Here is a 72,089-nt window from a genome sequence, read left to right as displayed (position 1 = left end):
ACGAACTATAAACTCCCAACCTGGTGATGCACAGGGAAGGTGTTGCATCAGTGAGCATACCTTCCTCTGAAAGCAAAGGTGAGTCTCTCGTCTTTTCATCCAGTGATTCCTCGAGGACGTTTAAGATGCCACTGCAGTCCTCAATAACAGGCCATTGTGTGCCGGTGCAGAGGTCCATCATCACAAGTAAATCATCTGATTTGGTGTAAACGAGATTAAAGAGGAATCGAAAGATGAATGAAGTCATGAGGTATATAATGATGTCATACATGTACAAGAGGGAGGGTAACATGTCATGGATGGGATTTCCATTCACCATTCAATTTCGGCTCCGCTCCAGACATCGTGACATTCACTAAATCAATGAGTTCCTGTGTTAGTACACGGCACGGATCAGTACGCGAAACACAAGTTCTCGGAACGGAGTGAACGTCACGTACCGGGTCTGGACCCCTTATCCTCGGGTGAACCGACCGTGGACCCGCGGTCTTCCGGAGAACCTCCCGGACCGACCACGTATCCTCCATCGGAGCCGCTCGTGGGTCCCAGGGTGTTCTCTCCGAGATCTCGGGTCATGGTGGACCGCACGTCGTGTCGGGTGAAGGACGGTACGCTGTGGTAACCGAGTGAAGAGCGCGAGCTGTTTGGGGAAAAAGCGAACCGCGAGATCGCGGTGTCTGATTGGTTCCCGCCACATCACGTGTCCATGATTTAAAATAAATACAAAGATTGAACGTTTCGTTTTAACGGATTGTTTGCGTTTCAGATTGTGTTGTGAAAGTGAAAAATCGAGTCCGAGTTCGTCGATGATTATTCCCTCGATACGAATCAACGTTCTTTATTTTCTGTTTTTGTATTTATCCACAATCTTCCCTCCATAACGGAGTTATATATGTGTATGTAGGTATGTGGGTATGTGGGAATGTGGGTATGTGGGTATGTAGGTATGTGGGTATGTAGGTATGTGGGAATGTAGGTATGTGGGTATGTAGGTATGTGGGAATGTAGGTATGTGGGTATGTAGGTATGTGGGAATGTAGGTATGTGGGTATGTGGGAATGTAGGTATGTGGGTATGTGGGTATTTGGGTATGTGGGAATGTATTGTTGCGGCCACGGGTACCGAGACACCATCTTGTCACTCAGGGGGGATTAATCCCCGGTTGTCCTCGGTAGAGCCGGACCTGGGGCCATCGCTCACAATTAACGTTGTGGTAGGTGGGTATGTGGGAATGTAGGTATGTGGGTATGTAGGTATGTGGGTATGTGGGAATGTGGGAATGTAGGTATGTGGGTATGTAGGTATGTGGGTATGTGGGAATGTGGGTATGTGGGTATATAGGTATGTGGGTATGTAGGTATGTGGGAATGTAGGTATGTGGGAATGTAGGTATGAGGGTATGTGGGAATGTAGGTATGTGGGTATGTAGGTATGTGGGTATTTGGGTATGTGGGAATGTATTGTTGCGGCCACGGGTACCGAGACACCATCTTGTCACTCAGGGGGGATTAATCCCCGGTTGTCCTCGGTAGAGCCGGACCTGGGGCCATCGCTCACAATTAACGTTGTGGTAGGTGGGTATGTGGGTATGTGGGTATGTGGGAATGTAGGTATGTGGGAATGTAGGTATGTGGGAATGTAGGTATGTGGGTATGTAGGTATGTGGGTATTTGGGTATGTGGGAATGTATTGTTGCGGCCACGGGTACCGAGACACCATCTTGTCACTCAGGGGGGATTAATCCCCGGTTGTCCTCGGTAGAGCCGGACCTGTGGCCATCGCTCACAATTAACGTTGTGGTAGGTGGGTATGTGGGAATGTAGGTATGTGGGTATGTGGGTATGGAGGTATGTGGGAATGTGGGTATGTGGGAATGTAGGTATGTAAGTATGTGGGTATGTAGGTATGTGGGTATGTGGGAATGTAGGTATGTGGGAATGTGGGTATGTGGGTATATAGGTATGTGGGTATGTGGGAATGTAGGTATGTGGTTATGTGGGTATGTAGGTATGTGGGTATTTGGGTATGTGGGAATGTATTGTTGCGGCCACGGGTACCGAGACACCATCTTGTCACTCAGGGGGGATTAATCCCCGGTTGTCCTCGGTAGAGCCGGACCTGGGGCCATCGCTCACAATTAACGTTGTGGTAGGTGAGTTGTTTTAAAACCACGAACTCCACCCAGTCAACCACGAGTTCCAGTGTCCGCCGTCTAATTATTCCGTTTAACTCGAGGTCACGTGGTGACCTGTGCGGGGAGCGCGCCCTCGGCAAAGCATCAATGTTATCTCTTGATAACTGACAATTCCAAACCAATGGAAGGAAACCAATGCCAAACCAAACAAGGACAGGTTGGAAATCGAAAAATGATTTATTAGTAATAAAATTAATAAATTATGAGAACTTTATATTTTCTGAGATAAATAAAGAATAAATTTCAAAGCAAAATCAATCAAAATGCCAGGAAAGAGACAAAAAGCAGATGCTTATCGGGGGGGGGGGGGGAATGAATCGTTCCAAGCCCCTTTTTCACCCACGGGGGTCCCGGGTTCCAAAACCCCTTTTTCCCCCACGGGGGTCCTGGGTTCCAAGCCCCTTTACGGGGGTCCCGGGTTCCAAGCCCCTTTTTCCCCCACGGGGGTCCCGGGTTCCAAGCCCCTTTTTCCCCCACGGGGGTCCCGGCTTCCAAAACCCTTTTCCCCCAGGCGTCTCCGGGTTTTTCTCCGGTGTGTATTCTTTGATGTCTTTGTAAGTGTGATGACTGATTAAACGCTTTGTTGCAAACAGAACACTTGTGGGGTTTATCCCCTGAATGTGTTTTTTGATGACGATATAAACTTGATGAAGAACAAAAGGCCTTCCTGCATTGTGAACACTTGCAGGGTGTCTCACCGGTGTGCAACGTTTGATGTGTCAACAGATATGAAGAAGAAGCAAATCCCTTCTGACACACAGTGGATCTGTGTGACGTCTCACCTGTGCATATTTCAACACATCTATCTATAATTCCAGCAGTGTGTGTGTGTGTGTGTGTGTGTGTGTGTGTTTGTGTGTGTTTGTGTGTGTATGTGTGTGTGTGTATGTGTGTGTGTTTGTGTGTGTGTGTACGTGTGTGTGTTTGTGTGTGTGTGTTGTTTGTGTGTGTGTGTGTGTGTGTGTGTGTGTGTGTTGTTTGTGTGTGTGTGTGTGTTTGTGTGTGTGTGTTGTTTGTGTGTGTGTGTGTGTTTGTGTGTGTATGTGTGTGTATGTGTGTGTGTTTGTGTGTGTGTGTACGTGTGTGTGTTTGTGTGTGTGTTGTTTGTGTGTGTGTGTGTGTGTCTGTGACCACTGTTTCTCGACAACCACTGGTCCGATCTAATTGAAACTTGCCAGGTATATTGCTGGGGACCTGAGTAATGTGCCTTTTCAAGGTTTGATATTAATCAGACAAGTGCTTCCCAAGTTATGGCCATTTATTTACCAATCAATGACAGGACACGTTGCTGCGTAGGTGTGGCCGTTGGGGAAGAGATCCTCAGCCGAGTTCCCCATTACGGGTTACAACGTACGGACTCCCGGATAGTGATGACTTACTGTATTCTAATAATTTCTCGATTTCTTATGCACATTTATAGATAAACACAATGCCCCAATCCAGTCGTCGTTTACGAGAGCGAAGGAACGGCCTGTGTGGTTGTTTGAAAGTTTTTTGTTTTTTTTGCACGTAGGTGGTTTTTTTTTTTCTCTCTCTTCTCTTCTCTTTGTGTTTTTCCTTGCGATGACATTGCGAAAAGGCAAAATACGTTGGTGCTAATTGAATAATTGGCCATTAAAACTAAATTGCGAATAATCGTAACTGCGATATGCAAACTTCCAGACAGTGAGGACTTAACTTCCGGACTTCCGGATAGTGACGACTTACTGTATTCTTTCTCGATTTTTTCTCGATTTATCAACTTACTGTATTCTTTCTTTCTCGATTTCTGTATTTTCTCGATTTTCTTAAACACAATGCCCCAATCCAGTCGTCGTTTACGACAGAGAAGGAACGGCCTGTGTGTTTGTTTGAAAGTTTTTTTTGTTGGTTTGCACGTATGGTCACGCACATACGGTCACGCACGTACGGCCTCGCACGTACGTGCACGCGAGAGCGAAGGAACGGCCTGTGTGGTTGTTTCTGGCAAGCAGTTTTAAAGTTTTTTTGTTGTTTTTTTTTTGCACGTAATGGCAGGCACGTACGTGCACACGTACGGGCACGTAGTAGTCCTTTTAAACACGATGAGGAGGCGGTCTTTGTTGCTAACAGCAAAATTGTTTGTCTTCTCACTTCAGCAAAATTGTCAGAAATTTAATTATCTACTCACATCTGGTCATAGATTAGATAAATGAAGTTTCAGATTTTTCAGAGAAGGATTTCAATTCAACCAATCATGGCTGGAATAAGACTTCACTGATGACGTCATCATTATCACCCTTTTTACCTTCATGGGGAGTTGATAACATATGCAAAGTTTCAATTATTTTCGTTGAGTGGTTTCAGAGAAAATGAGATGCAGATTTCCCCTTCAATTCAATATGGCTGCCATACCATGTGACATATGACGACAATGTTAATAATAAAAACATTCTCCGTCGGGAGTTCCTCCCATGTTTAAAATTTTGCATCGATCGGACAAGCGATTACAGAGAAAGCGATTTTTAAAGTGAAAATATGAAGACGTGAACACATAGACAGACAGACACAAACGCACACAGACACACTGAACACACTGGACAAATACAACAGTTAAGGAAAGGAAAGAGAAACCCAAAACTTAAAAAGAGAATTCAAAAACTAAAAGACAAACACAAAATTGGAGACAAAGACCTCGAGTGCTTGGGTGTTGAAAACAAACTCAATCTGGAAGTGATTGCAAGAAAGATAAATAAATAAACAAATAAATAAATAAATCACCACCGTATGAGGAAGCAAACAACAGGAGAAAACAAAATCACATGTTTGAGAGTAACCCGAAGAGATTCTTCCACAAATTAGGGAAACAAAAGCAGAATGTGTCAACTCCCCCAGAAAAAGAAAAGATGGGGAAACATTCTGGAAAGGAATTCTAGGAGATCGAAAGGAACATAACAAGGAAGCAGAATGGATCGTGGACTTGGAAAATAAGAAGCACCATGTCAGTCGAGGAAATGTCCCCAGTGATTATCGATGAAGAAAGAAATAATTAAAAACAACTTCAAAAAATGCAACCAAACTTTAAAATCCAGGCCCAGATGGAATTCCAAACTTCTGGTTGAAACATCTTGATGCTCTCCACAATCACGACACCACGACATTCAAACAACAATCCAAGAGGAAAAGAAAGTGCATGAGTGGTTCGTAGAACGAAACACATTTCTCATCTAAAAATCTGAAGAAACCCAACTTCCCCACAAATTGCGGGCAATAACATGTCTGCGAACAACACACAAACTTCTAACAGGAATCATGACAGAAATGATGTTCCATCACCGAAGCCAACAAGTAGGTTGAGACGTAGAAAAAAAGGGCCACCACCCACAACTGAACAACACCGTATTTGAAAATTTCAAAATGCAAAGAACCAAATTGTCCACCACCTGGATTGACTGACTACAAGGAAGCTTTTGACAGTGTTCCACATTCATGGATGATAAAATGCACGTAAATATACAAAATCAATCCCCAAGTCTGGTTGGGTCACAATAACACCAACCAAGGAATGAACTGGCCAGAGCAGATTATAAATCTTTCCCTCGCCTTTTCAATGCGGGCTGACTTTCCGACCTCTGGACCAAGGAGCCATGTGTGATCCATCCCAGCACCCAGAGGGCTGCAGTCTTGACACCATTCTGTCTCAAGGATTATCAAAACATCATTGGATGATCTCATCCCCTCTGAAAACTCCTATCAACCTTCAGTTCATAAATATTTCTTATCCCTTCAAAATTAAGCTGACCTCCAGATGGCTGCTGCAACAAAGCTGCGAGTGATTCTTCCGTGAACCCTCAACATGTCAGCTATGGCGTCAGCATGTTTGGAGGGTAAATAAACAGACTTCGTCTCACTGAAAACGACATAAGAATTCAAAGTTTATATGTACTGCGTGTATGTTGGATACAGAAATAGTGTATGTTGGACCGAAGTCCCCAAAAAACCCCTAAATTTCCCAAAAACCAATTACTTTTCCAATCATTCATTTCTATTTTTTTCCAATCAATGAGGTCATCGGGAGGTGAGTGGACAAAGGGGTGAACAAGCTGAATGCAAGCTCAAACACAGCAAAAAGGGGGAAAGGAAAACAGGAGATGGCATAAGAAAAGGATGATGAGGAATAAGGGGGGAAAGCACATTAATCTGGAAAAGAGGAGGTCGGTTTGTGGAAGGCTGTTATTTTGGAGAGGGCTTGGGGAGGTCGGAAAGGTAGGCTTGGAGAGGGGGAAAAGATCATGAGAATGGATTGGAGGGTGGGGGTGTTGGTGAATAGCCATGTTGAAGATGGAAGAGTCAGAGTGAAGTCTGAGGAAGTTGGTTCCTCAGGCTGGAGAAAGGAGTAGCAAATGAATGGAGGTGTGCAAAGAACCTGGATTTTGGGAGTTTCAACAGAAGTGGGTTTACTGGAAGACCGAGAAAGCCCTTTGGAGCAAAATTTGAGGAAGGGGGGTACAGAACAAAGCAGAGTGGCACAGGACCAGAAATGAACCCGGAGAAGACAGAGAGACCACCGGTGTGAGAGTAAGAGAACCAGAGACTCAGCTTCATTGCTGGAGATTCCAATGATTGTGACGGACTTGGTTTCAATGGCATCAAGAAGTGCAAGGTGAGGCAGGGCTGCCAAAATTTAATGAATCACTTATACTTTTCACATGATGTCATCGTTTGTATAAAATCATTTTAAAATTACACACAAAAGGTATTACAGGGAAGTACATTAGATGCGGAACATCTCATCGTGCTGGGAAAGATAATAATCGAAGACCAAACAATCAAATCAAGCTGAGAAGTACAAACACCAAAAATTGGGAATCCCATGGAAAATCCTGAACACTATAACGACGACTACTACTACATCTACCACTACTACTCGTCTGCATGCCCAGCTAAGGGGTGCAGTGATGCCCTTTTTTGGATTGATCCTTTCACATGTCGTTCTCTTGGGACAGGGGGGTCGTGAGGTTGGGGCAGACATTTTGGAATTGTTTTGCCCGAGGTGCCGAAGATTGCTCGCAAAATCTCAAAGACCCACATTATTATCATTCTCGACTTGAATGCAGTTAAATTCCCGAATTCCCACAGAAAACCTTTTCATGAAGTCAACAAGACAACAAAACATCAAATAGAAATCTCCATCTGATTTTGAATCAACAATTATGTTGTGCTGTGAGTTATAATGATTACATAATATATTATAAAATATTATAATAATGTGAGTTGTAATTTTATAATTTATGATTATAAAACATGTTATTTATAATTATGACGTCATCATGACACAGGCGATCCCTCGAGGCATTTCCTTTCGATGTTTTCTTATTTCCTTTTTCAGATTTCAATCCCGTCCAGATCCTTGTTCTGCTCTTTTCTCTTCTCATAAATTGCTTTGGATAACTGTTCTAGTTTTTATATTGTCACAGAATCACTCCTGTTGCTCCGATTATCACTGGTGCAATGTCGGCGCTCTTCAACTTCCAGGTTCCTTTTTCAGATCCTGTTATCACATTCGGTTCGTGCTTGCAAGAGATCCCTGAGACTGGGATATTGACGTTTTTGCACATGTGTCGGTGGATTGCTCTCGATACCTTATTGTACCTTTGTGTGCACAGTTGTTCTGAGGTGAGGTTTTCACAATTCGAGAGAAAGTGATGGTGTTTTCCATTTCTACCTTACAGAACCTGCACCGGTCCTGATTGACTCCATTGGGTATTTGCAGTGCCTATAGAAAGTCTACAGTCTACACCCCCTCTCAAAATATTCACCTTTTGTTGTCTTCTTGCCTGGAATTAAATTGCATTAAATCAGACTTTTTCCCCTTTATTTACCCACCGTAACCACAACTTCCAAATGAAAAACAAATTCTACAAATTCCACAAAATATATTAATAATACAAAACTAGAATATCTTGGTTGGATAAGTGTCCACCCGCCTGAGTTTATATTTGGTGGAACACCTTTGACAGCAATTACAACTGTGAGTCTGTTGGGATTGGTCTCGACCAACTTTGCACACCTTGATTGGGAAATAGTTTCCCATTCTTCTCCACAAAACTGTTCAAGCTCAGTCAAGCTGCGTGGGGAGCGTTGATGGACAGCAATCTTCAAGTCATGCCACAGATTTTCGATTGAATTGAGGTCGGGGCTCTGACTGGGCCACTCAAGGATATCTTTTTGTTCCTCAGCCACTCCAGTGTGCCTTTGGTTGTGTGCTTCGGGTCGTTATCATGCTGGAAGGTGAACTTCTGTCAAAACTTCAGTTCTCTTGCAGAGGACAGCAGGTTTTCCTCTCGGATTTTTCTGTGTTTTACTCCATCCATTTTCCGTTCTATTCTGACAACACACACCCTCAAAATGTCTCTCCGAAAGGACCGCCTGGAACCCCCCTCCACCCCCCAGCTACTTTCTCAGCATTCCTTTTTTGAAAGTCCTTTCATTCAAGCTTCTGGGTCACACTAGCTGCCTTGCTCTTTATTAGGAAAGCCTCATCTCCAAGCTGGCCTCCAAAATCAATTGCCAACCTGGCATCCTCCATTGTGCGAAGTCCTTCCTTGGCACACCTGATATTCCAACCATTTACAAAACTTTTATCCACATTCTGATGGATTACTGATCCCCCTTCTGGGGTTGTGCTAATGCATCACACCTAGCTCGACTTCACGCTGTGGAAACCAAGGCTTTTTGGATCATTGGTATTTCCCGCGATGAAGCTGAGTCTTTGGATCTCTCACTCTCTCTCACCGGAGGAAGGTTGGTGGTCTTTCTGTCTTCTACCATCTCTTCCCTGGCCTTGCCCCCCCCCTTTTTGCACTGTCTGTGATCTGTCCCCCCTATATTTCCTCAGGGTACTCAAGGTCTGCCAAAAAAACCCTTCTGGTGAAACTGCCAAAATCAAGAATCACTGCTCACCTTCACGCTTTCATTCCTCCTTTTTCCTGCCTCTGGGACAAACTCCTAAGCTCTCTTCAATCCCAGTCCTCCCTCCAGGGCTTCAAAGCAGCTGTTCACCACCATCTCATATCTTCTCACATCCAAAATCTTGATATATATATACTTCCCCCGTTGATCCACCCCAAACCCACATCCTTCAAATTCCCTGTTTTCCTTCCTGAAAGTCCCTGTCGTACCTTCTTGTTTACCTCATCCCATCCATCTCTCTTCCACAGATATCCTCTTGTCTTTCTTCTGCACTATTTTGTGCTTCCCTCTCCCTCCCTGCTTGTCTCCTGCCTTGCGATATGTTTCTGTGTATTCGCTCTTACACAAGCCTCGACTTGGTATGCAAAAAAAATAAAAAGTGCCCCAGTCCCTGATAATGAGAAACATACCCATAACATGATGTTGCCACCACCAGGCTTCACAGTAGGTATGGTGTCCTTTGGCTGATGTGCTTTGTTGGGAATGCACCAAATGTAGCGTTTTGCATTTTTCCATAAGTTCCATCACACCACAAAACTTTTTTCCACATGGCTCCAGAATCTCTCGAGCGTTTTTACGTACACGTCAAACAGGACTCAAGGTGGGCTTTTTGTGTAATGGCTTCCTTCTTGCCACCTGACCGGAGAGCCCAGACTTGTGAAGTGCTTGGGAAATTGCGGTCACCTGGACACCAGTGATCAGTCCTTGCCATGAAGGCCTGTAGCTCTTTCGAAGTTGCCATTGGCCTCTTGGTGGCCTCTGATCAGTCTCCTTGCTTGGTCATCCCGTTTGGAGGGATGGCCTGATCTCGGCAGGGTCTTGGTGGTACCATACGCATTCCATTTCTTAATAATAACTGTCTTGCTGTGCTCTAAGGGATATTCAAGGCCTTTGAAATATTTTTATGCCCATCCCCTGATCTGTGCCTTTCTACAACTTTATCCCAGAGGTCTTTTGAATTTTGAAAGGGGGGGTGTCAACTTTCTGTAGACACTGTACTCTGACTCGTTCTCCGTCCCAGTCAACATGACGTCTTCCAAGCCACTGAAAAGTGCCTTCTTTGTCTCTCCCCAACTCTTTCCAGATCTTTTTACAATCTTCCTGATCTTTTGTCGTTCTCCCAGTTGTCAGCATATATTTGTTGATGTATCTTTTTGCATTTTTCATTTCTCTTCTTTGCAATCGATGGCGCTGGATTTGCTGTTACTTCCATACCATGTGTGGCATCTTCTACTCGCACCTGTTCCTGGTAATTTTTTGCCTTGATGTATTCTTTGATGTCTCGATGCGGATGATGGATTATTGAACGCTTTGTAGCACACAGAACAATTGAAGGGTTTTTCTCTGGTGTGGATTCTTTGGTGTTTATGAAAGTTAGATAAATGATTGAACGCTTTGTAACACAGAACAATTGAAGGGTTTCTCTCCGGTGTGTATTCTTTGATGTTGATATAAGCTAGATAATTGATTGAACGCTTTGAAACACACAAAACAATTGTAAGGTTTCTCTCTGGTGTGTATTCTTTGATGTTTATGGAAGTTCGATGCTAGATTAAACGATTTATTACACACAGAACACTTGTGGGGTTTCTCCCCTGAATGTGTTTTTTGATGACGATATAAACTTGATGAAGAACAAAAGGCCTTCCTGCATTGTGAACACTTGCAGGATTTCTCACTGGGGTGAAACCTTTGATGTGTCAACAGATATGAAGAAGAAGCAAATCCCTTATGACAGACAGTGCACCTGTGTGACGTCTCACCTGTGCATATTTTTACACATCCTATTAAACACGATGAGGAAGTGAAGTCTTTGTTGGTCACAGAAAACTTGTTTGGCTTTTCTGTTGCAAGACATTGATACCCCTGTCGCAGTTGTTGTTGTTTGAAGACACACCCCGAAACTTGTCACCATCCTGACACAAAGTCTCTGCCAGGTGATGATCGAAAGAAACTTCTTTATCCAATGACGAGGAACAGTTGACACGTGAAGATGTTTCAAATTTTTTTTCCCTGCAAATTAAGAATGGAGCAAAAACATCAATAAAACACTTTTACAACTTGAACAGCACTCCAAGAGCACACCGTCTCACCTTGCACGTTCATTCTGAACAAAATTACCATTATTGACTGAAAACCCCACGATTATGGCCACTACTATCACGGCCCATATACCCATATCATCCGTGCACCCTATTGTATCACATTGTTGTTAGGAATGGGTTGTGAACGTCAAAAATGTGATTATTCACTCACGTCTGGATGACTTAAAGTTCTTCGCACCGAATGACGAAAAATTGATAGAACAGCTATGACTAGTAAAACGCTTCTCTGCGAACATTCAAATGGAATTTGGACAAGATAAGTGTGCCAGACACACATTTGTACAGGGTCATCAACAAAAAAAATTGACCTTGAAACAACAACAAAAAAACCGGAAGTTCACTGACGGAACCAGAACATATTGGCAGAATCTTCTTCATCATTCTGTTGTCTTTCCTGCATGCCACGCCTTCTCATGCTATATTTCGATATACAGCTCGGTTCTTGGAAGTATTTTGAAGGAGGTTTGTGTTTTGCAGTGTTGAAGTATATAATTAAATCTATCTATAATTCCAGCAATCTCTGTGTGTGTCATTCTCTCGGCGACCGCCGTTTCTCGACAACCACTGGTCCGATCTAATTGAAATTTGCCAGGAATATTGCCGGGGCCCCGCGGATGTGCCTTTTCAAGGTTTGATGTTAATCGGACAAGCGATTCCCAAGTTACGGCCATTTATCTGCCAACCAATGACAGGACACGGTGCTATGACGTCACGAATGACGGCACAATTTTTTTTGCACGATTGACGTTACAATTGTTCTTCTTCTTCGTTTGATATGATGTCACAATTGACGCTGGGGACCTGAATATGTGCCTTTTCAAGGGTTGATATTAATCGGACAAGTGGTTCCCAAGTTACGGCAATTTATTTGCCAACCAATTACAGGACACGGTGCTATGACATCACGAATGACGTCACAAATCCTTCTTTTTTGCACGATTGACGTCACAATTCTTTTTCTTCTTCGTTTGATATGACGTCACAATTGACACTGGGGACCTGAGTATGTGCCTTTTCAAGGTTTGATATTGTTCTTCTTCATCCGTTTCAGCTGTTTCCCAGGTGTTTCCCAAGTTATGGCCATTTATGATACGGTTGGTCCGATCTAATTGAAACAATGCCCCAATCCAGTCGTCGTTTACGAGAGCGAAGGAAAAAAGCTGCACCTACGGGCCCGCACTAGTTTTATAAACTCTTATACGAGCCTTGACATTGTGTAAACCCTAATACAAGACTTGATATTGTACAAGTCTGGAGATGGCGATGGTTCACGAGTAATGTACACGGTTCACCTTTTTTATTTTTTTACTTTCGAGGTGACGCCACGGGCAAACTGGCGGGAATTGGGAAAAACGTAAATGATGAAAGTTGTAGTAATCGAAGAGCATTACAAATCGACCACGAATTGCGAAATCCTAAACGTAGTTCGCTTTTTAAATTTTTTTATGGTTGGAATCGGGAAAAACGTAAATGATGAAAGTGGTAGTACTCGAAGAGCAATACTTGAATACCAACTTTCATTCGAAACAGTTGAAAACCCTGGGAGCTCGATGCCCAATTTATTGATTTTTTTTGACATTTTTCTAAGTTTGTGACCTTGTGACCTTGACCTTGGGATGAAAATGAAAAAAATGAACTCCGTGGGGCTATGCAGGTGCCATTGGGCTAAGCAAATACCAAAACCCCTGCCAGATTCGACAATCCCCCACGGAGAAGATGTAAATTGAAATCGGCTACCCCTTAAAAACATGTTTTTTTGGGCGTGGCTCCGCCCATAATGGGCGCAGCACGCCCATTCTCAGGAAAACACAACTAGATCATGATACAAACCTCGCACCCTAATTTTATCAGGATCGGATCAAAACCCACGGAGCTATGCTCGGGACAGACAGACAGACAGACAGACAGACAGACAGACAGACAGACACCAATAACGAATATCGTGGTCACTTACTGACTCGTGAACCAATAAACTCTTATACGAGCCTTGACATTGTATAAGCTCCAATACAAGTCTTGACATTTATTAATGATCCTGATATTATTGCCCAAAGTTAACGATACTGATGATATTCCTCGAGGTTAATGATCCTGATGTTATTGTCCAAGGTTAAAGATCCTGATGTTATTTCTTGGGATTAATAACGTGGATGTTATTGCACTGTATTATTGATATTGATGTTATTACCCGAGGTTAAAAATCCTGATGTTATTGCCCAGGTTAACGATCCTGATATTGCTTGAGGTTAATGATCCTGATGTTATTGCCCAAGGTTAATGACCCCGATGATATTGCTCGAGGTTAATGATCCTGATGTTATTACCCGAGGTTAATGATCCTGATATCATTGCCTGAGGTTAAAGATACTGATGTTATTGTTTGGGATTCATGACGTGGATGTTATTGCACTGTATTATTGATGTTAATGTTATTGCCTGAGGTTGAAGATCCTGGTGTTATTGCCTGAGGTTACAGATCCGGATGTTATTGCTTGAGATTACTGGCGTGGATGTTACTGCACTGTTTTGTTTCTGTTGGTGTTATTGCCTGAGCTTAAAGATACTGATGTTATTGCCCAAGGTTAAAGATCCTGATGTTATTGCTCAATGCTAAAAATCCTGATGTTATTTCTTGAGATTACTGACATGGATGTTATTGCACTGTGTTATTGATGTTGATATTGCCCGAGGTTAATGATCCTGATCTTGCTTGACGTTACTTATCCTGATGTTATTGATTGAGGTTACTGATGCTTCTGATCTTGCTCGACATTATTGATCCTGATGTTATTGCCTGAGGTTACTGATCCTGCTCTTGCTTGACGTCAATGATCTTGATGTTATTGCCCGAGGTTAATGATTCTGCTCTTGCTTGACATTAATGATCCTGATGTTATTGCCTGGGGTTAATGATCCTGATGTTATTGCTTGAGGTTAATGATCCTGATGCTATTGCTCAATATTGATGATGTGGATGTTATTGCTTGAAGTTAATCATTCTAATGATCTTGCTCCACATTTATGATCTTGACGAATGGCTTCTCGTTAATGATGCTGATGATCTATTTTCAGGTTATTGCAATTTTTCATACCTGTACATTAAATTCTAATGTTGATGCAAGGAGCTTATACTCAAATAACATGCAGGGCAAAAACATGACGTCATTGTATTTGTACCAGTATTACAAGAACATTGGTAGACAAAGACCAAAGAACACACTCATTGGCTTCTGATCCTGAGATATCAGTAACATGAGCTGTGTGCTCGGATGGGACATAAAGTTGCATGTGTGGCAGAAAATAAATAATTTTGTCTTCAAATATCAATAACCTCCCGATCGTTATCGAGTTGGGGAATAAAACATAACCCTGAGGATTCTGAAAAGGGGGAAGAAAAGGAAACATCGAAGCTTTGCACTTGAATTACCACCAGGAACAAATCAAGAAAGCGAAATCCATACTCGACCTTGACCTTATGGACCGTGTGAGCGTCATGTGGATCGAAGATCACCTGCGATTGAGAACCGAGTTATTTGAAATGAATGCCAAATGAGATGCAGACTTTGAAGCGTGACGTCATGCAGGTGTATTATTAAACCAATCATGAATATTTATGAATGGGAAAGGTATTTGTCATCGCATTGCACGAGTTACCGAGCGAAGGTGAGTTCATTGGCGTCCTCTCTGTTGTTCGGAACTGTCCTCAACTCTGATGGTTAGACATTACAACTTTTCGGTAAACTATTTCGGTAAACTACAGTATTCGATCTAGTAGGGTATGCAAACTCGTCTCCAAGCCGTCTCGCCTGGGTTCGAATCCCGACCCGGCTGTAAACCGTCATCCTGGTGTTTCACAGGTAGGGTGATTCATCACAGGTAGGGTCGTCCCTCAGGTGGATGTTAAACGCGGGTCCCATCCGCCAGGATTAGTTGGTGGACGTTAAAGATCCCACGGTGTCCTTCGTGAAGAGGAGGCGAGTTCTCTCCGGCACCCTGACCAAATTACAAATTCGTGCTCCAAACGCTTTGCTCCGGTATCCTGCGTCGGAGTGAACTACACCTGTCCATGAATGGGTTCTCACCTTGAAACGATTCTCGACTCATCATCGAAGGGCTCAGGAGCTTGATAGACAATATGGTTTGATTTCCATTATGACTCACTGTTCACACAGGGCCGTTTGTCTGCGACGGTTGTTATCGGAAAGTGTTTGATGTTTTATAATACGAGGTTAATGATTTCCAGGGAATCTTGCCATTCTGAGTGGGAATCTGCTGAATGATTGTTTTGCTGATTTTCTGTCAATATCTTTGCCTTTTCTTCCAGATATTCTTCATGAGATCTGATGAGAGTCTCATCAGATCTCATGAGAAGTCATCGGATGTTTTTGTAAGGGTTGTACAAGTTCGACCTGTCGGGTGTATCTTGTTTATTGAGATATGTAACCTGAGATCTTGGTGACCCCCACAGACCGCAGTGTTTTTGGTGTACATTTGGTAAAGGTCGTGGGGCCATTTACCGACACGTTAGTGGTGGAACCTGTATTATTTTTTTTGTATATGTGGTCGAGGCTCGTGGAAGAGCTGAAGAAGAATGGAAAGGAACAAAATGGAATTGGGAAACACCGACAGTTGCGTAGAGATGAGAGTGACATCAAGGGGCAGGGGAGAAGGACATGAGGGGTGAACGAGCACACAAGGTGAATGAAACACACGAAGAAGAGAACGGGGAAGGTCAAGGTGGGAAACAGAAAAGCAGGTGAAGAGGAGAGGGGGCAGGACACGGGTGAAGAGGAGAGGGGCGGAACTCAGGGGAATTGGAGAGGGGGCAGGATGCAGGAGAAGAGAGGGGGTGGGATGCAGGTGAAGAGGGGAGGGGGTGGGATGCAGGTGAAGAGGGGAGGGGTGGGATGCAGGTGAAGAGGGGAGGGGTGGGATGCAGGTGAAGAGGGGAGGGGGTGGGATGCAGGTGAAGAGGCGAGGGGCGGGATGTAGGGGTATTGGAGAGGGGGAGGACGCAGGGGAAGAGGAGAGGGGCGGGACGCAGGGGGAAGAGGAGAGGGGCGGGACGCAGGGGGAAGAGGAGAGGGGGGGGGCGCAGGGGGAAGAGGAGAGGGGCGGGACGCAGGGAGAAGATGAGAAGGGCGGGAGGTAGGGGGAAGAGGAGAGGGGCGGGACGTAGGGGGAAGAGGAGAAGGGCGGGACGTAGGGGGAAGAGGAGAGGGGCGGGACGCAGGGGAAGAGGAGAAGGGCGGGACGTAGGGGAAGAGGAGAGGAGCGGGACGCAGGGGGAAGAGGAGGGGCGGGACGTAGGGGGAAGAGGAGAGGGGCGGGACGTAGGGGGAAGAGGAGAGGGGCGGGACGCAGGGGGAAGAGTAGAGGGGCGGGACGTAGGGGGAAGAGGAGAGGAGCGGGACGTAGGGGGAAGAGGAGAGGGGCGGGACGTAGGGGGAAGAGGAGAAGGGCGGGACGTAGGGGGAAGAGGAGAGGGGCGGGACGTCGGGGGAAGAGGAGAGGGGCGGGACGCAGGGGGAAGAGGAGAGGGGCGGGACGCAGGGGGAAGAGGAGAAGGGCGGGACGTAGGGGGAAGAGGAGAGGAGCGGGACGCAGGGGGAAGAGGAGAGGGGCGGGACGTAGGGGGAAGAGGAGAGGAGCGGGACGTAGGGGGAAGAGGAGAGGAGCGGGACGTAGGGGGAAGAGGAGAGGGGCGGGACGTAGGGGGAAGAGGAGAAGGGCGGGACGTTATGGAGGAGACCGGTGGACTTATGGATGGACGGACGGACACACACCGACATTTATTACTATAGAATACCATAAATGCTCAAGAGGAAACTCAGCGATGCTATCCTTACGAAACAAATGATTCCTATTCACCTTGAGTCTCACACGTGGCCCTTTTCCCACTGGAAAGTGAACCATATCGTCCCAGAAACCAGCAGTGCATGGACTCTGATCTACAATACGAAGAGATAAATGGCTACAAATAATACATGTTAACCCTTTGAAGCATCGCGGTCGGTAAACCGGTCGCTATTCGAACCTCCATAAATCCGAGCAGCCGGTCAGTAACCGGCCACCACGTGTTCTTCTTTATTACAAGCAACTTCCTGAGCATTTAGTGGATCCATTATATTGCACCTGATCTTCGGTCCACATCGTCGCCAATAGCTCAGGAAGTGTGAGGGAGGTTTTTTTTTTTTTCCATGCACACGCCTTGATACAAACATCGGCCCATCCTTGTGCACACACCAAAGTGCATGATCTGCGGAAGTAGCAGCATGAGATTCACGAAAGTTTTTGAAGGTTTCTCACTAAAAATCGTTGCAAAATGAGTCGAAATGTGATGTCAGTTGACGAGGTGTTGAGCTCAGATGAGGAAGGTGTAGATGATGATTATTGTGGTAATCAGAGCGATTTTTAGTCGGAGAATGGCTTTTCAAATGGGGAAAGTGAAACTGACACTAACGACAATGCTGGGAGAGTTCCCAGAGGTGTTGGTAGAGAAAGAGGATGCGGAGGGGATAGACCAAGGCTATCGATAACCTTGGGATTACAGGGAACTTGGTTGTCCGAATGACTGACAAATTCTCAGGACAGAATTATTACAAGGATTACAAGGATATTATATGCAGGATGAGGCCATTCGGCCCACCATGCCTACGCCACACCAATACTAGATTTAGTAAATCCGTCAATACCTCTTCCCTTCATGTGCAGCTTTTTGGCTGCTACACTCGTACTCATTTCACTGACCTCGGAAGGATGACCGGCTGAGTCAACCCCCTGGTGTTAATTCATTGGAAACAGGACTTGAACTCAGGACCCTAGGATCCCAAGCCACCACCCGAACCACTAAGCCAACACCAGGTTACAGTACACCAACAGATTCTGCACCTCCGTTCAGCTGGTTGAGTGTTTGATCATAAAACAAGGGATAAGGATGTATGAACCTACGATGACCAACAGAAGATAATTTTCCAAGACTCTTATAAGGAGAAACAATGAAATACAAAAAGGGGAATGGCAAATTCTCGTCAATGGGACTGTTGCTGTTATAGTTTGCAGGACAAGCGGCCCATATATTTTGTCATGTCAATCTATGTCTCTTCCCCTCCTGAACATGTTCAGCGATATGATGGTACTGAAAAAACAAAGATTCCTTGTCCAAAAGCAGTGAAGGCCGATAATGTTTATATGGGAGGGACAGACAAAAATGACCAAATTACTCGATTTCAGAAATGCCACCACCACTATAAATGACCAAGACGCTTGGTAATGCAATTCTTCGTGTGGGCTGCGTACAATGCACACGTACCGATGGGTTTCACAAAGCCCCATGCTCCACCAAACAAGAGAGTAGTCACTTTCCATTTTTGTTTATGGAGAAACTGTGTCAGGAACTTGTAGGACATGTTCAATCCACTGTCGCAGTATTTGGTAATCGTCGCTCAGCAGAGTTTCAGGACAAGTAACGACTGAAACGGAATGCTCACCATGATGTAGAAAAGGCTCCACATGCGACTACCAATAACCATTGTGTTGTGTGCAGAGAGAAGTACCTTGTGGCTAAGCAAAGGAACCCTCGGGAAAAGGACAAGGACTTGCCGAAACGTTGCAACACAACACACTGATGCACATACTGTGGATAATTCTTATGTGTCTGAAAGCCGGGAAATTACTGCTGGTTTGACTGGCACTACAAAGTAAAGTATTGGCGATAAACTGAAAAAAGAAGAAAATACGACGGTCTTTGATTGAAATATCATTTATTTGTAATTGCAGGACTAGAAAAAACATTTTTCAGGCAGAAAACAAAAATAAAACATTTCAACTTTTCAGTTATTTTTCTCCAGGGACAGGGCGTAGTGGCGTGCGCCTGTAATCCGGCTACTCGGAGGCTTGGGTTGGAGGATCGCTTGAGGACGGGGGCTCTGCACTTGGCCGCGCTGTGAGAGGGTGTAGGGCAGCCCGGAATCATGGCGAAACCCAATCCTTATCCCTGTGTCGTAAGAGGCAACCAGGGTTGCGTCAGGAAGGGCATCCGGTGTAAAACCTGTGCCAAATGAGTATGTGGATCATAACGGATGATCCGCTGTGGCGACCCCTAACGGGAGCAGCCGAAAGATGAACAACAACAGTTATTTTTCTCCAGGGAGCCCAGGGTGAGGGAGCTGAAAGTCTAAGGATCTCAGGGTTGAAAAGATTAATGGAGGATAAAATGATCGCCTCGTGTGCACAATGCGGCACGGTTCACTGTGTGGTGCACAACACGGCACGGTTTGTCGAGCTTTTGCTTTGATGATTCAATTTGCTCTTGTAAAGGACAATTTTGTTTTCTAGTTGAATCCCAACTCCAAATCATGTTTTGCCTTTTGCATTTGACAATGTTGTGCAGTGTGATAATATGAGTTGAAGAGTGGTTGCACTCGTTCATGCAATGGAAGAGCGCTCTCAAACTGTGTGTGTGTGTGTGTGTGTGTGTGTGTGTGTGTGTGTGTGTGTGTGTGTGTGTGTGTGTGTGTGTGTGTGTGTGTGTGTGTGTGTGTGTGTGTGTGTGCAGGACATCGACAGAATGCCAAACATCACACACATCACTCAGGATGAGTTGGAAGAACTAAGAACTGCTTTCGCAACAATTGGTTAATATTATTATTATTATTATTATTATTATTATTATTATTATTATTATTATAATAGTGTGATGTGATGTGATAATATGAGTGAATCAATTTGTTCTGCCGTGGTTTTAATTTAAAGTAAAATCTCAAATCCCTTGGCAAAGAATGAAAAGATAAGAAAAGTATCAATGTAGACAAGGTAAGTGTACAAAGGTGGGATTATAAAAGATTGAGTTGTGTGGATCCTCGATCTCCTAACGTCTTCCTCCTGGTGTGACGATCTACCGGGAGATACCTGTTGTTATAGACCGTCCGTAGCTTTCATGCAGGTGTAAGGTGTGTTTAGTTCAGAAAGGTAGGAAGCAATTGATATTTGGCTCTAAAGATCATCACCGATATTGCAAAATCGATATGCTTGTGTGTTTGGAGTCAAGAAGTGCTTTAATTCTCGGAGTGATTGGATCAGATTTACAACCTTGAACTTCGAGCCTGGCTTCCATTTCGTGGATAAGTTGTCAGGGCTTGAGGGAAGAAGCACGTCATCCTGCTCACAGTGAGTTGTACACATGAATTGGTGTTACGAGATGATGAACCTGAATTTCAGGAGAGTCCTCTGTTTAAACGATGAGTGGGTTGGAGGAATATTGCGCAGATGGAAGGAAACAGATTTGTAGATATTCGTCAATATGTGTGGAATGTTGGAAGGTTTTTGAGTCTACAATGATACCTAAATCTGAAACTATCGAAGCAATCAGATGTTGATCCCAAAGTTTAATTATCTGTGGTTGAATGTCATGAAGGAAGGGTGATAGGCTGAGAACCAGCAAGTTAATGAACATCCGTGTTTGAAGTTCAGAAAGAGTAATTCAGAGTTGGTAAAGCAAGCACATCGGGAACAATGGACAAGTAGATCTGGGAATCGTTACCATAGCAATGAAAGCTGATATTGAAATATCACAGATTGTACCAAATGGATGCAGATCAAGAGAAAACAATGTTGAACTGGAATAGATCCCAGGGGGGGACACTGATTGGTATATGAAGTGGGTCTGCTGGATAGCCAACAATGTTTGCATATCGTGTAATAATAATAATCATAATAATTGCAACCATACTCTCTACATAGAGTGGCGGTGCTGCCGAAGCAGTTTCCTGGGCTGTTGGACACAATCCTGGACAGGTCGCCACTCCGTCGCAGGATACTCGAATGGCTCAATTATCCCAGCAAGCTGGTACTTAATTTGCTGACCTCAGAAGGATGACAGGCTGAGTCAACCCCCTGGTGTATTAATTCATCAGCCAACGGGGCTTGAACTCAGGACCTTTGGATCCCAAGCCACCACCCTTACCACTGAGCCAACACCAGGCAATATATTGTGTAAGATGAGACTTAATTCATTCAAGGGTAGGTCTTCCGTTAAGATGAGAGCAGGAAGGAAGATGATCAAGCTGATTAAATAACTGAGCAAATACTGCATTGGAGTACAAGGAGGAACCCAAATAGACAAAGATGGAGTCATCAGGAGGAACCTGGATATGATTCGGGCTTCGGCTGCTACTCCTCTACCTTCAAACCCATCCATGCACAGCCAGGCGAACCTTTCAAAGACTGTTTGCAAGATTCACCCCCCGCCCCCATAGATAAAGAAAAATAAATAAGGAGAGATGGTGGAGAAGAAGAAAAAAAAAACACACAAACACACACACACACACACACACCGATTAATTACCTGGAAATACTGAACTGTTTCTCTTCCCGATTAATTACCTGGAAAATACTGAACTGTTTCTCTTACCGATTAATTACCTGGAAATACTGAACTGTTTCTCTTACCGATTAATTACCTGGAAAATACTGAACTGTTTCTCTTACCGATTAATTACCTGGAAATACTGAACTGTTTCTCTTACCGATTTAATTACCTGGAAAATACTGAACTGTTTCTTTTACCGATTAATTACCTGGAAAATACTGAACTGTTTCTCTTACCGATTAATTACCTGGAAAATACTGAACTGTTTCTCTTACCGATTAATTACCTGGAAAATACTGAACTGTTTCTCTTACCGATTAATTACCTGGAAAATACTGAACTGTTTCTCTTACCGATTAATTACCTGGAAAATACTGAACTGTTTCTCTTACCGATTAATTACCTGGAAAATACTGAACTGTTTCTCTTACCGATTAATTACCTGGAAAATACTGAACTGTTTCTCTTACCGATTAATTACCTGGAAAATACTGAACTGTTTCTCTTACCGATTAATTACCTGGAAAATACTGAACTGTTTCTCTTACCGATTAATTACCTGGAAAATACTGAACTGTTTCTCTTACCGATTAATTACCTGGAAAATACTGAACTGTTTCTCTTACCGATTAATTACCTGGAAAATACTGAACTGTTTCTCTTACCGATTAATTACCTGGAAAATACTGAACTGTTTCTCTTACCGATTAATTACCTGGAAAATACTGAACTGTTTCTCTTACCGATTAATTACCTGGAAAATACTGAACTGTTTCTCTTACCGATTAATTACCTGGAAAATACTGAACTGTTTCTCTTACCGATTAATTACCTGGAAAATACTGAACTGTTTCTCTTACCGATTAATTACCTGGAAAATACTGAACTGTTTCTCTTACCGATTAATTACCTGGAAAATACTGAACTGTTTCTCTTACCGATTAATTACCTGGAAAATACTGAACTGTTTCTCTTACCGATTAATTACCTGGAAAATACTGAACTGTTTCTCTTACCGATTAATTACCTGGAAAATACTGAACTGTTTCTCTTACCGATTAATTACCTGGAAATACTGAACTGTTTCTCTTACCGATTAATTACCTGGAAAATACTGAACTGTTTCTCTTACCGATTAATTACCTGGAAAATACTGAACTGTTTCTCTTACCGATTAATTACCTGGAAAATACTGAACTGTTTCTCTTACCAATTAATTACCTGGAAAATACTGAACTGTTTCTCTTACCAATTAATTACCTGGAAATACTGAACTGTTTCTCTTACCAATTAATTACCTGGAAAATACTGAACTGTTTCTCTTACCGATTAATTACCTGGAAAATACTGAACTGTTTCTCTTACCGATTAATTACCTGGAAAATACTGAACTGTTTCTCTTACCGATTAATTACCTGGAAAATACTGAACTGTTTCTCTTACCTTTCCACCACAGAATGTACACAGGAATCCACCAGCATAGAAATCAATAGAGAGGCCCTCAATTTATAATGAAGTTCCCGTTCTTGGAAACACTCACGACATACTTCGGTTGATTCATTGAATATATATATATATATATATATATATATATATATATATATATATATATATATATATATATATATATATATATATATATATATATATGTACACAATTGATTAAATTATTTCACACAACTTCCAATGTAACCGGAACCTCTTCACATGAAAACCAACCAGACTTCAACATGAGATTACAACGACGTCTAACAACATCGTCACACGATTCGCACAATAACCCCTCTCCAACATGATGGAATACATCTTCTCAGCATGAATCACAAAACCATCCTCAACAGAACAAATTCGAGCAAATCTAAAAAGATCAGATGAAAACACATTGAAACCAATTGTAAATAGTGCATCACTAGATGGGAAGGTATACACAAGACAGGAAAAACTAAAACAGGCAACTTTATGATAAACATTTTGTACTCAAACAATTATTTCCAACTTTAACTAACACATCCAGATTAAATCATCATTACTACTCCTCTCTACTATTAGGCTTTCGGGATAAATCCGATGAATCAGCCGATCAAAAAACTTATAATTAATCCAACAAAATATCATCAATATAATGTGGAAGACACCATTTTAGCAAAGCTGAACTCCTCCTTCATGAACTTCCACTCAAATGAAAAATCACAACAAACAAGGAAATTGCCCACTAATTGAAGGCTATAGTTCCCTCCCATTGGAATACCTTTTTTGTTGAAATAATTTCCCACAAAAGGTACAAAAGTGTTAAACAAAATAAAACAATAAAAGGAGCAATCAGAGATTGCAGACCCTCACCAGGACTTGTTTTGTGCGGTGTTTGTGTACTGGTGTGTTACTTTTGTGGACAAAGGGCAGAGGATCGCCTTGTGAGCCAACACCCATCCATATCTAGTGCCCAACTGTGTCTGCGGACGTCCTCTTGCAGTTGGGTTACGTTTTTATTAAGAGGTTAGTGGCAGGATTTGCACTCCGGCCACCGTAAAACACTTCACTCCGCAAAACATTCTAAAATCAATCTGAAAACCCACTCCGTGGGAGTACCTTCTCTGCAGCTTCCCTTTGCAGGGCAGCTCACTGGATGATGGGATCGGGGCAAAGCCTTCGGGACCCCCAATCTTTGATGATAGGATAGAAAACATGGGGTAATCTTCCCGGGTCAGATGCCGTAGTGTGTGTCGGGGTGGTGCTGAGATGTCATCCACCAGACGGCGGTCTCCTTGCGTTGGGTGCTGGGATGTCCTTTCCCTAAGAGGGGATGAACATCATTCACCAGTCTCTTATCATCTGAGCTCAAGCGTTTGGACATTGGGATTGCAGCTCTCTCTGAGGTTCAGAGACCGGATTGCGGCGAGATCGTGGCGGGTGGTCACACCTACTATTGGTCTGGTCACTCTGATGATTACCATGCCCAAGAAGTTGCTGTAGCTTTGTCCAATATACTGACTCCAATGATAATTGAGGTAACACCGGTCAAGGAGCGTATTATGAGATGAAGGATTCGTCACTCCTTGGGTGTCATTTCCCTGGTCTCTGTTTATGCTCCATCTGAGGCGAGTGATCTCATCATGAAGGATGCATTCTATGCCACGCTCGAGTCTGGTTGATCAGTGTCCCAGGTGAGATACTCTTCTAGTCTTGGCGGATTTCAAAGCATCGCATGGAACTGATAGGGATGGTTACAAGGCATGTGTTGGTCCCCATGGGTCTAGAACTGTGAACCAGAACAGCACTAAGTTCCTTGACTTTGCAAGAAGTCATGGACTTAGGGTGGCTGGTTCATGGTTTCAGCGCCCACAAGCTCATCGCTGGACTTGGTATTCCAACACTGGCGGTGTGGCATAGGAGATTGACCATGTCCTTATTGATGGTCGCTGCAGGATAATCCAGAATTTCAGGGTCTACAATATAATTTTTTTCTGGATTTTCTGTGGACCATTTTATCCCTAGATGACCTCAAAATTTTTCATACTTTTCAGATGTAGCATTTTACATATGCAATTATGACATCATAATGAAGGCACCTATGACATCATAAAAAAATCAAAATCTTTCCTCATGAGGAGTACTTGCCATGTGCCAAGTTTCAATTTGCTCCTTGGTGTAGTTTCAGAGATAGAGGGCCAAAGTTTTTCCATTTTTCCAACATGGGTGCCATACCATGTGACCTATGACGTCATAATTATGATTAAAACAGCCTACATGAGGAGTCGCACCACTTGCGAAAACTTTGTCTCAATCCGACAAGCAGTTGCAGAGAAAAACACAAAAGTTCTGGGCAGCCAAACAAACAGACAAAAAACAAACAAACAGACCCAAAAGCAATACCGTCTCCTTTGGCGAAGGTAATTAACATCTTTAAATTTTTGTTGGTTAAAACAACTAAAACCCATTTTTTTTTTCTGGAAAGGAATGACTTGTCAAACCTGACACATAAAAATTTGTTATCAGAGCTAAAAACTTTATCAACTAGCGTTCATAGAACAGTATGTGCTCAGGCAGTGTTCAAGTAGATACAGTACAATTTTTTTAAGAAGAGTTTTTTGTATGTTCTTTTCATACAATTTTTATAAAATAATTATTTTAACAAACATTGAAAAAAAAAATCCAGAAATTCAGTGCTTTTTAAGTAGTCCAGAAGCAGTCCCAAATACCAGCCTTATACATTAACCTTTATTTCCTCTTCCACCGAAGGTGAAGGAGGTTATGTTTTCACCCCTCTCGGTCTGTCTGTTTGTTTGTCTTTCTGTCTGTCTGTGTGCAGGATGTCTCAAAAAAGTTGTGGACGGATTGGATGACATTTAGTAGACAAGGTGTGGTGTGTAACAAGCACGAACTGATTAGATTTTTGGTCAAGATCCGGATCCGGATCCGACTGCTAGTAGATTAAAGTGATTCTTCGCAATTGAGAGAGAGAGGGCTAAACCGATATATAACAGGATATCTCAAAAAGTTGCAGACGGATTTGGATGAAACTTGGTGGACAATTTGAGTGTGTGATAAGGAAGAATTGATTCAATTTTGGTGAAGATCCCAATCAGGATCCAGTTACGAGAATTATTTAATTTTTAAAGTGATTCTTCTCCATTGAGAGATTGGGCCAAAAACGATATACAGCATATTTCAAAAATGTATTGGGTCCGAAATGTTGTTGTTGATCAGGCATTACGTGGTGGAGGTATGCGTTCTACCGCGTGCCCTTCTAGTTGTTTTATGTGACGAGAAAACTGGAACTGAATCAAGTAAAGAAGTTGTTTTCTTTCAGTTACCAATGATTAACTGAATTGTTTCTGGACTGACTAGTAAGAAGTGATACAAACATCATGAAGTATTTTGTAGATGGTGAGGAAGAACGTGTAGTATCTGGAGCATATTTGCAATTTAATTATGAATACATATGTTATCCTCAAAAGTAGCAGCATATTGTTTGGTTCGGTATGAAGAATAAGTTAGGGAAAAGGTCCAAGTTACAAGGTTCCTGATAACTGATAATGGTCTTAGTGTCAAGGTTTCTCACTCAATGACAGAACAAATTGTGTTGTAGGAGTTGTTCTCAAACAAGGTACGGTAATATGATGCCTTGGCTTTAGCAAGTGAACTAGTGAAATGAACCATGGCTGTTGAACTGGTGAAATGGATCTTGGGTGTTAAACTGGTGAAATGGTCCATGGGTTTTGAATTGGTGAAAGGGATCTTGGGTGTTGAACTGGTGAAATGGACCATGGGTGTTTTAAAAGTCAAGTTGTTCACAAGTGACTGAAATTGTTTATGTTTTCTTTCAAATCTGAGACGTGTTATTTTGAGAAATGGAAATCAACAGTAAACTGGGGGTACCTGTAGATTGATTGAGGATACATGTAGTTTGATTGAGGATACCTGTACATCGATCGGAGGTTATTTGTGGATTGTTCGAGGATATCTGAGGACTGATGATCGAGGATATTGGGGGTATTTCTGGATTTAATAGGGGTATTTCTTTGGGGTATTTCTGGATTGATCGGTGGTACTTGTGTTTTGATCGATGGTATTTTGAGGTTCTGTGCAATGTGTTTGTTGCAGATTCCAATGGGAATGGATTCATTGAGCAGTTTGAGCTTCAGGATGCGTTTAATGCAGCTGGCCGGCCCATTCCAGGTTACCAAGCTCGAGACATCGTGAGCAAATTGATGGCGACGGCAGATTTAAACCATGATGGAAAAATCAGCTTCCAAGAGTTTGTTTTGGTGAGATAATGATACTATAATAATAACAATATATTCCACCGTTGCTTTATGCACTGTTTTGCTTATTTTAAGATAATGGCAGAAGCCAAGGTGTTACAGTGGTTGCCTTTGTTCATATGTTTTGAATAAAACACAACTATGCGTTATTGTGGTGTGTATCACAGTACTCGTTAAAAACACTCAATTTGTAATGGTCTCTTTGCTGTCATCTCTTCTTAGCCATTTGTTCCTCTTGAGTACTAACATGGCTGGACAGCTTTTTAAATCTTTGACCACTGCCATGGTTTACCCACCAAATTATTTTGTAGATCAGGTGTTTCAATGGCAGGGCCTAAGCAGTTAAATGGTAGTGCCAAGGAAACTGATTATTTTCTTCATGATCCCGGTCACAGTTGAGAACAAGAAGGGCACTCAGAAGAGTACATACCTCCGCCACGTAATGCCTGATGCACGAGAACATATTGGGCTTCATAAATTTTGAAATATCATGCTATATATATCGTTTTTGGCCCAATCAATGGTGAAGAATCACTTTGAAAATTAAATAATTCTCGTATCCAGATCCAGATTCGGATCTTCATCAAAATCGAATCGATTCTTTCTTCCACACACCCAACCTGTCTGCCAAGTTTCATCTGAATCCGTCCACAACTTTTTGAGATATCGTGCTATCTATCGTTTTTGGCCCTGTCTCTAAATGAATCACTGAAAAATTCTAGTAGTCGGATCCGGATCCGGATCTTCATAAAAAATCTAATCAGTTCATCCTTGTCACACATCGAACCTGTCCACAACTTTTTGAGATATCCTGCACACAAACAAACAAATAGACAAAAAAGTCGGTAGGTGACATGGCTGCTCGCTCTAGATGGAAATCTGGCCGACGCGACGAGCCGATATTCATGTACATGCTATCAATCAAGTTAGCACAATAGATATGATTATCACAGCCCTCTTAGTTTGCGTCCAGAAACCCGCCTTGTGAAATTTCAGCCATGTTTCCAAAGAGACTCTAACAAATGGCAGCCCTGGTAATTCCATTTATCTATTCGCTAAAGATTTTATTTTTTTTTATATGATGCTGTAAGACATTCTCCTTGGGCACAAAAAAAAACAGGTCCCTCAGAGGTCCAGTTTCGGAGGTATTGATTTTTTTTGTACAGTCCACAATAAGTGTACGATGTACGATAAAATATTTTAGCTGTTGCTAAGCAACGGAGGTGTGTATAGCAACCATTCATTTTTGTGTACATGCTCGCCACATTATACACATTTCATCCAAGTTTCATCAAAATCAGTCTCTTTCTCTTAGAGATATTCGCAATGAACCATTTCTGAAACATTCGACATATACTAGCCCAAAACCTATCTCCTCCTACAAATATTTTTTGTTAGGGCTGCAAATTGGCATGAAGGGAGTTAGATAGATTGCGCACAGAACTCTAAGCTTCGATTTTCGATTTTTTTTCGATTTTTTACCACTTTAAAGGGCCGTTGCTATGCACACGATTCCCAGAAATATTGGTCCTACCTACCAAATTTCATTGGAATCGGTTGAGTGGTTTAGCCCCTAGGCTTGACCAAAGTTTTGCAGACAGACAGACAGATGGAAATGTCCAGAATAAGGGTGATCTAAGAGCAGCCAACAGAAAGAAAGGGGTGAAAACATAACCTCCTTCACCATCAGTGGTGGAGGCAATGAGATTGAGTTTGAGCATGCTGTTGCTGATGAATTACACTGAACAACAAAAATTTTTTACTGGAGATCTGTAAAGTGATTTAGACTAATTTGGGTACGCTGATTTCAAAAATCATAACCGTTTTGCTGTATCACGTCAGGATTTTCAGTAACATAAATATTCCCATTGCCTAGAAGTCAGGATTTCAATGAAATTTACAAAAATTCATTTATTCATTTATTTCATCATGAATGCTTCAAAATTATAGAAATTACAGAAAAACTCCACTAGAATGTAATTAAAAATGCTTTAGGCATTTGGCTTTGCGTTTGTGCTGCTCTGTGTCAGTTTCACGATGCAGGAACCAGCAGAAATCGCCCATCATGTTCGGGTTGTGCCGCCCTTGGTAACGCGTCTCCATGAGTGAAATCTCTTGGTGGAATCGCTCGCCGTGCTCGTCCGAGACTGCTCCCAAGTTGTCAGGGAAGAAGTTCAGGTGCTGGTGTAGGAAATGGATTTTCAGGGACATCCTGGAGCCAAGTTTCCTGAAGGACTCCAGCAGCTGCTGCACTATTTCTTCATAGCTGTCCGCACGCTCGTTCCGCAAGAAGTTGTCCGTCACAGCTTTGAAGCTCCTCCACGCTGCCAGCTCTTTGGGGTTTAGAGTTGTCGGAAAAGTTTCGTCCTTCATAATCTGTCGGATTTGCGGTCCAACAAAGACACCAGCCTTGATCTTGGCCTCCGACAAGGTGTTGCCAAACTTTTCCTTGAGGTATAAAAACCCACGCCCATTCAGATCCATTGCCCGTACAAAACTTTTCATCAAGCCGAGCTTTATGTGGAGTGGTGGAAGGAAAACCTTGGCTGGGTCGACAAGGGCGACATGCTTCACGTTGTGTCGACCAGGTACATGCTCTTTTCGCTCTTCCCAATCTTTCTTCGTCCAGTGATTCTTGTCGTCTCTGCTATCCCAGAGACAAAGGAAGCACATGTATTTCGTGTAGCCTGACTGCAGCCCTAACAACAGCGCCACCACTTTCAAGTCTCCGCAGATGTGCCAGTTGAAGTCATTGTACTTGATGGAATCAAGCAGCTGCCGCATAGTCTCATAGGTCTCTGTCATGCCGAACTCGTGAGCCAGTGGGACTGATGGTTTCTCGTTGCCATTGTGGAGCAAAACAGCCTTCAAGCTGTTCTTCCCCGAGTCGATGAAGAGGCGCCAGTCTGCAGGATCGTGATCACACCCAAGTTCTTTCAACAGACCGTTGATGTCACTGCAGAATGTCATCGTGTCTTCCATCTCAAAGAACTCAGCCATGTCTCTGTGACGTGCTCTGAACAAGGATATCTTGGTGTTAGGTTCAAGTAGATTCCACTGCTGCAGCCTTGATCCAAGCAGCTCTGCCTTCGCCTTTGACAGCGAGAGATCTCTTACAAGATCATTTAAGTCTCCCTGGTTCAGAAGGTGTGATTCTTGAGTGTCGGGTTCAAAAGGTTCATCATCACCATCCTCTTCACCACTGCTTACAGCTATGTTCTGATCAGCTGGAGGTGTTGGAACGGGGTTCTCGTCATCATGAGGCACAGGTTTACGAGCAGAGACGCAGTCAGCGTACTTGATGTGACCTTTATTCTTCTTGTTGAAGCCGGCGATGCTTGTGCAGCAGAAATAACAATCATCATGATGATTCTGCGGCTCACGCCATATCATGGGCACCGCAAATGGCATGCTCGCGCGCTTGCCCACCAACCACTGAGTCAAGGTTGTGTGACAGCTTGTGCAGCAGATGTGTGGTGCCCAGCTCTGTTCTTGGTCCCCCACCTTACACCCGAAGTAGTGAAAGGAGGCGGCCTTCATTTTCACTGCTGTAGATATACTTCGCTGTTGATCTTTTTTGGTATACCGACCACAGACATAACAGAAGTTGTCAGGATGATTGGTACAGGAACGCCTACTCATCTTTATCTGAAAGAAAGAAATATAACACAAGTTAACAACAATTGTACGAAATAGACATGTTAAAGACATATGTAAATTTCATTGAAATCCTGACTTCTAGGCAATGGGAATATTTCTGTTCCTGAAAATCCTGACGTGATACAGCAAAACGGTTATGATTTTTGAAATCAGCGTACCCAAATTAGTCTTAATCACTTTACACATCTCCAGTAAAAAAAAAAAAATTGAAATTTGTTGTTCAGTGTTATCTGTTATTCACCCTTCCTTCCTCTTCCCCCCCTCCCCCACACCTTTATTAGCTCATGCATGAGGTGAGCAGTGAGGAGGTATGCCACACATTTCGCAGACAGGTGAGCAAGCGAAATGGACTCCTTTCAGTGGGTGGAAGCTCCAGATGCTCCAGTGAGGGGACACAACATTCACACTCTGGTAAGCGTCATTGTCATCATCATCATCATCATCAATAAACCAGTTTGTTTCAGTTCACTGCAGGATAATAGCATCCAACTCATATTGAGAGGCTTTTGACTACCTGGCACACTTGCCAGGAATGGGTTGCTGAGAGTCAGGGCATTCATCTTTGATTTGTGTGATGATAATTCACTTTCTCTTTGGGAAGGACACCATGGGATCTTTACCATCCACCAACGAATGCCAGCAGGCAGAACACCCGACGTAACCTCTATCTGAGCAATGGCAACTTCCATCCGAACTTGTTTATTTACTTTGTTCATACGTGTGAATATCATTTCCATGTGTGTGTGCTTGCATGTGCATGTCCTCACTCTAGAAATCTAAATTCCATGATTAATAACATTTGCCTTCTTAGTATGTTGCTTAAAAAATAAAAATAAAAATAAACAAGATGTGAGTTTTAAGGAAAGGCTTCTAAAGATGTACAAATGCATGCACACATGTGGTCGGGCACAGGAGCACGAGCCTTATAAGGGGAGAGTAGCATTATATTGGGGTTAAAAGGGAGGAATAACATTAGCTTAGAAGCACATGCACACACACTAACACAGACACAGACACAGACACACCCACACACATGCACACACACACACACACACACACACACACACACACACACACACACACACACACACACACACACACACACACACACATTATATAATACACAAACATGTTAATGGAGGTGAATACTTTGAGACTGGGTAGGTCTCCGTTCCATCTCCTGCAACCCACTCACATATGGAGATATCAGTCAACAACAGCAATTTGTACACACACTCATATGTATGTATGTATATATATATATATATATATATTGTTGTGGATCTCCACCACGCCGGCATGTGGACGAACGCTTTTAGTTAATTGCGACCGCGCACCCACCGGACGGGCAATCCTAGTCGCAGCTTTCGGATCAATGCCGAAATCCAGCTATGGGTGTGCTTTTAAGCACACCACAACCTTGTCAATACGCTACCCGCACTACAGGGTCCGATCGCCGAATGGTCGATTTACCTAATTATTCGCGCGGGCAGACTGCCGAGAGATTGTACCTCAACGGGACCTGCTTGGAAACGAGCCACTTAAACAGCTCGCTCCGTTTGTGATTTGCCGAGTGGTTTATTCTCGCCAAGCCCCATTGGACCCGATTAGCTTATCGGTATTAACAACCAGCTATTTATTCCGAACGCAATTACAGCAGCTCAATGGAGGAAGAGGACGCAACGAGCAGGTGAATATTCAACAAAAGGGGACATTTATTTAGAACACGTATGGAGTCAATGAAGCAATGCAGAAATACAAGCACGTACTGTATTGTTGCGGATTCGCGCCCGCCGGCGTGCTGACGGCCACGTAACTCCAATCGCGGCACGTCGCTCACCGGACGGACAATCCAGTCGTGACCCTCTCGGACTAACGCCAGGAACCAGTCACGGGTGGACCTTTCGGTCTCACCGCGATTGAGCCAATCAGCCCCCGCGTGGGATAGGGTTGCTCGCCAAATTCGACCTACCTAAGTACCCACGCGGAGGGTAGACCGGGCGATCGCACCTCGCCGCAGGTCGACTTCGGACACGGGCCACTTAAGCGACCCGTTCCGTACTATCAGGATAACCGAGCGGTGTTATCGTCGACCTCGACGGTTCGATTAATTATCGGGCGTATTCAGCCCACTACCAACCCTTTACGTGAAGCAAGATGAGGATTCAATGAAGGAAATGACGAAGCGAAGCGGGAAACAGTTCAACACAAAGCACATTTATTCGCGACGAACGGAAAGCACACATATACAATTCCACCAAATGCACACAGAAAAGAAAAAACACAATGCAATTTACACAAAAAGCAAATGTAAAAGCGAAGACACAATGCAGAGCTAATACCGACTACCGAGCACACGGCAACACTTATACAATTTTACTTCACAGACGGCGCCGACAACACATACCCAAAACCAAGGAAAGAATACCCTCAAGGATGAGGCGGGCCTGAGGCCGAGACCGGGTCGGGCCTACCCGTCTGGTGATGAGACGCGGAGCGGCGATGGTGCCTCAACTCCGCGGGCCTCGCGGACAGTGTCTGGTAGGGGGTGGGAAAGGGGCCCCCTTGGTCGCACTATCTCAGCGCGGGGGGAAACAGGAGGGGGTTGCTGATGCTCGGGGTATAGAGGATTTTTATTGTCCCGCGACGAGCGTCTCCACCTCGGCCAGGTCGCGCTGTCGGCCTCCCTGGGGTGCAGCTCCCTGCACGACGCGAGCACCCCCTCGTCTGCCCTCGCCGCCTCTCCACAGCTCCGTTCCCTCCGTTCCGACTCCAACGCACACGACGACCAGCTCCTTCTTGCCAACTCCACCGCCCGCGAAGTCTTGACTCTCTGTTCCCTCTCGACTCTCCTACTCTCTTACTCTCTGGACTGACGAACACGGTCGCTTTTTATCAGCCCCGTAGCTTCGCCCTCTCATCTTTGACCCCTCCCTTCGACCTTTCACCTCGCTCCCCATTGGCCCGAGAAAAAGTGGGCGTGAATGCTTTTTGATTCATAAATTTGCATATATCGATCGCCCTCCAACGCCCTGGAGGCAGGGCCAAATCGCCCCTCGCTCACCGATTGGACGGCAAAAAGTGGGCGTGTGTCGTTTTTGATCCGTTTTTGAAGCACAAAATCCGTGATTTTGTACACGCTGTTCGGCGCGCGCCCTGCACGAGTCCAATACCGGTACCCACAGGCGGCGCAAGAACGGTGACGATGCGACGGTTGCGAGGTGTGACGTGAAGGTCGTGGCGGTTGTGGTGAAGCGGCATTGTGGTTGGTGGTTGATGTTGTTGTTGTGGTGGTAATCATGGCGGTTGGTCCAAATTAAAGATAGTAAAAGAAAAACGGCTATCCTGAAGAGTCGCAGCACGCATAAATGACATGTATTCCCACTAGACAACGGGTTTGGGCCTAACTACACATGTACTTACCGAGATACCTCACCTAAGGGACCTGAATGGTGGTTTGCGAATTTGGTAACCACAACACTACCCCCTCCCCTTTTTACAGACTTGTCCCGAGTCGTCAAATTTTCGTGTGCCATCATGTGTAGTTTTCCCCTAGTCCATTTTACCTACGGATCCCTGAGTGCGACATTCATGGTATTCGTGTCCCCAAAATAAATAACCTGAGGGCTGCGTAACTACCTAAACAAACTCACTCACACGGACGACTTAAATAAAATTGCCGGCGCTAAGACAAACATGCCGGGGGCGCACTCATATGTACAGTACATCTTACCTTAACTTACAAATTTTACACTAAACCATGGCCCAGGATCATTGAGCTCTGCAAAAAGAAAGCAGTTAGCAGGGAGCCAGGCTGCCCGCATGCAGTCTCTGGCTCAAACAATGCAGGTGACAGGGAACGTGGCTGGCTGCTCACACGCAGTCCAAGGCCTTCCCTTTTGAACTGAACGCAGCGAACCACAACGGTGCATGGGCCGCACAACGTAGTCTCCGTGCCAGCCCAAGCGGCACACGCAATGAACACAACGAATGGATGGATGAACACAACATGGTGCACGGGCCGCCACTGCAGGCCCGTGTTGTAGCTGCCAACTGGGCAGTTCTCGCAGCTTGCAAACTGTTGCTTTTACGATCCTGGCACACATGGCAATGAACAGGGGGGGCAAAGCAAAAATTGAACGGGGCTGGTGAACAGGGGCAGTGGGCATGGCATGGCAAAGGTAGCAGGCAAACACAGCCCGCAGAAGAAGGCCGCTGCAGGCAAACACAGCCGGCAGATGAACTGGCCGGCACAGGCCTTGAAGAAAAACAGCCAGCCGGCAGATGAAGTGGGCCGGCACAGGCCTTGCAGCACAACAACAGCTGCCGATGAAGTTGGCCGGCCTCTGCCTTGCTGTCAGTGGAAGTTGGTGGAGGGAGTGCGGTGGTGCTGGCCACTTGGAAGGCGGGCTCGGACCTACCTACCTGTCTCCCTCCCAACCTATCGCCTTTGCCTGTCACTGTACATACCCACTCCCTTAATTTGTCAAACCCCAATTTAGCCCCAACTTATTTTTTTGTTGTTTTTATTTTTTACTCCCCCACTATAAATCGTCCCCTAACCCCCTTTATCGTCTTTGTTCGGCTAACCTATCCTGTCACCTAGCCTACTCCCAACCCCTACGTTCCCTTCCCGGAGGGGAATAAGGGAGAGCTAACGTCCTGTGCCGAGGCCCAACGAAGCCTCAGAATGGCCTCCCCAGAGTTCGGCGATCTAACCCAAAGTGGGTCCAGCGGCCCACAACGAGAGCGAGGGGATGGATGGTGCGGAGGGGTACATCTCCTAATCTACCCTAACCATTTAACTGTTAAACTACCCCGGGGCTTTCAACAAGCGCCTCTTGCTTAAACTATTGGTTCTAACAACCCAGATTCCCGTCGCCTGTGTTGGTGTCCTCACAATTTCGGGCCTCGCCCCCCAATTTTCTCTCCGTGCCCTCACACGGTCTCCTGGCTGGGACACGTGGCTCCCTTTGGCAGGCACGACCCTCTGCCGATTCTCCCGCTATGGCACCCCGGGCACTACACTGCCTCCGAGCCTACCAGCTCCCTAACACCGGGGAGTGCCCCCCATGGCACCTCCCCTGAAACGCACACGTGGCAGGCCGGCCTCCCGGGCCCCTTTCCGAGGGTCACCCGTGCCCACAACACTGCCCACGCGGCTAATGGCGCCCCGGGCCCCCGCACCAAGCAGGCGCACCCGTGCCCACTACGCTATCCCGGCCCCCCATGGGCCCTTGGCCTACCGCGGCCGACTAGCCTGGTGCCCGGGGTACCCACTCAGCGATACTCACCTTTCGCAGCCACGCTCCCAAGCCCGTCAACAGGGCTCCTGCACCCCTCCAAATGGGCCTCGAGCCTACTTTCCCACCAACAACAAAACGACCTCCATTTTTCAATTTGACTAACCCAGCTAACTCACTTTACTCTGACCCCGGGGTCCCTTGGGCGAGAGTCACTCCTCCTCCCAATCACTCATCGCACCATGCATTCCCCATTCACTCCACACACACAGACCCGCTGGCCTCACTCACTCACCAAGCACATGCTTCCAATCCACTCACCAACTCTTCAACACACACACCACTGAACTCTGCCATCCTTCTAACTGCATCCCCTAACTAACTCGTGCTCCCACGTCGTCCCTTAAACTATAGCACGTTCCTTTTAACACTACGTAGCTAAGCTACGTCCCCTCTACACATCCAAAGTCTGTCTCTGTCTCCAAAATAATCCCATTTTATTTCCCAACCTAAATCTGGCTACAATCCCTCTAACTAATCCATTCCACGGACCCCATGAGGACTTACCCCTGCCCCATGAAGTCGGTCTAACTAAGCTAACCCTTCCCCCTAACTAGTTTCCATCCTGTGCCCAGGTAAGGGGGTCTTCCACCCCTTGCCCAGGAATCCTGTGCACCCGAAAGTGAGGCTTGCTTTTTTTTTTTTTTTTTCCCCATGCACATCACCAGCGCGGCAACTCGCGCACTTTGCACCTGCCCGTGACGTCATGCAGCTGCACGTGTTCCTCGTCCCTCCTTGGACGGTACCATCCGGCAGAGATACCCCTCCTGCCGGATTCCAACCCCACGTGCAGCCATGGCGTCACCGTGCGCATAAAAAAAACACAAGCCCCACGTCTCGAGGGGTTCCCCACGCGAACACATGTGCTTTGCCCGTTGGAGCTTAACACACACGATCGCGTGGAGAACCCGTCCGGTCCAAATCCATTTACCTGCCTAAACTTTGTCCGTCCGCGGGATCGGCAAATCCACCGCGTGCGTTTCCGGACCGGGACTTCACTCTCGCAAGCGAGCACGTGGCGGTCTCGTGCGTTGCACAGCACGAACCGCGTGCTCGCGGCTGGGTGAACCCGGCACAGTCCCCGAAACAACCACAGCCGCTACTCGGCTTTCTCTCCTCTGTCGCCGTCTCCGTCTCCATTCCACACACGCATACCTGCGTGTTACGACGCACACAGTCCACTCCATTACATTCACACCGGGAGACGCGGCTGCGTGCTCCCGCATGCCAACCGACATCTCCCTCACATACCGCTCTCTCACACACACGGTCTCCCTTGCACTCAGCGACCTTGCACACGGCCGTTCACTCACGCATGCGGGGGCACTCACCCGCGGTGCCTCATCCACACACCGTGCCCCACTCAAACACGCGGGGGCACTCAACCGCGGTGCCTCATCCACACTGGCCGTTTCATCCACACACACGGTGCCTCATCCACACACGCGGGGGCACTCAACCGCGGTTCCTCATCCACACTGGCCGTTTCATCCACACACACGGCCTCACTCACACACGGTGCCTCATCCACACACGCGGGGGCACTCACCCGCGGTGCCTCATCCACACCCGGCGTGCTGGGAAGCACGTACTCCGGCACAATCGCCACCACACCACTCACACACGGGGTCGCTTCCACACACGGGGACGCACTCACACCTTGCACCACACACACAGGGACAACCACACTGGGGATTTGTGTCCCCACAAGGGTCTCCGGGGCCTCTATACCCCCCAAGCTCTCCATGCACCTGTCCACAGCACTCGTCCCCTCAACCTCGCAAAACACGACCGAACTCACCTGGTCGTGACTCGCCTCAAGGGGGCATACTCCCTCCCCTCGTTCCTGGAGGAGGCCATCCAGCTGCTCGCACTGGGTCTCTACACGCTCCGCGAGCTCAACCCCATTGTCCTCCACCACCTGTGTGTGTGTGTGTGTGCGCGTCACTTACCCCGTCTTCATCGTGTTGTCTCTCCTCTATTTTTTCTGTCTCCCGTGTCTCTATACATTTATAAGTTTCTGTCGTCGTCACCTCGTGTCTCGTCTCACACGTTTTGGTCTCCCCATTTAATTTTTCCCTTTCGGTCACCGTCGATTCTTCTGTCACGACCCTCGCCCAACACGCCCCCCGAATTATTTTTTTACCCGCCTCCACCGCGGGCCTGTCAGCCGTTGCACCCCCTTCCAGCTCGTTTGCTCCCACACGTGGAGTCGCCATTCCCAGCTCCCTGGTCACGGCCTTCATGCCCGCCTGCAGGCATCGGCCCATGTTCTGCGTCTCACCCCGTAGTTCTTTCATTTCTTTTTTCATTTGCTTGCCCATGCTTTTCATTTCGTTTATAAATTCATTTGCGTTTGCATCCATCTTTTTGTTCATTTGTTGTGTATTCGCATCCATCTTTTGTGTATTCGCATCCATCTTTTCGTTCATTTTCGCCAGCATGGTGAATAGCTGGGCTATGTCGGGTGCGCTTGAGTGAGCCGTTTCGGCAGGGGTTGGGGAAGGGTTTTGGTGGAGAGGGGGGGGAGGTGTCATACACCGCGGCCGCTGCCGCACCCATTTCGGGCTCTGGGTTCAGTTGGGGGAGTTCATGGTCCTGCACGGGCATTCCATCCTGGGCCATGGATCCTACACATTCTACATCCATTTCTAATACCCCCGGCTCCCGCTCGCCTTGAGACGCCATCTTGCTTCTCTTAAAGGGTTAATTTCGCTCGCTCGTAATTTGGAGGGAATCGGGGGTCGCTTCTCTCACCCCTGGACCGATTCCCGTGAATTTAGCCGGAGACAGGAGAGCCCGTTTTCCTGTTCTCCGATACCAGTGCCGAGAGGAGGGCGATGGATTTGTATCGCACGACCTGACACCAGTGTTGCGGATTCGCGCCCGCCGGCGTGCTGACGGCCACGTAACTCGAATCGCGGCACGTCGCCCACCGGACGGACAATCCAGTCGTGACCCTCTCGGACTAACGCCGGGAACCAGTCACGGGTGGACCTTTCGGTCTCACCGCGATCGAGCCAATCAGCCCCCGCGTGGGATAGGGTTCCTCGCCAAATTCGACCTACCTAAGTACCCACGCGGAGGGTAGACCGGGCGATCGCACCTCGCCGCAGGTCGACTTCGGACACGGGCCACTTAAGCGACCCGTTCCGTACTATCGGGATAACCGAGCGGTGTTATCGTCGACCTCGACGGTTCGATTAATTATCGGGCGTATTCAGCCCACTACCAACCCTTTACGTGAAGCAAGATGAGGATTCAATGAAGGAAATGACGAAGCGAAGCGGGAAACAGTTCAACACAAAGCACATTTATTCGCGACGAACGGAAAGCACACATATACAATTCCACCAAATGCACACAGAAAAGAAAAAAACACAATGCAATTTACACAAAAAGCAAATGTAAAAGCGAAGACACAATGCAGAGCTAATACCGACTACCGAGCACACGGCAACAATTATACAATTTTACTTCACAGACGGCGCCGACAACACATACCCAAAACCAAGGAAAGAATACCCTCAAGGATGAGGCGGGCCTGAGGCCGAGACCGGGTCGGGCCTACCCGTCTGGTGATGAGACGCGGAGCGGCGATGGTGCCTCAACTCCGCGGGCCTCGCGGACAGTGTCTGGTAGGGGGTGGGAAAGGGGCCCCCTTGGTCGCACTATCTCAGCGCGGGGGGAAACAGGAGGGGGTTGCTGATGCTCGGGGTATAGAGGATTTTTATTGTCCCGCGACGAGCGTCTCCACCTCGGCCAGGTCGCGCTGTCGGCCTCCCTGGGGTGCAGCTCCCTGCACGACGCGAGCACCCCCTCGTCTGCCCTCGCCGCCTCTCCACAGCTCCGTTCCCTCCGTTCCGACTCCAACGCACACGACGACCAGCTCCTTCTTGCCAACTCCACCGCCCGCGAAGTCTTGACTCTCTGTTCCCTCTCGACTCTCCTACTCTCTTACTCTCTGGACTGACGAACACGGTCGCTTTTTATCAGCCCCGTAGCTTCGTCCTCTCATCTTTGACCCCTCCCTTCGACCTTTCACCTCGCTCCCCATTGGCCCGAGAAAAAGTGGGCGTGAATGCTTTTTGATCCATAAATTTGCATATATCGATCGCCCTCCAACGCCCTGGAGGCGGGGCCAAATCGCCCCTCGCTCACCGATTGGACGGCAAAAAGTGGGCGTGTGTCGTTTTTGATCCGTTTTTGAAGCACAAAATCCATGATTTTGTACACGCTGTTCGGCGCGCGCCCTGCACGAGTCCAACACCGGTACCCACAGGCGGCGCAAGAACGGTGGCGATGCGACGGTTGCGAGGTGTGACGTGAAGGTCGTGGCGGTTGTGGTGAAGCGGCGTTGTGGTTGGTGGTTGATGTTGTGGTTGTGGTGGTAATCATGGCGGTTGGTCCAAATTAAAGATAGTAAAAGAAAAACGGCTATCCTGAAGAGTCGCAGCACGCATAAATGACATGTATTCCCACTAGACAACGGGTTTGGGCCTAACTACACATGTACTTACCGAGATACCTCACCTAAGGGACCTGAATGGTGGTTTGCGAATTTGGTAACCACAACAGTATGTAATGCAATTAATGCAACAAATGGGGGTAGGGACAAGACACGAGCAAATAAAAGATCGGCAGCCATATCTATTTATTATGTACACAATCAATTAATCACAATTCTACTTAGCGGACACGGCGCCACAACTTCCATACAAAGAAAACCCCAGGAAAGGAAAGGGTAGAGAACAGGACCCGTAGGCCTTTAATGTTTCCGCGGAGCTGTGGAGACCGCAGGAGCTCCGCGAGACCAAGCAGATTACCTGCCACCCTCGTGCTGACTCGCTGGACGACCCTCGATGTCTCGCCGTCAACACGGCTGCTGGTGTGATGGCGACTCGGTTGGTCCAGGCCTTGCCCTGCGGCCTGGTCGATCAGGCCTATCCGTCAACGCCTCAGAGGAACGAACGGGCCTTTGCTCTTTCAAGAGTTGATGCTCTTTTACGAGCCCGCCCATTCCTCGGCGTTTGCTCAGACCGTTCTGTCGCTGGCTGGCGACTTCTCTCCAGCCGTCTCCACCGACCCGCAGTTCGGCGCGGTACTGCAGGCTTGGCTGTGCTCCAGGCTTCGCTGCACTCCGATGACCCCGACTGACCTTCACTGGACTTGAACCTTGGTGCTCTCCACCCCGACTCCAGCTCGACTCCAGACAGACTGCTCGCTTGGCATTCCAGCGCGCCTTTTTATGGAGTCTGGGGGGTGAGTTTGATCTTCCACCTTCAACCTTTCATCCCCCGCTGGCTCCGCCCCTTTTGGCATTTTGATCTGATCTCGTCGTGAAACACGAACATGCGCGGACGTTGTAGGAATCATCCTTACCACGTGCAGACGTTGTGGAAATCATCGGCTCTGCCCCAATGAGGGAGTCCCCGCGTCTGTCGCGGAGATGCTGTTCGTTGGGATTCGCCGTGGCTGGCGAAAAGATGGCGGCGCAATGGAGATGAAGGTGAAGCGATGTTGTTCGTTTGTGGAGATGTTGTTGAGGAGATGGTGAGATGTCGTGGTTGGTGCTGTGGTGGGGATGGCGTGGTTGTTGAGATGTGGTTGTGGTTGTTGAGATGCGGTTGTTCCAAAATAAAGATAGCAAAAGAATAATACTACCTCAAAGATCACAGCCCGGCTACACCAATAAATCCCTTTAGATATCGGTGGGGAAATCTAATCTGAACACACACTTATCGACATAACTGATCTCTGGGAAACCTGAATGGTGTTCTGTGAATTTCCACAACCGTAACAATAAATATATATATATATATATATATATATATATATATATATATATATATATATATATATATATATATATATATATATATATATATATATATATATATATATATATAGATATGTAGTCACTGCTGATGAGAAACATCCCCATAACATGATGCTGCCACCTCCGTGCTTCACAGTAGGGATGGTGTTCTTTGGGTGATATGCTGTGTTGGGTTTGTGCCAAATGTAATGTTTTGCATTTAAGCCTAAAAGTTCCACTTTGGTTTCGTCAGCCCACAAAACTTTTTGCCAAATGCCTTCAGAATCTCTGGAGTGGTTTTTTGCATTCCTCAAACGGGACTCAAAGTGGGCTTTTTTGAGTCATGGCTTCCTTCTTGCCACCCTACCGTACAGGCCAGACTTGAGTGCTTGTTGTCACATGGACACAATGACTAGTCTTTGCCATAAAGGAATGTAGATCTTTCAAAGTTGCCATTGGACTTTTGGTGGCCTCTCTGATCAGTCTCCTCCTTGCTTGGTCATTCAGTTTGGATGGACAGCCTGATCTAGACAGGGTCTTGGTGGTACCATACGCCTTCCACTTCTTAATGATTGTCTTGACTGTGCTCCAAGGGATTTTAAATACATAAGAATAAGCCGACATTATTGGAAAGAATCTGTTTGTCTGTATATCTGTCTGTGAGCAGAATATCTCAAAAAGTTATGGACGGATTCAGATGTCTATAAATCACAGACTCTTGACTATAAATTAAATATACTGCCTCCGCAGCATCATGTGGAACAAACCGACTAACTCTGACAGGTCCCTGGAACATGGCAATCTAACCTATTTGAAACACAAGGACCATGTTACTCTTACCACAGTCTAGCTATGGACCGTTCCATTCCACGTAACACAATACACATACATAGATATAAGTATGGTGTTGGCCCAACAGTTAAGGTGGCTGGCTTAGGGTCCTGCATTAGAGCCCCTATCGTGCTGTTGAAATAACACCAGGTGGGTTGACTCAGCCTGGCATCCTTCTGAGGTTGGGAAGATGGGCCCTAGCTTACTGGGGTAATAAGCCATTTGAGTATCCTGCATCAAATTGGCAACCTGTCCAGGACTGCACTGCCTAGCCAAATGAAACTACCTTGGCAGCCCTATGTGCCTCACAGCATGAAAGGAATGGTTATATCCATAATACATACATACATACATACATACATACATACATACATACATGCATACAGTGGCCTGCAAAAGTATTTGCCCCCTACCAATAATGCCACATTTAGATGAATTATGAATTATGTAGAAACAACTTTTCAAAATGAACTTTTTTATTCATAACTGAAGAAATCAAACAAAACACTATGATAGTTGAAGAAGGTTACATGGCAGGATTACCTGCGAAACACAAGTACAAATCAAAATTCACTGGTTGTAAAAGTATTCAGCCCCTTATGTCTGTACTTGGTGGAAGAACCTTTTGAAGCAATGACTGCTATGATTGTTTGTGAGTTGATCTCTACCAGCCTTACACAATGAGATGGTGAAATCTTTACCCATTCTTCACGTGAAAATTGCTCTAGTTCTACCAAGTTTGATGGGGATCGTCGATGGGCTGCAATCTTCAAGTCTCCCCATAAATGTTCAATTGGGTTCAAATCAGGACTTTGACTGGGCCACTCAAGAACATTTATTTTCTTCTTATTCAGCCATTCCAGTGTGGCTTGAGCTTTGTGCTTCATATCATTGTCCTGGTGATAATGTGAATCTCTTTCACAGTTTCAGATTCATGGCTGACTCAAGCAGGTTTTCATCAATGATTCTCCTGTAATTTGAACCATGCATTGTCCCTTCGATCGTGACAAGCTTGCCAGTCCTTGCTGGAAAGGAGCCTCATAGCATGATACCACCACCACCATGCTTGTCAGTAGGGATGGTGTTGACTGGGTGATGTGCAGTGTTAGGCTTTGGCCAGACGTAATGCTTTGAATTTCGACCAAAAAGTTAAATTTTTGTCTCGTCTGACCACAAAACGTTTCTCCACATGCCTGCAGTATCATTAAGATACTTTTTGGCAAACTCCATACGAGCTTTTCAATGTGTCTTTTCAGTAATGGCTTCTTCCTTGCCACCTGTCCATAGAGGCCAGCTTTGTGAAGGGAATGAGACATTGTTGATTGATGAACAATGACCCCATCTCAGACATAGAGCCTTGAAGATCTTTCAAAGTCAATGTTGGATTTACAGTGACCCCTCAAACCAGTTTCCTGCTTGCCCTGCTGATGAGTTTGGATGGGTGACCTGATCTGGGTAGGGTGTGGGTGGTATGATACATCTTCCACTTCTTAATGATGGATTTCACCATACTCAAAGGGATAATGAGTCACTTTGAAATTCTCTTATAATCCTCTCCTGAACGGTGCTCTCCTGAATCTCTGTGAGTCCTCCGCAGCTGCAGAACTATCTGTTGCATACCGAACGTCTGGCAGCTTTACATCCAGCAGCTCATCTTATGTTTGTAAATACATTTATGACTCTTTTTCTCACTTTCCCTTCAAAAAGATGTCTTGTACAATCCTGGAATTATCCCTGTTTTTGTTGCTGTTAAAGTGCTGGTTGCTGCTGTTCTTTATAGTAGTTTCTTCTCCGGCCTGGGTGGTAGGTGGCACACCATACCATCTTGCCCTCCATATGGTTGCCTCTTTGTACCACTTGTATTCTACTTCTTCGGTTTACCTAACATATTTATGAATCATTTCAATTCACCTACTTCATGGCCCATCCTACACACAGGCCTGAGATAGCCAGTGAAGAGGTTCATTTTTGGTATACAATGGTCGGGCATGCAGACGAAAGTAATTAAACGACTCCAGGTGGCACTTATTAATTTTGTCTACTACTGTTTCTAGATTTCCCCATCGTCACCTGATTTTTTTGTGATGCTCGATGTTGAATCCATTGTTGTCTGCTTCAAATACCTTGTCCATTGTATATACATCTGCACCTAAAATGACTCGAACCCTCTCAAATAGCTCCTGAGTAGGATGCAGTATTCAGATTCATAATGCAGCACAGAGTATTTGTGCTTCATATACCTTTTCACTCTCAGATTGTTATCCATAAGTATTGCCTTACGTAAGTGCTCAAAACCTCAGAATACCTATTCATTTCGTTTGCTGATGTCATCCAAGGTCAAAAGTATGGAAGTTAGTGTACAGACTCAATTGCACCGTTATTTGCAGGTAAAGGCCTGCTTTGTCTTCCTTAGTTGCTTCTCTTGGAAATACTATGAGCTTAGTGTTGAATATGTTGAGTATGTCGACTGCCAGCACAAAGCTTCCGTTGACTCACCAGGTCTCCTGCATGGCCCTTTCAACATCATGCCGAGTTGTGCCACGTAGTAACAGCAATGTTAGCATTCAGTCAACCGTGTATATTCAGCATTGCATCTGTACTTTTGGACCAGCTTCCCGTCATGCATATACATCAGATTGACTCCCATTCCGAGCTCATCAACTCGTGCACTTCAGTGTTCTACCACAAGACAAACATGCAACTGAACGGACGGGTACCATGCAACACCCATGCCTCAGCCTAGTTATCCGCATCAGTCTCTTCTCAGAGGAGAAATATCTGAGCCTGCATGTTTTTGTGAAAAGATGGCATGAGCTCGATTATTTGATCATTTCAAATTTCATCTTCAATGAGGACAATGCTCTTAATCACAGAGTCCCAATTTCCAGTTCATGAATTTTAGAAAATAGAAATTAATCCTGTTAATAACTAATCATTTTGTACTGATTTAAGACAATCTATTGCCACAAGTGTAATAATGGTTATTAACCTTTCTTATTGAATATGTTCTGCAGTGGAGGAACGTGTGGCCTTCTCTGCATGGATTAACAAAGTTCTTCAAGCAGATCCAGACTGCAACCATTTGTTGCCCATCGATCCCCAAAACAACGATCTCTTCCATGTCCTCATGAACGGAATCATCCTATGGTATGATGACAAATACTGCTTCATTCATGTCCCTTATTGAACTCCTGGTTGAAGTCCCAATCAAATGGAAATCACAAACACATTCTGGATTGCAGCTGATGAAACAGGAGAGCTCATTAACCCTTAGAAGCCATTTCCGCAATAATATGGTCAGAAATGCGCCATAAGGCAGCAAATACGACTTTAATGAATGCCCTAGTAATTCCAAGTGGAGGCTACCATGGCTTGTCCACCATTGGCTGTGAAATATTTGATGTCACCTCCCTAGGTGATTTGGATACACGATGGGCTATAACACACATGTGTCTTCCCATATTTGTTTCGTCTAATTGTGGAAAAGACATGATGACCTCCACAAAATTACTGGGGAATTTATTAAATCATTCGTGTGCAACACATCACTGCTGGTTTGCATTATTGCTGCAGTGCCCGCAGTAGTTTTGGCAGGTATTTGTAATTTGTTCATGGTGCTGGCAATAACTCGCCTACTCTTCTAGAAAAACAAAGTGGGATCTTTAACTTGCACCAACTAATGCTGGCAGACAGGATATTGGTTTACCACCATCGGACGGATGGCACACACATTGATGAATCACCGTGCCTGCAAAACGCACTTTCTTGCAAAGCCGGCAATGAGAGTTTAAAGCTGTGTCGAAGTTAAAACCCAGGCAAGACAGCTTAGAAGCAAGTGAGTGTACCTGTAGATTCTAGACTATCCTACGAGCCAGGAAATTAATTGACGTTCCATTTTCTGCCTTGTGGTTCATTTTTAGCTCACCTGGAACACAGTTCAGGTGTGCTTATGGGATGGTGCATTGTCCGTCTGTCCCGACATCTGTAAACACTTGCAACTTTCTCTCCGAAATTGATGATGGGATTGTGACCAAACATGGCTAAAATGATCTTTGGTGTGGTAGAACTTAAATTTGTTCATGACACCATCCACATCCACATATAAGTAAGTCATTGTAAGGTTTAAAGGTCCCAACAGTTCTTCAATATCAATCTAGTTTGGCCACCATTTTGGATGATAGGAAAACCTTTAATAATCTTCTTCTCTCAAACTGCTCAACCGATGAATGCAAAATATAGTTTGTTAACAACGACCTCATCACTCACGTGGTATGGCAGCCATATTGGATCTTAAAAAAACCTTTTAAAAATCTCCTTCTCTGAAACCACTTAACTGATCAATATGAAACTTTACATATATGACCAACCACACATAGGAAATACAATTTGATAACAATGACCTCATTGGTCACATGGTCTAGCAGCCATATAAGATCAAAGGAAAGCCTTTAAAATTCATCTTCTCTGAAACCTGTTTTTTCCTTCCCTCTCCCGCCCCTCTCGACTCTTGCTCACATTGTACGTTCTGTGTGTGAGCTCTCATACGAGCCTCAACAGTGTATACAAAACAAGAACACTGGACCAATGATTGTGAAACTTAAAATATATGATTGGCTACCAATGGGAACGTTTAATTAGATTAAAGAATATGATCTGAAGTATAATATGGTCACCAGTGATGTCATCATACAGAAAGTGGGCAATATGTTGAAAAATATGGATTATAAACACCTTGGAGTTGCATCTTATTAAATAGAGCGAATTTTGACGCATCAGGAAGTGACACCATCATACCAGAAGTGGGCAATATCTCAGAAACTAAGACTCATAAACAGCAGGGAATTGCATCCCCTACAAATGCAGGTTTGAATTAACTTTGAGCATCATGTCAATACGACCTGAGCTAAAATGTCTATTCCAAATCCAGCTTTTATTTTTTTTACCCTGATCCATCCATCACTCCACTTTTTAGCAACCAGCCAGGTGAGCTACAGGACCATTGGTCCTAGATTTTGGTTTATATAATGATGTAAACTGAAGATTTTGATATTCATATCAGATGTCGTTATCATCAGTTTTTGAAATTTGCCTTTTTTATGAGTTATGATAATTCATATGTCTTTACGTTGCAGCAAAATGGTGAATCTCTCTGTACCCAACACCATCGATGAAAGAGTCATTAACAAAAATAAACTGACTCCTTTTACAATACAGGTGAGACCAAGACTATGATCAGAGTTCAGGATAATGGACAGGTCAAACGAACCCATTTCCTTTCAAGATATTTCTGATATACTTCTGCATTCATTGATTGGTCAACAATGTACGGATTTACTCTGGATGATGATTTTTGCTCGCACAAAATGAACCAGCTTAATGCCCCTTTATAGACGTAATGACTCTTACACCTGTAACCATTACACTGAATTGCACACCGAGATCACAGCCATTGGTTTCATTCATGATCAAATATAATTTGATATATCATTTCATGTCAATTGACAGTTCAATTCATGTACTCCTTGAAACCGAATGGCAACACAATGATTTTTAGAGACATTAAATCCTTCAATATGAATGTTGGTGCATGTGCACCCAATCTTACTGTGTCGGAAGTACAGGTGTAAACTGACACTTCCATCAGGAACTTTTTTTGGAATCTCCTCTCCAGGAAAACCTGAACCTGGCCCTCAATTCTGCCTCGGCTGTAGGATGCCAGGTGGTTAATATTGGTGCTGAGGATCTTCGGGATGGACTACCCCATCTTGTGCTGGGTCTCCTATGGCAGATTATTAAGCTTGGCCTCTTTGCAGACATCAATCTTTCTGATAATGAAGGTATTGCATAACACTGGCCTGGATGTTTTTTTTTTTTCTCTCTTCCGTTCAATCTGGCACCACGTACATTCACGAGGTCTTCATAATCTCGGTCTTCATCATTCCAATGCCATGCAATGTGGTTTTTTTTTTTGGTGTAAATTCTTGTTCCTATCTACATTTCAATGGACGAACCATTCTGCCTTGACCGTCTTAGTCCCTAATCACACCCATTACCACTTCCGAACATCAACGCTTCAAACTGACATCAACTTCATCCTCAAAACTGTGTCTAGCTCTGGTAGCCCTACTCATGGAGGGTGAATGCCTTGAGGACCTGATGAAACTATCTCCAGAAGACCTGCTGATCCGTTGGGTCAATTACCACCTCAACAATTCCGGCGAGGCAGGAATTGGAAACTTCACCACAGATATTCAGGTTAATTTCCATACATGGCATTTATTACATTAAAAGTATGACACCATAGGTTGGTTCGGTTCACAGGTTTCTTATTTTAAAAGATTTTTGTGGGACTTTGTTTTCAATATGGTGGAGGTCTGAATTTCCCAGTTTCAGTTAGGGTTGTTGTTTCTGACAAGAAGAAACAACAGATTGAATTGCATGAAGTTCTCTTCCTTTCTTTTCTTTATTATATTTTTTTTTTTACTCTGGTTCACAAATACATATGGAATTATTGCTGATGCGAGATTTTAATCCATCACCTTCTTTTCTTGGGGAGTACGAGATAGCACAAGATTAATTATTACTTTTTATCTTAGGATTCGAGGGCATACTTTCATTTGTTGAAGGAGATTGCACCACGAGGAGATGGAGAGGGTGAACAACGGATTGATATTGACCTTTCTGGTCTTCAGGTAATCTTTATTTCTTTTTATGACTATCTTTAGATAAAACCTTGACAATCAATTAGGCCAAACCATTGCTTCCACAAATGTGAGGCTTTTTTTTTAGGTTAGGCGGACCCACGTGCCCCAGCTGGATCCACATCCCGTAGTCAGACCCTGTATCTAAATGTTATAAATTCCACTATATATTTGCCATGATCAATGTTTTGTGACCACATTGCATTATCTGAGGTTATTATGTTGATGAGCTGTGTAAATATTATAGTAAAACTTTACCAAAGATATTACATGTTGTAGTTGTGTTATAAACTATTATATGTGACTTAGGAAAGAGCCTTACAGTTCATGTAATCATTGACGAGTTGTATGCTGTCATTTTCTTAAAATTCTGCAAATCTGTACGTGAAAAGGTAAAATATGTAAATTGATATTTAAGAGTGAATAAAAATCACAAAAAAATTAATAATTTAGTTGCATTGCAATTATCTATCTCACTGTAATGCATCATTCAGTTATACTAGTTATTGATCGAGATGCAGAGAAGCACGAGGAGATTTGTGAAGAATATCAATGATATTGAACAGTATTAATTGGTAAGTACCTGAATTCAGGAGAGGGACGAGGAGAGGCGTGCGGAACGGATGCTGCAGCAAGCCGACCGCCTTGGCTGTCGGCAATTTGTCACACCAACCGAGGTAGTGCAAGGGAACTACAAGCTCAACCTCGCATTTGTTGCCAATCTCTTCAACACGTACCCAGCACTTAGTCAGCCATTGGATACTGATCTTGACTGGAGCTTACTTGAAGGTAGGTGTGATTTAAGTATCACCATATAGTAAATATATTGAGTTTATATTGTTTAATTTTTAAAGGTGTGGAACTCTTGGACGTGCTCGACCACAGATAGTGAGATGTCAATGTGCTAACAATAGAGCAGAGAAGAAAATATGGACAAGGAGTACAGACATGTAAATATATAGGATAGGTCAACAGCCAGGACAACAAGATGAGATGTAAACATAGATGCAGCTCAATGATGCAGAAGAGGACGGAGGAGGGAGGGAGAGAGGTAAATGCTGTAAAATTGCAGGGAAGAGAAAGATTAAATTGACTCAGGGAGATGATTCTATGGCTGGGAGAAAAGGTGAAAGCAGTGACAATAAATTTGAAAAGGTGACAACCGATAGGTTTCTGGATAAGACCTGTGAAAAAGGACAGAAAGAGTAGAAGGAGATGTACTCGATAGTGATTTAGTTCAGTTTTTAGCAATCCTGCAGGGGTGCAATTTATATGTCCTAATTTAGTATATTTTTGTTGTTGATGTACCTGTGAAACAATAAATGAAAAGAAAACTAGAAAGCATCTGAAAATGCAAAGCACATCCACTTTGAATTCAGACGTCTTCTTCTTCCGTATGCTAAATGGTACCTTTGACCTTTTAACCGAATTTTTAATTTGACTTCTCCATGTTCTCATAATATAATAAATCTTTGTTGAAAATTTGATGACAAAAGCTCAAATGGTAAAAAAAAAGTTACGGCCTGGAAAGACAGATGGACAGACACACAGACACACAGTAGTGATTGCAAAACCCCATGTACTGCTGCACGGGGGGATGCGATAAAAAAGAGCACGACTCGATGCAGCACCACAAAAGAACACCAGAACAGTTACACGTTGCCATCATGTAATATTTCATATATGAAGGGGTTTTTTTAAACGATTTCGATTCTTGGGTTGGGCTTAGATATAAAACCCATGAGGATAACATTGGCAAAACTACCCTGTGAGCTTGATTTTAAGAAAATACTCCTGCACAGTCAAACGAGCCATCTGGGTGCACAGGAAGCATTCCTAAATATACAAGTAAAAAAAGACATAAAATGTCATAGCCCCTGTTGTTTTAGTAACTTTGCTGTATAAGTTAAAGGGCAAGCCCATATTTCTGTACAACTAAAATGGCCACCAGTCATCAGCCATATTTGATCAGATCGCAAAAATAAAGTGAGCGGCACATGTATGCCATCATGTAGTGTGCTTGTGCTAAGTTTGAACAAAATCGGACCATACATGTCTGAGGATTGGCTGGGGACACATTCAAGTTACAAAATGGCCATCAGTCGGCCATCTTTGATCTAAAGAAAAAATGACGTGCATTTGTAAGCCATCATTCATTCATTATCTGAGTGCCAAGTTTGAACAAGATTAGTAACGTAACTGGAACGTAACAATGAAAAATGACTTCATGGCTTCCCTAACTATTAGTACAGTCATGGAACAGATGACCTTTTGAACTGGCATTTTTGACCTAGTAGCTTGTAATACAATTGTCAATCCTCCCTTACTTATTGTACATACAGTAGTTATCATCTTGAGTGGTGTCACCCGATTGCAATGTACTTGCACAGTATTAATGTAATGTATTATAAATAAGTGATACTTCCACAGTTAAACTTACATAGTATTAAATTAATGTAGTGCTCATTAATGTTCTCAGTAATACATGAATTTTTCCAACGCGTGCACAAATAAAGCAAACACGTGAACTCTGGTAGCCAATCAGTTGCATCCTTCCAGAGAGCAAATCAATGCACGGGATGTTAAAAAGGCCAAGGGGTCATGGGAGCTGGTCTGGACGACATGTTGGAAGCTTGCGCACCTTTACATACAAGCCTTTCTCATCCCTTTCCACGAGTCACTCAACATGTCATTATTAAATAGTGACTTTTGGTTCGACTTCATCAAGATTGTTGAGCGAATTGGATTTCCTTTGTTTGGTTAAACAACCACGACTGCTACAAATGAGTATTCCTTTTCTGCTTGCCATTTCTGATGCCATCCTCCAGCCGCAGCAGCTCAACGCCATTAAATCTTTCTTTCTTCACCAACCGCTGAAGAGACGATGAAGGAGTAATCATCAGCCAGACTTCAGTTACAACACATCATTGCATTGTTAATGTGATTGAGATTTCTCTTGTTCTGGTTTAAGCATCATCATCCTAACGAGCATACGAAAAGGGAATAAACACGACACACAGTATGGGAAAAAAATGGTATCAAGGTTTTAATGCTTTAAATTGTTGAGTTCCTTTCCAGGTATGGGGGAAGTCCCTGTAAACATAATTTCCATTGCAGGTGAGACGCGAGAGGAAAGAACCTTTAGGAATTGGATGAACTCGCTTGGCGTATCACCCTACATTAACCACCTGTACAGGTAACAACATCCTGACTGATCACCCTTACCTCTAGGCTGCTACAATGCCAGCCTCATTTCACCATGAATGGGGATATTCTGTGCTCTGCTTCACTGATATCCCTCCCTGGCTACTTTCTCTAACATCACAGATACTTATCTTGGTGATGCAATCACCGTTTTCATTCAAGCCAGTGCTTTGTGACTGCCATATCCTTGACAAAACGAGTACCAGCTAGCTGGTTGCATGGGCACTGCATCAGTGACACAGCTGCACCTCCAGAAAACTATGCAGCCAAGCAGCCACAGGCTGCTTATGGATAAATAAATAAACCAATGTCACCCTGCCAAAAGGTGACCACGTGTGACTTCTTTAAGGTCACACTGAGGTAAACAGAGCTGCTATCCACCAGGAGCGACTCCAATGAGAATCGTTCTACAGAGTAACCATGAAAATATGCGTTTGCCTCATAACGTCACCAAATGACGTCATAATGTCTCAATCTTGACATATCTAGAAAGCACTCATCGAGGTGTTCAATTTGAGGTACTACACGATATGGTTCCTAAAACTTGAAAATTTGACCTTGGGGTCAAATATGTTTGACCTCAGGGGCTAACCATGAAGGTCAAGGCAAATCGCCACCAAAAAATAATCAGCTGAGCGCCAGACCATGAACTATATTCCCATGAAGTTTGAAGACGATCCGATCAAAATTACCCAAAAAATAAGGGTTTCGTCGACTCCCCTGATTTGCGACAAAGTGACCTTGACGTTTGACCTTGACCTTCAAAATTTTATGCGCTGAAAGGGACCTCTATAGGCCTCTGATATGCGAAGTTACAAAAATTTCCAATGAAACTGTGCTCTGCAGAGTGATTTATACATGATTACAGACCAAAAAAAAAAAAAAACATACAAGCTGACTCACATATCTTGCAAAAACTTCGTTTTGGCAAGATAACAAACCTTCATATCCTTAGCTTATATCTGGAGTATACGGCACGAGCAAAGACCCTTTCCACTTCACTGTGAAGCTCTGTTGGATTATTTGGTTTGAACCTCCGTTTAAAACGAGTGAAATGAAACATTTTGAAAATTTCGAATTATTTTCACTCAGATTTCAACATCACAACAATGTTGTTTAAACTTTCCTTATACAAGATGATGATTGGTCATTCCGGCTACCACCGAGGGTGCTATACGATAAACATTTACATCGAGAGAATTGGAGTCTTCCCCCCACCTTGAACCTCCTCCCCCAGAAATGCCACAATGAGAGAAACCATACTTGGGGTACCCTTGGGCAACATGCAAAATTTGGTTGGATTTGGTTCAGTAGCTTTTTAAAAAATTTTAAGCATATTTAAACAAACAGACAAATAAATGAAAAATCAATCAGAGTGACACTTGGCAAAACGGAATGGGACTCGGTGGACTGCATACCTTTGCCAAGCTGAACAGTTTACATGTTGTATCCCATTGATAGGTCGGATCTGAATCTGGACCTGAAACAAAAATCGAATCGGCTTCTATTTGTCACCTAACCAACTCATCCACCTAGTTTTGTCATAACTCGTCCATAACCTTTTGAGATATTGTGTTGTATATCTTTTTTAGCCCCAGGTCTCAATGGTGAAGAATCACTTTAAAATTATATAACGCTCGTATGCGGATCCAGAATCTGATCTTCATCAAAATTGATTTGATTCTTCCTTGTCACACTCCCAACGTGTCCACCAAGTTTCGTGTGAATCCATCCAGAACCTTTGGAGATATTGTGTTATATATCGTTTTTGGCCCCATCTCTCAATGGTGATGAATCACTTGAAAAATTCTAGTATCCGGATTTGGATCTTCACCACAATTGTGTTGCTGTCCTTGGCCAGTCACCTACATACGCGCAACATTTCAGAACGAATGCTTGAAAACTTTGGCCAGAATTTGTGTGACACACGGACATATGCTACAGACCAACATACTTGGCAAAGAAAAACAAATTTCGCCAAGTAACAAACCAAACAAGCAGTCATAGACTGGTACTTACGAAATCGTCAACTTGACCTCTGACCTTGTCTAATAAAAGCTGTCTCGAGAGAAGGTAGCGACGCAAACCAGAAGTTTATACGATGATTCTGTACCAAACCGTAAAAAAATCGAATGTTTGACCTCACTGTGACCTTGACCTTTGACCGATTTTGACCAAAATCTAATCAGCACTAGCCATTACCCTCCTGAATCACGTGGTATAATTTGACATTGGTAGCTTCTTCCGTTCTCGAGTTATCGTGCCTACAAACAAACACACAAACACACAAACAGATGACGCAAGTCATCAATATACTTACGAAATCTAATAAATATACAAATTCACTTTTATAGTGTAGATACATACAATATAGTACTTATGTAGCAGATTTTTAATTGCCTCCTCTTCCCTTATACACAAAGAGACATCTACCTACTTCACTCACCAAGAAAATCTTGGCCTAATTAGTTGAAAATGCTGTATATTACCAATTTATTCTTTAACTTTGGATCAGCACTCAGGTTATCCTTCCATGTGTGTGAAAACAGGGTGTGCCATTGACCAAATCAAACAGGTGACACATTTATTTGACCACTAAAACCTGTCCATTTCACCTGGAAAGGAAAAACAAGACCAATCCTTACCTCATCCACTAACAATCCTTTCTTTATTTTCTTGTTTCCTCCTTAAAAATAATGGCAAGTTATCTTCTCCTTTTGAATATGTTGGCGCACGCTTGCAGATTGCGACTACCCTGAGGAGCACTCGAGTGACCATGTCCAAGAAGGCAGCAACCACACCATGAGTCACAGCTAGTTGTGGGCTGGATTCCAAGCAGTTGGATAAAACAGAGCCATTTAACCAAACTATTGTAACACAGGACTTATGCCGCAAGGTCTGTGCTCAAAAGCAAACTCTTTAAATCGTAATTTACCCAGATTGCCTTCAGCCCATCCTGAATTAAGCATGCATGCAAAAGCATCAGTTCACTAACTTTGACTCCTGAAACCAGGGCAGCAGTCACACTATGTGATGGCAGGGGGGGGATGCGGATCCAGAATCTGATCTTCATCAAAATTGATTTGATTCTTGAGTTTGAGATTATATATTTCACGCAATGAATGACTTGACGGTTTACGAAGCAGTGGAGGCAATTGCAACTAATTTAGGACAAAGATAATTGTGAACCGGATGACAAAGCGCCACCATAAGACAGTGTTATTCAATCTGTGTAGCTCAATGATGCTGAGAAACGGTGATTTGTTTAGCGTCTTTCGGTGTAGATTCATGACGTCAGCCTCACCGTGGGGAATCACTTCCACCTCACTGTGATGAATCATCATGATACAGAAACAGCATGCCCTAAAAAAGGATGCTTCAGATGGCTGAGTCAGCCCCAACTGAGGCCGAGACTCCGATGAATGCCGAGTATGAAAGATCCTGATTTTCGAGGGAGAATCCCCCCCCCCCACCTCCCACCACCCTGCCTACCCCTGATTATGACACAAACGATGACTCTCCCAAGCATGACTCGATACGATCCTAACAAAGTGATTTCACCAACTTCTATTTTTACCTCTGCCGCCGAAGGTGGATCAAGGTTGTGTTTTCACCCCTGTCTGTGTGTCTTTGTTTGTTTGCTTGTTTGTGAGCAATATATCTCAAAAAGTTGTGGAGAGATTGGGTATGTCACACCGACAAAATGATTCGATTTTGGTGAAGATCAGGATCCGAATGTGGATCGGATAAATTTTTAAGTGATTTCTCACCATTGAGAGATTGGGCTAAAAAAATGACACAGAGCAGGATATCTCAAAAAGTTATGGACAGATTCGGATAAAACTTGGTGGATGATTTGGTTAGGTGACAAGAACAATCCAATTAAATTTTAGTTCAACTTCGATCCAGATCCGGCCTATCAGTAGGATAGAAAACGTAAACTAATCAGCCTGACGGAGGTATGCGCTCTACCAAGTGCCCTTCTCGTCCTTGATCTGCTTCCTCCCTTTGTCGATGATGTGTGAATCTCTCGGTCCTCGTCTCTCGCTGGTTCAAGCAATTTTAGGTCGAGCATTCTAAGTACACCTTCGCCCTTCAAGGGCCAATCACACGGCTGTCCACGGGCTCCGAAACCAAGTTTGTCAAGGCATGCCCTTTCTGCCTGGACTTATCCACTATTCCATGGTCCGACTTTATTATAATTATCAACCTCGTTCGCATTTTACTAATTCTCACTTAACATTACCAATATTAAACGATTTTATTGCAAAAAAATAATAATCATGCATGTACTAAATCTCAAGTTCCATAATAACAATAATTCATTGCATCATCATTCGTTCCAATTAATCAAAGCAAAACATAATAAAATTCACAAATTTTCATTTTCGGAATACTATCCTCAGCACCTTATAGTCGAACTATGCTTGGTGATGGCTTAACCGTTAAGGTGGCTGGCTTAAGATCTTTGTGTCTTGAGTTTGAGCCCCTGTCAAACTGTTGAAATAACACCAGGTGGGTTGACTCAGCCTGACATCCTTCAGAAGTTGGCAAAATGAGGACCAGCTTACTGGGATAATAAGATGTTTGAGTATCCTACGTTGGAGTGATGACCCATCTGTCGCCAATGGAACTGCTTTGGCAGCTCTATGCGCCTCACAGCATGAAATGAATGGTTATTGTTGTTAGAGTTGAACTACAGCATAACACCTGTGCATTAACTATACATTATACTAACCCTCTCATCCCTTTGATCTCCTTTTCTATGAACTTTTGTGTCCCAGTGATCTCTCAGATGGCCTGGTGTTGCTGCAGCTCCATGAGCGGATTGGCACCAACATCACGTGGTCTCGAGCCAACCGTCCACCTTACCCTAAATTCAGTGCACACCTCAAAAAGGTCTTTGCTCCCCTCCATTTCACCTTACTTTTCTTCCTTGTGTCACAGTCCAGAATAAGGAATATAATTATTTGACAAACAAAATCTAGCATTGTCCGATTGGATTCGTACGCGTTTGTATGTGTGTGCGTGCAGCTCGAGAATTGCAATTACGCTGTCGAGTTGGGCAAGGCGCGAGGTTTTTCACTGGTTGGGGTTGCAGGTCAAGACTTCCAAGAAGGGAACCGCACCCTCACCCTCTCACTTGTCTGGCAGCTCATGAGGCGGTAAGACAACCGACCTGCTTATGGTCTACGCCATACACAGAGTTCTCAGCGATATGGTTTGTGTCTTTGTTTGAGGTTACGAGTTGCATTAACTTTTGGGTAATCCATAACAGTAATTAATTGAGTGATGTAACTAATTACTTGGGTTACTTTTTCCTTACTTTTTCCTGAATCGAAAGTTTATTTGGGAAAGAAATATTAGGTCTCACTAGATGATAAATCTAACTTTATAAATGTTCCAGTTTCTAACACATGAGTTAAGGAGTATGAAAATACTCGACATGTTAGTTTTGCTGTTCCACTGTGGTTTATATTAAACAATAACTTATTTATATCCTTGATATTGTATACAACACCATTATAGAACATGTCTGTAAATCCACAAGTGGTCCATCGGGTGCGGACAACCCCCCCCCCACCTTACCCCACCACCCCAAGAGTACACTCAAGTGTCATTCTACAAATCAGAGTTGTACAGAACAGTGAAATAACATTTTAATGACCCAACATGAATCATCCTCTCTTAAACACTCTCTTCCACCTCCTCATAACCCCTCTTTCAACATCACTTCCCTATAAGTAGTCCTGGCAGGTATTCGTGTTTTTTAAAATCGGTTCGTGTCGATAAAAGTCGATTCAACATGTCACTCACACACTGATGAAAATTTTTCCATCATTAATTGGCGAAATTTCTAGATAAAGAACATAACATAATGATGGTTAACAACTTATTATAGATCCATCAATGTGTAAATAAAGCAACGAGTGAAACAGATATTTAAATCTATAAAACAAAAAGGAGAAGCATCCGTCCGTGTGTCGCAAAAAATGTCTGTTAGAAAGCTAAATCGATTTACTTGAAACAAAAATTTGTGTCCATTTAATCTTAAAGAGCCTGTTTTAGAAGTCCACCTTTCTGCGATAGAAGAAGAAGCAAGACCTCAAACTTTAATGTTGCTGTTGTTGCTGTCATACAATAATAAAAATGGCACCGTTGGAAAACTAATAATTAATTCACTTGAAACAAAAAAAAATCTTCAGCATCCCTGTTTTGAAAGCCCTCTTTCCAGGAGTAAAGAGGCAGAAGAAGCGTGATTAGAGCTTAATGCAGCAGTTTCAACAGTGACGTTTTTATGATAATTATTATTATTATTATTATTATTATTATTCGACAGCAGGAACACTTTGGAAGATTATTTCTTTTTTAAGATCTTATTTAAGAACATTATTTTGATGACAACAGAGAGCACACAAAATAGTATATAGTAATATTTCTCGAAGCAACACTCAGTAGAGCGCGTACCTCCGCGAGGCTGAAGAGTTTACATGTTGTATTCCACTGGCTGGCCCGGTTGGAGATTCGACCTTTCACCACTCTCACACACCAACATGTAATCAGCTTGTTCTTGTCACCTCCCCAACTCATCCATTAAGTTTCCTTCAAATCCGTCCCCTACTTTTTGAAATATCATACTATATATCGTTTTTGGCCCTACGTCTCAATGGTGGAGAATCGCTTAAAAATTCTCGTATCCGGATGTGGATCTTCATCAAAATCTAATCAATTCAGTCTTGTCACATGCCCAACCAGTCCACAAAATTTTGACGAAACCGTCCATAACTTATTGAGATATCGCGCTCACAGACAGACAGACAGACAGACAGGTGTGAAAACATAACCTCCATCCACCTTTGATGATGGAGGTAAAATTTTAAAAGTACATGGAAGGAGCACACAAACAACAATCACCACAACCACCACTACAGCAGCACCAACAACTGCATGTCATAAAATATCTTTCTATTTTTCAAGTTTTACTTCATTTTACATCCTCAGATTCACAAATAGACATGTAATATGTTTGTGAAGTAAAACAAGTAGTCTTTTTTTTATTGAACCTGCCAGAGAAGCGATGGCTAGGCACGCCTGGTGTCTCTGAAAACATGCGCTCCGGGGTGGAGCATTCAGTGCACAGTGCATGTTTGGGGTTAAAGGTGAGAAAAAAAAACTCTGGGGCATGGTTATGGTTTTTGCGTGTGGTTAAATGGCAATAATAACACCAGTGATATTACACCCATAATTATTACAACCAAAACTGAACACAAAAGTCGAGATGAGGCCTCACTAAATTCTATGCAGTGTTAACACCACCTCTTTTGATTTATAATTTATCCCCCTATGAATGGAACCTAAAACTCTGTTAGCTATAGCTACTTGATATTGCCCTGTCTGGTTAGCACCCACCCCCACTTCCCTCACTCATCACCAGGTCCTTCTCTGGCATGACATGCTCCAAGATTTCCCCTTGTACTATGTATTCTCTACCGTATTTTCTGGTGCATCAACCGTGCTTTTTTATTGGTGAAAAAAGTTAAAAGTCAGGGGGGGGGGGTGCAGTTAATACACAGGTATAGAAAAACAATCAGTATTCAAAACAATAAATTTTTCAATGATAAATTTCAATTATATTCCAATGCTCATATATATTCCAGTAGATCGATGTTCTACATATCAGGGAACTTTTAGAACTTTCATAATTATGTAAAAGTGTGTAAGTACAATTAATCTCAGTTGCACGTTTTTGACCCTTGAGTCATGCACGATAACCCTGACATGCAGGGCCGCCATTGCTGCTCTTGGGCCCTGGATACAGGAACGTTCCCAACGGCGCAGTCTCGGATAAGCGCGCATGAAGTACACGTATGTCTACACGTATCAGTTGATCAGTTGGTTGGCCCCTATGCCTACTGTCATTGCCTTTCCGTCAATTCTGATTGATTGACAATCACGAGTGAGGAGTGATGAACGGGAATACCCACCTGGTCTCTCATCAAAAGAAGAATTATGGTCGGCTTCATGGCCAGCTCGTCGTGGGCCGACAGTTTCAGGCTGTCCCAATTACGCACCAGCCATTACGGCACTTTACAATCAAGTAATTGGACTTTGATTTTACCCCCAAAAGGTTTGACAGAATTATAAAACAGACTTAAATGTTCCAATAATTTTCTGCTTCGTTTGGATCTCAAATGGTCATAGTACAGATTCCTTATGTACCACGCTACTTACATCCTCCCAGCTAGACATCTTCCCTCTCACAGCCACTCTCTGCTTCCAATCACTAATCCAGTTTCCAATCTAGTTAGTTACCTGACCAGCGACTCCACATGCTGTCACCTTGGCTAACAATTTCCTATGTGGTACCTTATAAAATACCTTCTTAAAGTCGAGACATACCACATTTACTGCACTTCCCTCATCCACCCAATCAGAAACTACTCTATAGAACACCAAAAAACGACTTCATCGAACACCATCTCTCTTTGTTAAATCCATGCTGACTACATTCCATCGCTGTATTTATTTTAATGTTTCCTCATTCATTATTTAATTAACATTGCCAACATCTTCCCGACAACTAAAGTTTCCAGTTCAGGACTTATCCACGTGTAAGTCGAATCTACAGTTGCTCCTTCCATCTCGAAGTTAAGTTTTCTAAACCAGATCCGTCATGTTTTTTTTTTCATCCCTGTGTGCCGTTTGTATTTTAATATAATTTTTTCCGAGATAAATCATACCTTGTTGTCGATGTTGTTGAATTTGTTTTTTTGTGTAGCCTCGGCCTTCTCGGATAGCCATGAGCTAAACTGTCTCGGTTTTGAGGTTGTTTTTGCGTTCTGTTTCTCTTTTTTTCCCCAAAATTTCGTTTTTTTCTGAGTTTTCAAAGTTATCCTATTCCCTTTGCTTCAAAACAACAGCACCAAAAAAACCCTTTAACTGAAAACATATTATTCTGCCTTCTACCTTTACTTCCTGAACATCTCTCTTTTTCTTCTATAATTATGTCTCTGCTGACAAAGTTGCCAGTAGTATTATGTTTTTGGGTTGTCCGTACGTACGTCCATATGTATGTCTGTCCATGCTAATTCTCTCTCTTTTTTTAAATCCGATTGACACAATTTTCACCAGAGTTGTGACTACATGTGCAGAATGTTTTAATGACAATTATCATGTCATAGGTCACGTGGTTTGGTGGCCATGTTGGAAAAAAGGAAAAACTTTGGACCTCTATCTCTGAAACCAAAATTTAAACTTCGCATCTGTAAAGTACTCCCCATGGGAAACGAGTGATTTTTTTTTCTGGTGGTCATAGGTGGCTTCATTATGACGTCATAATTGCATATGTCAAACACTTTATCTGATCAGTATGAAAATGTTTGAGGGTCATCCTGGGATAAATTGTATGGGGGAAAAAAATTGATGATGTCATTGGTCATGTGGTTTGGTAGCCATATTGTTTTTAACAGAAAAACATTCAAAAATCTTCTTCTCTGAAAGGGCTGAACAGATCGAGGTGAAACTTTAGAGGTATGATCGCCTATCCATGAGGAACAAAACGTTCTCCACCTATGACATCATAGGTCACGTGATTTGGTATGATGTTTTGAAGAATAAACCTTTAAAAACCCTCTTCTCCAGAACAGCTTGACAGATCAAGGGAAACTTCACCCACATGTTCCCCAAGCCTTGGGGGTATCATTGTCTTCACGAATAATAGATCACATGGTCTGGCAGCCATATTGGATTCAACGAAAATCTTAAAAAAAATCTTTCTCTCCAACAATTTCATCAATCGATGTGAAGCATCACGGTTATGACTTGGTAATCATGGGGAATATTTGTTTTAAATTTCAACCTCATCAGACGCATGGTCAGGCATCCAGAATTATTTAATATTTTGAATCTGGGTTCAGGGATTGAAATCAAACTCGGTACAATTGTGTATAATGATGTAATAATGTGGGTGGAGGCATATTTGGCGATGTCGCAATGTCGAAGAGTGCCCTTCTAGTTTTCTCAACATCTTCATTGTCAGTGGTCTCTGTCTTCAACTGCCTCCTTTCTGGTCTTGCACCCTCTGATTTTCCCATGCTTCGTCCATCCCCCCCCCCCAGGTTTTTTGCAGGGCACATATTGCCCACCATCAACCCCCTTCTGGTGAAATTACCAGAATCCAGAATCAATACTCACCTCCACTCATTTGATCCTCTTTTTTTCTGACCTATGGAAGCAAATTACACGTGTATTCTCCTTTTCAATCTCACTCTTTCCTCCAGGTCTTCAATACTGCGGTTCACCACCATCTCAGACCATCCCCATAATATTTTCTACCCTTGTTAATCCCCTCCCCTACCCACACACCCATGTTCTTCCAAATTTTTAGTTTTTCTTTCCTGATAGTTTCCTTCTATATCCATCCCGTCCACACAGTGTGTCCTTCCCTGCCACCATTCCACCGCATACCCATTGTTTGTCCAAATCTCCCTCTATTTTGTACTTAAACTCCACCGTTGGTGTCCCCCCCCATCTCTCCACTGTTCCTTTTGTTATGTCATGTCCTAATCCGTTCAGTGTTCTGGCTCTTCCATGAGCCTCGACTTGTATACAAAACAAAGAAGTCAAACTAACAGTTCTATCATTCCCCAATTCTTCTCTGGATCCTTTATTAAATAACAATGTTACATTTGGTACTCTCCAATGAGCTGTTAAAGATATCCATTGACACTACGTTTACCTGCTCTGCCATCTCCCTGAATACTCTTGCATGCAATTCTCTGGCCCTGGAGATTTACAATCCCTTAATTTTTCCAGCTGTTTCTTCACTCCCACTACTCTCACATGGATCTCTTCCAAAAGCTCTTGCTCACCCCCCCCCCCTTTTCCCCCAACCAAGATAGATACCCTCCAGCATTGGAAGTTGCTCTTTGTAAATGTATAAGGAAATAAGCTACTTAATAATCCCACCAACTCACCCTCATCATCCACCAATTCTCTTGTGCTATTCCTCAATGGGCCCACTATCCTTAAATAAAAATGGTCTATCCTTTTCTTTTATTACCTACTCATCATTCATCTATTTCATTGGATTAAGCATTTGTGATAGATTTCCATATTTGAAAAATTAACTCAACATTTCAACTTCAACAAGAGAGAGCATTTACCTTTGTTCTTTTTTTTCATACAAAATAATTACGTAAAGAGACCTTCACAAAACAATGCAGGGACAAGGGTAACATTGTGAGGGTTTTCACCAAACTACGAGAATCACAGAGCGGAGAATGCAAAGCACAACCACCAACTCAAGCTTTTGGCCAAAAGGATCAAACGTTTCAGCTGCAGTGTCTTTCATCGGGGACTAATGCCAGCCGTTCCCACTGAAACCTTCCCAGAGGGCTCGAGCGATACAGACCTGAAATAGACCACGAGACCCAGGCAACATAATTCAACCTTGACGCTTTTCTTTATTGCATGAAACATCACTTTTAATACACTTATAGAAAACTTATAAACAGGAAATGTAAATGTTCAACGAGTCTTACGAATGTTTAAAATATAACTTCTAACTGTTCCATGTGTTACCTGGAACGAGAATCAGGAAACCTTTGTGTTTTTATTACAGTTACACATTTGATGTGCTTGAGGCTCTAGGAGAAGGTCATAAGGTGAGTGACAAGGTCATCCTGGAATGGGTGAACAACACTCTTGCCAGTGCAGGGAAAGACTGCTCCATCCACAGCTTCAAGGTGACAATAACATGATTTTAGTCGTCCTCATGTGATAATTTATCGACAACACATCTTATGAATCAAATCTAAAATCAGATACAACTCCCTACTCATACCTTCCGAGGACCCCAAGCTGGCCACGGCCCGTCCCGTGCTCGAGCTCCTCGACGCAATGCTGCCGGGCTCTGTGAAGGAAGATGTTGTTGTGTACAGTGCAAAAGAGGATGAGGAGAGACTAGCCAATGCGAGGTGTGTGGCTTTGTTGTGCTCATGCTAACAGTCCCTATGACATACTCTTTCATCTCTCCTCTTTAGCTGCCGTGCTTCTTCTTCTTCCCTCATTATTTCTCTTTGCAGGGTGAGTCATAAGTCCCAGGACACGGTTTTGGCTGCTTATAATTTTTCACCAATTATAATTTTATAATAACGAATTTTTGGTTGACCGCTGCACTTGCTGTCTAGTACACTTCCAGTATGAAATGACTATTTTTCCCCAAAGAGGAAGATTTGATTTTGATGGTGCTGGCTTTCCAAAACACTCCTCGAAGTGTTCTTGCACGTTTCATCGTCTTGTTTATGTTTCTCCTCTCATGGTACCACACCACTGATACCAGCCTCTCTTCCACTCTCGATGGACTGGTGCCTGCCAACTTGGTTTCATGTATTATTTGTATTATCTGAAAAAAACAACAAAACAGCATAAATAGATGGTTTAAACAAATCTTGTATAAGCAACTAAAACCTTGTCCTGGGACTTATGACTCACCTTGTACTTCCCTCGACGTTTTGCTCAAATTCTTCCTTCCTTTCCTTCACATGCTTCCTGTACACACACTTTCATCTTCTCTTTACAACTTTGAGTTTTTTAAGGTTGAGAGTTTGAGGGCAAGCCTCAAAACAATTATCTTTATCCTGTTAGCATACCCACCATGAATACATCCAGGCTCTGAGCTCTCTCACCTGAGTTTGAATCCCAACCCAGCTATAAACTGCCATCTTGGTGTTGTGCAGGCAGGGCAATGAATCAATGTGTGCACTGTCCCTTGGCTGGATGTTGAGCATGGTGTCCCATCTGCCAGCATTAGTTGGTGGACGATAAAGATCCCATGGTATCCTTCGCAAAGAGTAGGTGAGCAATGACTGGCACCAAGAACAAATTGCAAATTCCTGCTCCAAGCTATAGGAGTCGATGCATCTGTGGCACAGCTGGGCTCCGAGAATAATATGATACAAGCCCACAGCCACGTGCTGCATGGGAAAGAATAACAATAGCCACCGTGGAAACTAGTTAAAAGGAACTGTAGTACAAACTTGCTCCACCTGTCAGCCGCACGACATTATGCCCTCTTCTTTAAGGACAGGTATCATCTCTGTTTAATTGACCTCCTGAGAGCAACATGTTGATTCTCCTGGGACAAACTCGGTTTCCAATTATTTAGAATCCAAATCCTTAATGTTGCCTCCAGCCAAATTTGAATCCACAAACTGCGATGCTTTGTAGCTTCACCATCACCACTTTATGGTCCATATAAATTAATGCTTTCTTTGATATCCCCAACGATACTCTTAATTTGTGAAACAATCATATGTAATCTGAAACCAATAACATCGGTAAAAATCTTCATCCAAGAAATTGAGCTAATTCTGTCATGATTTTGGACCTGAAGGAAGAGCCATTGTCGTTGATACAAATGTTTGCTTTTCCTGCAATCTGTTGCCATCGGATGCTGTTTCATCTCTTCGGCAGGTACGCAATATCGCTGGCTCGCAAAATTGGTGCACGTGTGTACGCACTTCCAGATGACATCGTCGAGCTCAAACCAAAGATGATTATGACTGTGTTTGCTTGCCTGATGGGCCATGCCATGAGGAACACCAAACGACTGGCAAAGTGAAGTTGAGGAGCAGAGTGGAGAGGGTCTCGTGGTTGCCTGAGTACCACTTGGCTATACAAACGGATCATTAGAGCCACAAACGACCTTATCTTGAACATCACGTTTTATCTCTCCCACATGCAAAATGCACCTGTCACAAACCCTCGTTTATTTTTTATTGTTTTTGAAAACCTACAATATAAAATATGACAATTCTATATATCAATGTATGTATTTATGTTTGTATGTATGTCTGAAAATCATACAAGAGAAAAAACATTAGTGGGCCAGTCTCCACCAAATTTTGCATACGTGTTGGGGGGGGGGGGTACTCAGGCTCAAGTCATCGGCACAAACTCGCCCCACGATTGTGAGGAGCTGGCTGATGATTTTTACCTGTATGGCTGAGTCAATCTCCACCAAATTTTGCATACGTGCTGGATTCCCATAGGGAACGGGTATTTGTTGCAACTCAAAATCCATCAAGTTTTTGTGCTTTTTATCCCCCTGATGCAGATATCAACTAGAGAGTTCATAGAACACCTTACAGTCTTGAGAGAGAAAAAAAAACATAAGACTTTAGTGGAAGAAGAAGAAAAATAAGAAGAAGAGAAAGAAGACTAATCTTGAAGTTCCCCTGCCCTGAGAACATGAGTGGCAAATTTGATTGGTCATGACGGCGTACAATTTTGCCCAGGTACTGCTAAACTTGGTTGTTGGAAGTGCAAACAAGATCATTTGTGTTCTCCAGCGTTCAAATATACAATTCAATTGAAATAAAATACAAGTATTCCTTTTGGCCTGTTGTGTCTTGATCTGTTCAACATACTAATAATAGCTCTTAGACAACCCTTGACAATGTATACAAACAAGAAAAAATATATCTTTTTTCAGAAGTTTACCACCATTAATGCACCCTCTTTTACACCACCTTATTTAAACACATTAAATTACTTCTTCATGCCTGTTGTTTGTATCCTTTGACATCCCTGTTTGGAATTATTTTCAATTTTGTTTGACTTCCAAACAGACAGAAGCAATTGTATATCATCTGCAAGCAAGCCCCAATTACCACCAACCTGTGTTCCAGCTCAAGAACAAGTGTCATTACATTGATATTTCACCACCTATGCTTAAGCAGGTATGCTTGCAAGCTGTGGTTTCATTCTTATTCACATGATGATGGAGGTAATGAGCATTTCATCTCGTTCTCACTCTGAATCATTGCAGTGGCCGTTACCCCGTATGTATGACGCGAAAAGCTTGGTTAAGCAATTGGTGTGTGTGTCTACAGACATCAGTCTCTGATTGAGGAACTACTTAATTTCATTTGAATTTTATATTTTGAACGTTGTATAACATGAATCTAAATATTAATCAGAACACGAACCTGCGATTTAGCAGTACTTTGGCTCTGTATTTGGCAAATTGTACTGAATCTCTTTACACTGTCTGACTGTCTGGCAGTTAAACAAAATTGAAAATCATTCCAAACAGAAAACGTACTGTTTTTAGGGATGTCATAAGGACACAAACTACAAGCACAAATAATGAAATAACTAATTTAACATGTTAAACAAGGTGGTGTAAAAGACGATGCATCAACGGTGGTAAACTTCCGAAAAAAATGTTGTTTATTTCTATGACCTTTTTTGGTGTCTCTCCCCCCACCCCTGCAAGAATACCGACAAAGATAAAAACACCCCTCTACCTTAATTGGGGTCAGGATGATTTCCTAGCAAGTCTGGATGTAATCAACTCAGAACTGTAGGAGGAGTAGCATGACAAAAGAAGCACACAAACACCGGTCTGCGAATTATATATATATATATATATATATATATATATATATGTATATATATATATATATATATATATATATATATATATATATATATATATACACATACATATATATACATACATATATATATATATATATATATATATATATATATATATATATACATATATATATATATATATATATATATACATATATATATATATATATATATACATATATATAGATATATATATATATATATATATATATATATATATATACATATACATATATATACATATATATAGATATATATATATATATATACATATACATATATATATACATATACATATATATACATATACATATATATACATATACATATATATACATATACATATATATACATATACATATATATACATATACATATATATACATATACATATATATACATATACATATATATACATATACATATATATATACATATACATATATATATATATATATATATATATATATATATATATATATATATATATATATATATATGTACTCGATGACCCGTGAACCCGTTGGGTTCCCGTTGTGACATCGGTTGGTAAAAAAAAAAACACAAAGATAGCTCCAGCGAGCTATACCGCTGAGGTTGTTTGCATTGATCATATTCTCCCGAAGAGTACTTGACTGAATCGGGAATTTATTTTTTTAATAATTTTTTTCATTGCCCGATTTGTATGTAACTTGATACTGCACACCGCAGGTGAATGGTGAGTAAGGTGGCCCTAAAATTTCTGCGCTATCGTGTCCCGTTTTGGCTGTATTTCAGGAACATACATACATACAAGATGACAGTTTTAGTAACATACTAGATGACCCGTGAACCCGTTGGGTTCCTGTTGTGACAGCGGCTGATAAAAAAATCCTTTCCAAAACAAAAAAGATAGCTCCAGCGAACGATACCGCTGAGGTTGTTTGCATTGATCAAATTCTCCCGAAGAGTACTTGACTGAATCAGGAATTGATTTTTTAATAATTTTTTCATTGCCCGATTTGAACAAAAGTTGATACTGCACACCGCAAGTGAATGGTGAGTAAGGTGGCCCTAAACTTTTTGCGCTATCGTGTACCGTTTTGCCTGTATTTCGGGAACATACAGACATACATACATACATACATACAAGATGAAAGTTTTAGTAATATACAGAAGATATACATTATATATTAGGGTGCTTCATAATAGGGGGTAAAAAAAATAAAAGTATGAATATTCATGCTCCCTGGGTGTGCCTTTGTTCCATTTGACAGTGGAAACATACACACCAAATATGAAGCAGATTGGAGGATGTTTAGGGGTTCCTCAAGTTGGCACAATATTATTGAAATTTGCCAAACTGTAACTGACAACTTGCCGTCGAATATGCACAATGCAGTACACTTCATAATTAATATGGTTGTTTGATATTTTCAAAAACCACAGCAGTCATATAGGATGAAAGAATAGTTTTTCCAAAGGAGACCTAGATGAGCTTTTTGACATTGCAGTGCAAAATGCCCTCTCCATAATGGACATAATTGTGCCAACTTGAGGACCCCCTAAATATCATGGAATTTTGTTCATTTTTGACCAATAAGTTCTTATGGGGTATTGGAACAAAGGCAAAATCAGGGAGCAGCAAAAATCAAACTTTCATTTTTTTGGAACACCCTATTTTTTATATGTGTATATATATATATATATATATATATATATATATATATATATATATATATATATATATATATAAAAAAAAAATATATATATATATATATATATATATATATATATATATATATATATATATATGGCCTCTCCCTTCCAGCAATCATATTGTCAGTTGGGAAATGAGTAAGAGAGTACCTGACTGAGTACTACAATGGTGTGAGAGCTGTGCCCTGGCAGAACAGGATGGTGGGATTACAGGAGAATGCTGACCAAGCCTGATTGTTCAAAGTGTTCTGTTACTTGTCAACGTTACACCCACAAACATTGTGTGTGACCCAATTGTTCATCTGCCTTGATAGGGGCTTGTGGGTGTGACCATATTTTGTGTGTGACCTAATTTATGTAAAAATATGTGTGACGTGATTTAGGAATGATGGGAAGGTGAAAGGAATGATGGGAAATGAAAAGTTTGCATTGAAGGCCATTACTCAGAACAGGAGAGAAAGAAGACAGACAATGCTGGTTTTACAATCTGGACTATGAGTTTTTATTTTTTTTTAGTCATATCTGGATTGAACTATTGTGAATCTATCTACATTACATTGCATGTCACATTTGTCGCACCTTCTGACTCACAGAAACTAAATTGAGAAGGGTTCGAGACCGGTTCGAGACAACCGCGACGACTCTGTGACTATTTTGAGAGAAAATTTGTCGCACGAATTTTTTGAACATGTTCAAAATTCCAGCAACACCAGAGCGACGTCCTGCGACTCACGCGAGGAAATTGAGAACCACCGCGAACGTTTCCAGACATTTTGGAGAATCCCGTTCGCATTTTGTCACGAGCTGTCGCAGCCCAGTGAGATACAGGCTTTAGGTCAATGGACCAGCGAGTTTCTCCGTTCCTCGGGTCAATGGATTCTGCACCTTCCACTTTTATTCTCAAGGCGACAATTCATTTCTGGTCACGTGCTGGTGTGAGAGGTCACTTGAGGAGCCTTTTTATTATCTTGCCAAAACGAAGTTTTTGCAAGATATGTTAGTCAGCTTGTTTTTTTTTGTTTGTCTGTAATCACGTATAAAAAATTTTGCAGAGCACAGTTATCATTGGAAATTTTTGTAACTTCGCATATCAGAGGCCTATAGAGGTCCCTTTCAGCACATAAAATTTTGAAGGTCAAGGTCAAAGGTCAAGGTCACTGTCGCAAATCAGGGGAGTCGCCGAAACCCTTATTTTTGAGTAATTTTGATCGGATCGTCTTCAAACTTCATGGGAATATAGTTCATGGTCTGGCGCTCAGCTGATTAATTTTTGGTGGCGATTGGCCTTGACCTTCATGGTTAGTGCCTCAGGTCAAACATATTTGACCCCAAGGTCAAATTTTCAAGTTTTAGGAACCATATCGTGTAGTACCTCAAATTGAACACCTCGATGAGTGCTTTCGAGATATGTCAAGCTTGAGACATTATGACGTCATTTGGTGACGTTATGAGGCAAAAGCATATTTTTCATGGTTACTCTGTAGAACGATTCTCATCGGAATCTCTCGTAGGCAGATATTCCTCAAGGAGTCGCTCCTGGTGGATAGCAGTTCTGTTCACCTCAGTGTGACCTTAAAGAAGTCACACGTGGTCACCTTTTGGCAAGATACGGGTCACCCTGCGGGTGACATTGGTTTATTTTTTTGTGTGTTTCCAGGGCACGAACATGGCTGGTTTAGTGTCCGGATTGGACATGATGACATGTGGGTTGTGTGATTGGTGCAGTTTCCGTGAGGTGTTGTGCATGTGTGGGTGTGATGTTAGGGATCGAGTATTGTGTTTTTTGCTCACCTTATTCAGCTGCTTGCACCATTCAGTTTTTCCATTTGTATCAGAGGTGTGTCTTGCATGCGTATGTCCACAGTCTCCCCAGTCAACTGTTGATGTACCATGCCTAAAAGATTCAATCTATATAATTTATTGGATGTTGTGTCTAAGACACATCACATCCAAGTCAAATTTGTGACCAGATTGCAGACAATGACGCGATATGACTGACTGTGTCACCATTCCAAGCCGAATTGTTCCATAATATTCATCTCGCCTTTGTTTCAAATTCCTTCCAGT

At 43.2% G+C, this 72,089-nt stretch overlaps 2 protein-coding genes across 10 annotated transcripts in view; one reads left to right on the top strand and one right to left on the bottom strand.

The window, feature by feature from the left end:
• Positions 1–742, bottom strand: part of LOC147012852 (uncharacterized) — an 86,990-nt gene extending 86,248 nt beyond the window's left edge. For 3 of the 7 annotated variants that reach the window (XM_085854148.1, XM_085854147.1, XM_085854146.1), the window contains exons 1-2: positions 441–742; positions 61–195 (exon numbers count right to left, since the gene is read on the bottom strand). In XM_085854148.1, the coding sequence (XP_085710274.1) occupies positions 61–195; positions 441–576 (271 nt within the window). In that variant the 5' untranslated portion in view covers positions 577–742. The remainder of the gene's footprint in view (positions 1–60; positions 196–440) is intronic. The other 4 variants (XM_085854152.1, XM_085854151.1, XM_085854153.1 and 1 more) reach the window with 2 other exon arrangements.
• A 14,111-nt stretch (positions 743–14,853) lies between these two features.
• LOC147012851 (plastin-2-like) lies at positions 14,854–67,277 on the top strand. 3 transcript variants are annotated; one of them, XM_085854138.1, is made up of 16 exons: positions 14,854–14,892; positions 19,787–19,865; positions 27,200–27,363; positions 31,302–31,431; positions 45,987–46,119; positions 48,105–48,186; positions 48,644–48,809; positions 49,085–49,227; positions 49,569–49,664; positions 50,267–50,462; positions 52,791–52,869; positions 57,662–57,776; positions 57,912–58,042; positions 64,501–64,624; positions 64,731–64,855; positions 66,354–67,277. In XM_085854138.1, exons 2-16 carry the CDS (start codon positions 19,799–19,801, stop codon positions 66,499–66,501), a joined length of 1,899 nt encoding a protein of 632 aa, XP_085710264.1. In that variant the 5' UTR covers positions 14,854–14,892; positions 19,787–19,798; the 3' UTR covers positions 66,502–67,277. The 3 variants fall into 3 exon arrangements, with proteins under 3 accessions (XP_085710264.1, XP_085710263.1, XP_085710265.1); XM_085854137.1 differs by having other exon boundaries at positions 14,885–14,944; XM_085854139.1 differs by lacking the exon at positions 14,854–14,892 and adding an exon at positions 14,960–15,086.
• Positions 67,278–72,089: the final 4,812 nt, after the last annotated feature.

Source organism: Eptatretus burgeri, chromosome 14 (assembly GCF_056783735.1).
Source record: "Eptatretus burgeri isolate ZD-2024b chromosome 14, Ebu_testis_v1, whole genome shotgun sequence".
In the NCBI taxonomy this organism is placed as follows: domain Eukaryota; kingdom Metazoa; phylum Chordata; class Myxini; order Myxiniformes; family Myxinidae; genus Eptatretus; species Eptatretus burgeri.
The sequence above is the reverse complement of the archived record's forward strand: the minus strand, read 5'-3'. Positions and strand labels throughout refer to the sequence as shown.

Bases quoted from the DNA above. Each gene is read 5' to 3' on its own strand.
- LOC147012851 (XM_085854137.1), top strand. The intron at 19,866-27,199 runs GTTAATATTATT...TGTTTGTTGCAG, and splicing joins AACTGCTTTCGCAACAATTG to ATTCCAATGGGAATGGATTC. The intron at 52,870-57,661 runs GTAACAACATCC...TTTGTGTCCCAG, and splicing joins TACATTAACCACCTGTACAG to TGATCTCTCAGATGGCCTGG.